The 71361-nt window shown below is 41.4% G+C and overlaps 3 protein-coding genes and 1 long non-coding RNA gene across 4 annotated transcripts; 2 read left to right on the forward strand and 2 right to left on the reverse strand.

The window, feature by feature from the left end:
* Positions 1–3309: 3309 nt before the first annotated feature.
* Positions 3310–13868, forward strand: rgmb (repulsive guidance molecule BMP co-receptor b). Its single transcript, XM_080467182.1, has 3 exons — positions 3310–3867; positions 9043–9596; positions 11560–13868. Exons 1-3 carry the CDS (start codon positions 3750–3752, stop codon positions 12316–12318), a joined length of 1431 nt encoding a protein of 476 aa, XP_080323308.1. The 5' UTR covers positions 3310–3749; the 3' UTR covers positions 12319–13868.
* On the reverse strand, positions 13802–16026 carry LOC308112013. The gene is made up of 5 exons (XR_013935468.1): positions 15895–16026; positions 14761–15072; positions 14638–14679; positions 14458–14563; positions 13802–14354 (listed from the first exon to the last, which is right to left on the reverse strand). It is a non-coding gene; the product is annotated as an uncharacterized lncRNA (long non-coding RNA).
* A 2357-nt stretch (positions 16027–18383) lies between these two features.
* On the forward strand, positions 18384–40391 carry LOC308111607 (leucyl-cystinyl aminopeptidase-like). Its single transcript, XM_080466569.1, has 44 exons — positions 18384–18433; positions 19066–19406; positions 19547–19733; positions 19807–19976; positions 20069–20207; positions 20305–20439; positions 20524–20644; positions 20750–20904; positions 21028–21141; positions 21243–21374; positions 21679–21810; positions 22672–22740; positions 22862–23037; positions 23171–23250; positions 23337–23520; positions 23604–23760; positions 23871–24055; positions 24192–24353; positions 24987–25127; positions 25354–25435; positions 26069–26211; positions 27621–27669; positions 28090–28144; positions 30412–30506; positions 30806–31008; positions 31912–32023; positions 32217–32474; positions 32579–32769; positions 32954–33092; positions 33189–33323; positions 33428–33548; positions 33674–33825; positions 33910–34023; positions 34131–34262; positions 34409–34543; positions 35159–35319; positions 35450–35538; positions 35632–35815; positions 36020–36176; positions 36613–36797; positions 36966–37127; positions 37736–37876; positions 37973–38054; positions 38174–40391. Exons 2-44 carry the CDS (start codon positions 19240–19242, stop codon positions 38303–38305), a joined length of 6015 nt encoding a protein of 2004 aa, XP_080322695.1. The 5' UTR covers positions 18384–18433; positions 19066–19239; the 3' UTR covers positions 38306–40391.
* Positions 40392–53277: 12886 nt separating this feature from the next.
* On the reverse strand, positions 53278–59611 carry slc14a2 (solute carrier family 14 member 2). The gene is made up of 10 exons (XM_080466712.1): positions 59373–59611; positions 56754–56825; positions 56504–56672; positions 55855–56044; positions 55604–55732; positions 55142–55334; positions 54776–54923; positions 54465–54599; positions 54275–54324; positions 53278–54186 (listed from the first exon to the last, which is right to left on the reverse strand). Exons 1-10 carry the CDS (start codon positions 59394–59396, stop codon positions 53776–53778), a joined length of 1521 nt encoding a protein of 506 aa, XP_080322838.1. The 5' UTR covers positions 59397–59611; the 3' UTR covers positions 53278–53775.
* Positions 59612–71361: the final 11750 nt, after the last annotated feature.

The following is a 71361-nucleotide window of genomic DNA, read 5'->3' on the forward strand; positions in this document are numbered from 1 at the left end:
ATGTCTTGTCAGATATCAAATACAATAAAACTACACGAAGAAAAAAAAGACATTTATCGATTGAAAGATTTGCGATATGTGTGCAATAGTTACGCTGACGCATACAAGTCTTGAAATGTGTCTATAAAACTTGAGTCAAACAAATGTGAAAACATTATATTTAATACATTTTCCCTATTCCAGATGTTAAACATAGAGTCAATAGTGGGACCATAAAAAGAAATAATGGAAGATAGGCGACAAATCTTTAGCAAATGACGTCTTGATATTTTCACTGTTCATTATCAGTAGAGCTTCAGGTAGGTTTCACTTAAACTGAGTACTGTCAGAAAAAATATCTCTCTGTAAAAAATGATAAAACATGAATTTGCAGGATTGCAACTTCATGCTTGAGTGTTATATTACAAATAATGAGATTGAATCATTCATTCATCACATTAAACTCAATTTAAATCATAATAAATAGTTCATCTTTGATGGACTGATTGTGGTTGTGGCTTAGTGATTTGTCTTTCAGGACGGAGAACCTCCATCTCAAGCACTGTTCATGTGAGTTGTACATCATTACAGCAGTGAAAGGAGCTATAACCAGTTTACAATTCATATTTATTCAGGAAAGCAATTCAGCCTTGAAATACGTTCATGCAAACATTTGGTGTTTGATTCAAACCTTCAAAATATATGGCCCTAACAAAAAACTTTTAATTGTGTTTCTGTTTGATTGTATTTTGAAAGTCTTGTTGAGAACCATGACTGGATTTACTTGATAGTTCAAAAAGTAATTTGGCAGGTGGATTTTCTTGTTGTGCATGCCTTACCAACACACCACCCCTAATATTTATTAATGTGGTTTGCAAAGGAATGTTGAAACTGAACTACACCCCTGATATAAAATCTCTGTAACCTGAACTATGGAGGAATCTACCTTCTGCCGGGAGGTTCATTTATTTGCGCTGACTGTTTTGGCAAGACATAAAGCAAACACACAATTTCCTAGGTTCCATTTTAAAATGGAAGTATCAAGTAGCATCAACTGCATTACGAGAGTTAAAATGAAGTGCTTTAAAACTCCACTCATTGTCTGTTCTTACACAAGTTAATAAAGCTCAGCTGCTGCTCCTCAGACCGTTCAGTAATCCTTCCTGCTTCCCTCAAGATCATGTCTCGTGCTTTTTCCACACTTTGTGTGTTTACCTTTTCCAGGCATGCAGATGCACTAACTTAAGTGTACTCATACACACATATGCTACAATACTGACAGCGCATTCGACAATATTTCCACCCTCGTGGATACACACACTTGCAGACTTCCTCCACTGGTGAGGTCAGGGGCTTCTGGCACAAACAGGAAGCTCGTATAATCTAATATCACAGCCTGTTTGAGTTGCACACATGATCTCCTGTGGCCACACTTACTGTGAAGACTTCATGAGCTTTACAGAGTCTGAGTGTGTTTATTTTACTGACACAGTCATTATGGAACAAATGGCTATGACCAACTGGTTAGCCGTGATATGAGTCATATTGAAGTGAAACTGCCTGAACTTTGACGCACAGCACGTAAAATATCAGCCACAGAGGTGCTCTACTTTCTTGATAACACACACACACACACACACACACACACACACACACACACACACACACACACACACACACACACACACACACACACACACACACACACTTGCATTCACAAATGCTTGCAAACAATTTTGGTCAGAATGTGGTAGGGAGCGAAGGATCACAGCAAGCAGCCCTGCACATACAAATAAGGACACAAAACAAATTTTGCATTCAAGTATACGGAGTGAAAAATTATCTCAAACTTTGCACACTTCTGTGCCGACTTTGAAAACCTGTCCAGCTTCATAACCTGTATTTGAAAGAGTAGATTTGGCTTGGACTCAAATCCCTGGCTATAAATTTTTTTTCACCTGTATTTCCCTGCCAGAAGGTGGGTGTGCAGTTATTCATTTATGAACTGCAGCTGTAAGTGGTGGGGACAGCCGTGATAGGAAAGTACATGCTGTTTTGTATCGAACGTGTGTCACTATCTCAGGGGATTGGGAGCTTCACATTGTCTACTAGTGTAGTTTTGGTGGTTTTGTTCCTTTGATTGTACGGACTTACTGGCTTTTCACTGCAAACTCTTCAGCTGATTGTTACGTCTGTACTGCTTTATGTCACCCACCCTGGTCCTTTCACAAGTTGTCATGCGCCGTCCTTGCATCGCATTTCTGCTTACATCAGTGAAGCCAACAGCGGAGAGTTACCTGCACAAATCCAGAGGTCAAGACAGAGATAGCCTTTCTGCAAAGTAATGAGAGGATATTCAGTTTCTTGCGGTTGCTAATCTCCGTTCAAAGCTTCAAGCATGGACTCAGACTTGGCTTGAATTAAAATGTCACCCAGTAAATATCCAGCTCATTTGGCCAGTCAACCAGATACATCAAAGGGTTTGTGCTTTAGATTATGACTGTGAGAAAAAACAAGGAATAATTTAAGTAGGAGGAGGAGGATCAAACATGTCTATTTACTGAATAATTCAGGAAAATATTATTTATTTATCTTTTTTGTATGATAAATTAAAGCACAAAATGCGCAAGCATGTATGTAAAATATTGATTTTATGTTACGTCACACTTTGTCCAAACAAGCTAAATGCCTTCATTGTCTAGAGCCAAACATAAACCTTGTGTGTTAATCCTATCTGAACATAAAACATTATGTTATTGCTGCCGTGCTGATATTCTCCTTTATTCCCCTCAACAAACAGGTTTGTGACAGGTTATGTCATGCTGTCTGTAGAGCAAGATTTATCTATCTCGGAATGAATTTCACAATAACAGCTGCTCCAGACTGTAATTTATTCCCAAGTTTCTTCTTGGGAAGATAAATATGTTTTTTGTGCTGTTCAGGTGAACAGATTCATCTTAATGTAGCATTATAAACGCTTTGCATAAAGGAAAACGAGAATATAGTATATTTTTTTCTGTTACATAAACATGAAAAAGTGGAATATGAATTATAGTGGAGACTAACTTATTTGTTATTTGTTTGTTTGTTGCAAATACAATTGCAACACGGTGTTATTCTATATAAACAGTGATTTTATGGCATCTCACCAACGTTTTACAACTTGTATCGCCCTCTCTCTCTCTCTCTCTCTCTCTCTCTCTCTCTCTCTCTCTCTCTCGGTAGGCGGGTTTTCCGCCAGCAGGGTTTGGTTGATTCTCTATTGATTTGTCGGAGTGGAGAGGAGGAGGTGGAGAAAGTGAAAGAGGGGGAGTGGTGGAGGAGAAGGGAGTGTGTGTGTGTGTGTGTGTGAGAGAGAGAGAGAGAGAGAGAGAGAGAGACGTGATTGAGCGAGGAACGAAAGAGAGGAGCGCGAGCACAATCAAGGCAAAAGTCCGACAGCTGAGCGAGCGCTCCTAAATCACGTGGAGCTGTGGATTTATCCAGAGAAAAAGTTAAAGTGTCGTCAAAGTGACTTTTTTTTGCTCTTAGTTTTTGTTTTTCCTCCTTTCTTTCTTTCTTACTTTCTTTCTTCCTTGCTTTCCAACCCCCTCCGCCCTGCATTCCGCGGAGCAGCTGTGTTTTAATGCCCCTGCGCACCCGAGAGCCAGAGGAAGGAGAGAAGAGTGAGGAAGAAGAAGGAGGAGGAGGAGTGAGGAGGCCTGGACACCACCCCTCCTCGCCCTCTGGAGGTCTGTCCACTCTCCCCTCCTGGCCCTGCATGGACGGGGATGGGGAGAGCTGGATGCTGTTGCCGCGGGGCTGAGCGCCTCGCCTCCGGGTCTTTAGTGCGCCGCTTCCGGCCACTGCTGCTGCTGATCATCGCTCTCTGCTGCGGTGCTCACAGAGGTAAACCCGCCGCACTCCAAACACCGCAACTACTCCCGACACTGACATGTCATCCTACACACTTTTGCAATCAATTTTTTCGCGCTCCATTCCACCAACTAACAACACTTTGCGTGTAGTCTCGTGCACTTGGTGATGATCTCGGGTACTTTAATGACTTTATTAGGCGCTTTGTAATCATTGCGTGGACGGATCCACTGTGCTGGGCCCTGTGCTGCCTGACAATGGCTCTCTCTAAAGCGGCAGTGCAGCAGTCTGAGCACGGATCGAGTTTCTCCTCCTCTCTCCTGGGCCGTCATTCTCCTGTCTGCCCCTTAATGGCTCATGGAGGAGGGGAAGAGGAGAGAGGAGAAGGCTACTACTTCTCCTCATGCGCATAAATGCTACATTTATTCTGTGCAATCTGTATGAAACTATAGACCGCTTCTGTTTTGTTTTTTCTCATCAAAAAGTTTAAATGTGTCCAAGCCTTCAGTGAAACGCAGTATGTGTTCATGCAGTGCAGGATAACAACATTGGGTTACATACCATCAGATGAAATTCTGATAAATAGACAACAGGGAACAAAAGTAAATAAATTCTTCCTTGTGGATGTTTATCATTTGGCATCCATCATCAAAAAGCCTCTAATATAAGACAATTGTTGTATTAAAAAGAGTAAAAGATAAACAAAAAGAGTCTGTTAACTGAGTAACAAATATCAGTATGCCTGCAAGGACTTTCTTTTCACAACAATATCAATGGTAACTGTTCTTCTTTTTAGACATGTTTTCCACATTGCAGGCTGCTGTTGCTTTTGGTGAAAGTAAAGCAATGGACTCTTTTTTTTTTTCTTTTTTTTTCTGTTGTCTGTGTGTGTTTCTGTGTGTGCAGGGGGTCAGCAGCTTTAACAGCGGCTGTCTGTAGAGCAGTCACACCTCCAGTAATTAGTTTAACACAGCTCAGGCAGCGGGACAAAACCGCCCCTGCATACAATTTGGTGGTAACAAGAGAGACCCGCTTCACATTAAAGACGCTCTTGGCACATACTGTGTGTGCGTCACCTGGAAAGAATGTGTATTATTTAGTCTGTCGTGCCAAAACACAATGTTTCATTTGTTAAAACTTGCGCATGTTTGAGGTGTTTCGGGTGTATTTGCTTGTGGCTGCAGCTGTCGGGCTTCCATGTGGCTGTTTTGGCAGGAAGGCAGGAGTGTCTGGATTGTTGAGTATTGTTCGCAGAGACGGAGAGTGAGTGGATGCTGTAGTGAGGTTCTGTAAAGCTTTGTATCTCTAAGCTTTGGGAGGCTTGTTTGTGTGATACGAGCTCTGCATGTGAGAGAGTGCACACAACAGTGTGATCAATAAGCACTTCACAAGCCATTCCCTAAGCGAGGAGATGATCCCAGTAGATCTGTTTTCTGATCTCCAGAGATCAAAGAAGTTGGGGGGCAGCAAGATTGGGAGACAAAGAATCGCTAAAGCGAGCCTTGCGAGATTGAGCTGGGGGGTCCTTTGACCTCTGTCTGATGGTAGAGACGCTGCCTCGGGACGGTGAGGACGGTTGGTCGGGGAAATCAGGCCGAGATGGCTGACGGCTGAGAACAGAAGCATGCTGATGGAGGCAAGTGGTTGGAGCTGTAAAGAAAATCTGACAACAGATGGGGGTTTAAGACAAAAGACTAGATCAAACTCAGGAGATGATGAAGTCGGTTGCGAGGAAAAACAAAAGCTTAATACAGGACTTGGAAGCCCTGTGACTGTTTTACCGTGTCGATCAGAGACTTTACCTCAGTAAATGATACAAGCCCGTCTCTGAATTTGTCAAACACAGTTGTTAGTTGCTCACATGGGGAGTTCTTTATTTTCTTTCTTAATACTGCCTTCAAGTCAATTCAGTATTCATCGCAGAGGCTCGACTTAGTGGAAATTGCTTATTTAAATGCATAGATTGGATTTTCTTTTTTAAGTACACCTATGAATACTTTAGAACGAGGTTTAAGAAGATGATTTCACAAAAGGGAGATCATGGGAAGCCTTGTAGAACAGAAATAAGGAACACAAGCTTTAATACTGAACATGATAATATCCAGAGCATCAATAATCATATGAAAATCCCCAATTTGCTTTATTTATTCATGCAGGGACTAGTGTGAAGTCAACTGAAGAAAAACACAAGGGGAGCTGGTGTAATCTTCAGCAGCCACTACGGTTTTAAGTTTTGTATAGGAGGTTTCAACTCGAGTCATTCTTTTTCAAGTTTAGTTTTCTTCATTTCACATCAACTTACTGATAAAATGTTAGTGAAAAAAGTACTTTTTTTCTGTGTTTTTTGAGGCAGCTCATGATCCTGATACCTTCTGAAAGAGAATAAAGTCACTCTGATTAGATTGGGAGCAGTGTTTAGGCAGTGCGGGCCAGATAGAAGGGAAGAAAGAGGTTGTTGGTGTGCGTATCAAAGACACAATGTGTCCTCAGTACTCAGTCTGTGCAGCGTTGGCGGGTATGGCAGGCAGCGCGTGTGTGTGTGTGTGTTACTGTGGACTGGTGTCAGTATTTAACAGACAGGAGAGAGATTCTGAATCGTGGTGTGAGTGGGGGTTTGTACTCTGCGCCCTGATTTTGAAAAAAAATAAAAATAAAAATCAGAGCAGCACTGCCCCCAAATGGTAGCAGCCAGCTCTGACCCCCCCCCCCCCCACCCCAAACATAAAAAAAAAAAGCAAATCAATCTACAAAGAAAAGCTGGAATGTGCTCTTATAGTTGTGTGTGTGTGTGTGTGTGTGTGGTAATTATTCAGTCGCAACTTACTTATGGTTGTTATGTGGCCGCTTCACATTGAGTGAATCTGTTTTCTGAAAAGAATCCATGCACTTTCTGCTTTTGCTTGGCCATTAGGAGATCGTGTGTGTGTGTGTGTGTGTGTGTGTGTGTGTGTGTGTGTGTGTGTGTGTGTGTGTGTGTGTGTGTGTGTGTGTGTGTGTGTGTGTGTGTGTGTGTGTGTGTGTGTGTGTGTGTGTGTGTGTGTGTGTGTGTGTGTGTGTGTGTGTGTGTGTGTGTGTGTGTGTGTGTGTGTGTGTGTGTGTGTGTGTTACACTGCAGAGCCTTTCTGTTTCTGGCCTAATCTAATAGGAGCACGCTGTGACTGATGCATTAGGTCTGGTCTCTAATCTCGCTCTGACTCTCCGTCCTTCTCTCTCGCTCTCTCGCTCTCGCTCTCTCTCTCTCTCTCTCTCTCTCTCTCTCTCTCTCTCGCTCTCTCTCTGGTGATGTACGGTTTGGGCTGGTTTGACCCCAGTTGTCTTCAGAAATGCCCAATGACATCAACCATAAGAGGCATTTTTAAATCAGAGAATCTATTCTTGATGAGCGTACAATGACAGAATAATCAGTCTGCTGATTAAAATTCCAAGTTAGTTACCTTGTTTAATCATGTGTGTCCTTTGCAAAAGCTGCACAAGTTCATATATTTAATCAGCACCCCTCTGACCTTTGTGTATCAGCAGGTTGCGCCATTTCAAGCTTCACATAGTCGGGGTGATACGATTTGATTTGAATGTATTATTGTGTCACGCACAAAGACTGTATCCAGCTCAAAAAGAAAAACAACACAAGCAGTGCAGCCGCAACAATTACATGTGATACTGAACTAACAGGCTGTCCTTGATACTTTCTCCAATACTTTAACCCTCTATGTTGACTTCAGGGCTGTAGACTGCAATAAGAAAATACTTTTTTATTCTTTTTGATCCATATACTGGGAACTTCAGAATCTTGCAGATCTTGAATATTTTGTTATTATTTGTGTGATTTTGACAGACCAGAATAGCTCATGTCATGAATGTCTGACACACTAGTGAATCCTGTCTGCGAGAGGTCCAGTGGGCTACCACAATAGGAGAGTTGTTGACCTATATGAGCACAAAGGTTTATGTCTTTGCTAATGGTTTTAATTTTGAGAGTAATAAACAGTCCAGGATATATTCCCATCCTTTGAATTGTTAAAGTGATAAGATTTTTACGCTGATATTACCAAGGCACCAAAGGTTTTATTCCTTATTGAGGAAGTAATCATATTTGATTACTTGCTTTTTGTTTTTTTGAAACCAACAAGTTTACACGATTGCATCTTTTCGATAGGAAAAATATGATAGAAAAAACAAATCTTGAAAAATAGTGGCACTGTATGTGTTCAGTCTTCTGAGCACATGAAACCGGTCCATTTTCAAAAGTATACTCAGTGTCCAGTACACTCGTTAATAGTCCTCTTTGGAAAAATAAGTACCCGTCATACTGTGACAGTGGCACCTCGTGGTGTGTAGACATTGACAACAGGACAGGAAAGCATTTACGGTAACTGAAATTGTTAGAAAAATACAGAATATTCCATTTGGAGAATGATCTCATCCATAAATTGAGTTGTATGTCTATGTTTGGTCTGTTTTAAACTTATATAGCATTCATCTGAAACGTATTCTTAAATATAACTTTTTTTGGACTGAATTGAATAAACACAAAAACAAAAAAATCCTTAAGTCTCGGTGAGGATGAAGGCTCAATATTTTTCATTGAAATAAAAAATTTAATGAAATTTCTAGAAATGTTCTTTGAGGGGCTAATATTGTTAAATATGAAGAAACGTCGCCTAACTCAAACAATTCAAAGAGCCAGTTTCCCTCTTGCATTGTTGCAGTAATCTGCCAAAAGTTACAAGCTACGGGCAGGATTACTGTTGTCAAATGGTGATCTAAAGGGGTTTGAGATGTTTGTATGCACAGCACACCTGCAGTGTCTCAATTCCCTTGTAAATAATCCAGTCCTGTTATGTGCTTCTTGGCTATACAGGCATTGTTATCTCACTTGAGGGAAAACGTGCTTCATGTTTTTTTTCTCTGGCTGCTCTTTGGTTTATTACACTTGAGTTTTATTACACTCGCACAGGAGCGGCGGTGATTGATCAAGAATTTCAATCAGCAGCTGATTCTCTTTCTAGTTTTATAAGGTCAGAGTGTAACAGGCTCCCTCTGTTATGCGTTTTAAGATCAAAGCCTTCAAAACACCGTAACTGATAAGATGGTTCATACTTTAAATAGCAGACGTGCGTGTTTCTTTGTAGCTGTTTTCACACACATTTTTTTGTTTTCGCAATTATGTTGCTCTCTGGCAGATTTCTGAGTCTCGTGTCTTCTCTCCAGGTCAGTGCCAAGTGGCCACCCCTCAGTGTCGTATCCAGAAGTGCACCACTGACTTCGTCTCCCTGACCTCCCACCTGACACCGGCCGTGGATGGCTTTCACATCGAGTTTTGCAAAGCGTTACGCGCGTACTCGGCCTGCACCCAGAGGACGGCCAAGTCCTGTCGGGGAAACCTGGTGTTCCACTCGGCCGTGCTGGGAATCTCAGACCTAATGAGCCAGAGGAACTGCTCCAGAGACGGGCCCACCTCCTCTACGCATCCGGAGATCCAAATCGAGCCTTGCAACTACCACAGCCGCACCCAGCACGCGCACGCTCACACGCACTCACACACGCACTCACACACGCACTCCCACAGCCACGGCCACGGCCACTCTCAGCCTGCGTACCTGTTCTGCGGGCTCTTTGGGGACCCGCACCTGAGGACGTTTAAGGACAGTTTCCAGACTTGTAAGGTGGAAGGGGCTTGGCCTCTTATTGATAATGACTATCTGTCAGTGCAGGTCACTAATGTTCCAGTGGTCCCTGGCTCCAGCGCTACAGCAACCAATAAGGTGAGAACTGTTGAAGGGGGAAACAAAGAAATGGGCTTTTGAGGTGTAATTTGCTGTTATTAAGGCTGTAAGAGCCGCCTAAGTGAGAGCAGCTGGCGTAATCTGGTTTGTTTCTGTGTGTGTTTCTATAAGGACCTCTAAGTTGCTCTTCTGTGTCTCAGAGTAGAAATCGTATCAATGCAAGACTGGAAAACACCCTTGTTCTTCCCGCTCTGCTTTATTCTCTCTCTCTCTCTTACTGTCTCTTTCTGTGAGTCTCTCTCACACACACACACACACACACACACACACACACACACACACACACACACACACACACACACACACACACACACAGACACTCACAGGTGTGAGGCAACCAGCCTCAATCTTGTGACTGTCTCTCGTGACTGTAGCAGTGTTGGAAGCCTAACTTGGTTAATGGCTGCATGGAGCCTGACCTCTAATAACATGGAATGAAATGTGTGAAAGGACCCACTGTTTACTTATGTGTATGTTTGCGCGCACATGTGTGGGTGTGCTTGTCGTAAGTTCACAAGTGGCACTCCTTGCAACCAGGTTCCAGCACGGTGTGTGTGTTAAAGGTCCCCGCACAACAGAAAAAAGACACACAAAGTCACACGTCTATACACGACACCAAATGGACAAGGAGCCACACAAGGTGATCTTTGTGGTGTTAAAGAAGCAATGTTGATGTTTCCCCCGATGATCTGCCCTCTCTAGCTTAGTCGATAGCTTTAATTATTAAAGCACGTACACACACCCATGCATACACTTAGTCATGCACATGCAGGCAGAAACACCCACACACATTAAGCAAATACTGGGGTTGCTACACGGTGGAGCATAAGGTTTGACCTTGTGTCAGAGGTGGGGCAAGTTATTAGTCACGATTATTAGGGACACACAGATTCTCTCACACGGACACAAACCGCGCACACACACACACACACACAAACACATGCATACACATTAACAGCCCTCCAGGCTTAATGGCCTGCCAGGCCTCATTCCTCACGGCTGTCATGTGAACAAAGCAGCCATTCACCGGAACTATGATGCTAGTGCTAACTGTAATGCTCACACCACACCCTGCATCCACCTCAGCTTCCAGTCACCACTGGAACCCTGTGCGTCTGTGTGTGTGTGTGTGTGTGTGCGCGCGCATGTGCGTGTCTGTGTCTGTGTGTGTTCATGTGTCAGCATGTTTGCATAGCTGTGTCAAATTACAACTTGTTAAAAAGTCATTAAGTCGTTTCTCAAATGTCATGCGATGAGTCAAAAACCTGTTTATCGGTTGAATGTTAATATTTGAGCGTAACCAAAGAAATAATTTTTTTGGTTGGAAACCTATTTGAATAAACAAACATCAACACTAAATTAAATCAGCAATTAAGTTCCGTGCATAAACTAAAGTCTGTTCAATTTTGATTCCTCTGCCAGTTGTGTTCACAATGAGCTGCTTACTATCCTTGCCTATACAATCTTAATGAAAGATCATTTCAATGTTTCTAGTATCTCACAGCTTGTGTTGATCAGCCAACTGACAAAGATACTTAATTGTATATCAGAAAAGCCACAAATGGGTGCACTAGAGGCTAAAACCCTCAAACATTTAGCAGTTTTGCTGAACCAGTGCAATTCATTATCAAATAATCTTCCCTCAGCAAACTCATCAGCTAATTGACTCCAGATCTGTCTAGTCGTATAGAGTTGTATTTGTAGCATAGCTAATGAACTTGAGAGTTTGCAGCTAGAAACTATTTAGTTCTTGTATTGTCGGTCTTGATCTGAGAAGCCACTGTAAACTGTCTTTACACCACTGATAAAAACTCTGTCAGTCATTAGCCGCTACAAAGGTAAAGCTGCATATCATAAATGCATAATGAGGCAGTTAAACTAAAGTGATAAGCCCCAGACAGACACCGAACCGTCTCTCTCTCTTTTTTTTTTTCCCTAATAGGTCACCGTCATCTTCAAGCCTTATGCTGGTTGTACAGACCAGAGGGTCTACCAGGCTGTTACAGACAACCTCCCTGCGGCCTTTGATGATGGAACCGTGAGCAGCGGAGACCCCATCCACACTTCTGCAGGTGCAGACGGCACAATGGGGAAGGTGCGGGCTCTGTGGATTTCTGAGCGTAGCCCGGGGCGCCATGTGGAGCTGCACGCAGGCTACATCGGCGTAACTGTAATCGTTCGCCAGCTGGGCCGCTACTTGACGCTGGCGGTGCGGATCCCGGAGGAGCTGGCTCAAGCCTACGATGCCACCCAGGACCTGCAGCTCTGTCTGAACGGGTGTCCCAGCGGAGAACGCATTGACCAGGCGGGGCACCTGCCCCTGCCCCTCTCCCCCCCTGCGCTCGGCCTGCAGCTGCAGCAGCTGCGTCGGCCCAGCTACTCCTCACAGACACAAACATCCCCCTACGGTGCCACGCAGGGTTTTGGTGTGGAGGGGGCGAAGGAGCGCTGCAGGGACCAGCTGGAGGTACAAGACATTTACTTCCACTCCTGCGTGTTTGATCTCCTGACCACCGGGGACGCTAACTTCACTGTGGCGGCGTACAGCGCACAGAAAGACATGGAGAGCCTTCATCCTCACCGAGACAGATGGAGGATCTACCCTCGTGGCTCCGCCACCTCCACCTTACACTCTGATATTCAACCCATCAAACGGCTTGCTCTGCTCCTCTTGTGTGCTTTGAGGGTTGCTTTTATGTAAGAGGCGGACTTTTTGTGAATGTGCACTAGAAAGACAGTTTTGGGAGCTGTTTTTTTTCCTCTTTTTTTTTTTCTTTGCTTAGCACTGACTTTTGAGGGGTGGTCCATGCAGAACACACCAGGCAGAACCAGACCCTCTGGAGCTGAGAAAACACAGCAAATGAGATGAGCTTCAGTTTGTCTTCATCTTTAGATCGAGCGCAACCGACAATGACACAAATGCTTTTGTGTGGGTGAATCAACTGTAAATAGTTCATTTTGTCTTCAGTGCACAGTGTAATTATGTAGACTTTGTTTTTGTGCCATTTGATGTGATTTTCTTTTCTAATACCTCAGACAGAGGATGTTTGTTTTTACAAAAAGCACTTTATTTTTTTTCTTCACAACTCCACATCAGTGTTTGTTTGTTTTTTTACTTTCACTTGCTGTCATCCACAGAAATCTGTAGTGGCTTAAGTTTTTGGGATCAATAATTTGGTTTTCTAATCTTTTACAGTGAATGAAATACCTGGAGCCTTCGTTTTTATCGAAATGCATCATTCTTCCAGCAGGCGATTTGAGTCGGCGACTCATTTTGAGTTAATGTGAGCAGTTCTGTTGAATGTATTGTGAATATTGTCACAGCAAATGCCATCAGTCTAGTTTTGTTACAATATGAATTTGTTGCTTTCTGTCAGTCCTGACTTCAACCGTGTGCGTGGGTTTGTGTGAGTGCTGCAGTGTTTTTATATTGACATGTTTGAATGTGTTTTTATTTCATCTGACTCCTATTAGAGGTATTCACACCTCTTTGCCAATTTGTCGCTGTGACTATACTGGCTCGTGTTTTCTACTCAATGTATTATTATTAGTATTTGGGTAGGTTTGGATGGTATCATTTGAGCCAAAGACTGTTTTTATGTACAAATGAAATGACAAGTTGACACCAAACCAGCACCATTTTCCTGCTCAGAGTTTCTGAAAAGGTTTAAAACTTGCTACTGTAAATTCTTCTTTTCTTTTTCTCCGCCAGAACTGACAAAGCTGCTCCTGTCACATGTAGGATACTGGAGACAAAACTCTGTGAATAACTAGAAATAATTTCACCACACTGTGTGCTGGGATTTGTGCTTCAGCATCATGTTGTGGGAATTTGATACCCACAGAAATTTCAACCCTGATGACTATGAACCTATTTTTGAAGCGTAACATTCTGTACGATTGTACTCAAATAGTTTTGATCAGTGATCTTAATCTCAGTTTCTGGCTTTATGATTCTTTGCATCATGTGTGAGTGTCAGTTTGGTGAAGAGTGACTGGTCGATGTTGAAATACTTAACTTATTTATGAACATAGTGTCCTGTAGAGGAAGTTAAGCTCCATATTCTTGCTGTTGGATGATAATTTAATAAAATGTCAGATGTGATTGTACTGCCACCTAGTGGTGCTATGTTGCTACGTCAGTGTGTTACTCGAGGCGTTCAAAAAAACCAAGAAAAAAAAATGAGGAAACAAACTTTGTGTCAGTGTTTTATTTAAAAAAAGCAATAAAGTTTAAACAGTTCAAGCTCACGTCATGTTCCTTTCATATTTTTCAGATTTACATTTGTAAAAAACAAACAGAACTGAAGACTTCCCACTTTAATTTTTGGGAAGTTCATTAACCCTGAATAGCACTGTACACATGCCTTCACACAAGAGCACACACTCCTATTTAGGAGCATTAAACCATCTGTCTGAGGTTAGGAGTTGATCAGATAGCAGGTTTGGCCTCACAAACACAAGCTCCTAACTGTCACAGTCAGCAGCACCTGTGTGATGTTGGGCTGAAAAAGGCGCCACTTTAGATCTACAGGATTACAGTGTACTGTTGTGTATCTGGACATTTTCACAATTATTTGACAGTCTTCCCATGAACCCATCTGTAAGATATTAAGGCGGGGAGACACTCAGCTCTGAGCAGAAATACTCTGGAGACTTTAGTCATAAAAAGATTCCTCCGGTCTGGATTTTCTTTTCAAGGTCACGTTGTGCTTCAAAATCAAGCTCCTCGTCAGTCTGAAAATTCAAATACATAAATGATATTCATCTTATTATTTTCTGCAATCATAAAAAAATAAATAGGATCCTCTGTGTTTAATACAGTCATACAATCTCTTACCATTTGATAACAATATAAATGGTCATCAAAGTGTTGAAGATGATCGTCTTTATGAGAAGCAGTCTCATAGACAGTATAATCACCGTGTTTGTCCACATAGTAACATCTGGAGATCAACATGAAGTAAATGTATTAATCTCAATATGTGAATTTAATTATGTTCAAACAACTGAATTTTACCTGCTACATCTTCATCTTCGTTGAAAATCTCTTCATAGTCATCTGTAAAGACAATAATTTAAGTTTACATTTACAGTAACTACTGATGACACTGAGTTTATGTTTGAAGGTGATCCGCTTTACCTAATGAGGCGATGTGCTGCCGCCTCTTTACTTTTGAGTGGTGTTTGTGGCTCACAGAGCAGCTGTACGACGGCCAGTCTCTGGTGGCCACTGTGATCGTTGCCACAGCATTGTGACCTCTGGGTCTCCTGGATGCAGCGATGCTGTACGGTGCAGTGGATATGTGGCCCTCGGATGCTGAGCTCCATCTGACCTCGAGACGTCCTCTCCTGAAGTCGCTCACCATGCAGACCAGCAGGGTCCAGCCAAATTTCTCTCCTGACAGGTGGACTGGACGGGCCAGGGATGCCAGCCCATCACCGTCTACCCCACCTGACCCACACAATCAAGATGAAATACCAAACAGGAGTAAGTCTTGGTCAGGGGTTTAGAATCTCTATGATCTGGTCCCCCTTCCGCCAACTATAAATAGTCTCTGGGCATACTATTTCTTCGATATCAAAATAATACACGAATCCTTCTGTTCTACCATATAAATCAATAAAAAAAATCAAATAACATGTATAGAAATACTTCAAAATGTCAGCATTACTGTGTAAAAGTTTGAAAAAAAACAAGGTTAAAAAAGTCTGAGTCTCTCCACATGGAATTAAAGTGTATCTTTAGCTGATCCCCAGATTGTCTGCTGTAAAATAGGAACAACAATAAACAACAAATTTGTTGTTCCCCCAATATTGTCTTACAGTCAGCTGTAGCACTGAAGCTGGACAAAAATAGCAATTGGAAATATGCTGCATGAGGATACTCACATGCTTTACGTGTTCAAAATTAAGTTAGTTATGCAATTAACGTCACTGCGAGATAGCATTCCAAATGGCTGCTCCCCTGTAAAAGACTGTCACAATACATAATCTGTACTCTTGAAGACAGAGGGCATGTTGCTTAGACCTCACAATTCTTTTGATTAGCGATTTTGCTGCAATAATACATTAATAATATCAGCTGAGTTCTGTATTCTAAGTCTTAGTAGTGTAGTACTTAGTATTCAGATGTCACTGCCAACTCAAATCTGACAGAAATGATTGAAAAAACTCCCCCTGAAAAGCTGGAATTAGGACCAACATTGGTTATTTAACCAACTGATGTAAAACAGGGTATACACTAAATCATGTACTACAAATTGAGATCATTTACCTGTCCACAAATAGATGATAGGAAGGTAAAAAAGGCTCCTTGGTGGCTCAGTCATGTCTGCTGTAGTGGGAGCGACTTGTGTTCACTGATTACTGCCTGCTCTGTGTGAGTGTGTGTTTATGTACCTCATGTAGAAGTGTGTTAAACTGGGGCATGCCATTTGGCTTTGCCAGGAGCAGTGCATTGTGGGGGACAGACATATCATATTGTTATGACCTTATACTAACAATGGAACCTCACCCAGGCACACACATGAATACACACAAACAAACAGAGGGGAAAGAAAGACACAGAAAGCCAGCGTGAACCCTCACATGTGAAGCTCTGCGGGATATTTACACGGAGAGAAGAAAACTGAGGACAGGACATAACTGTGGACCACAGTCGCAGAATAATAAGCGGAACTTCCACAGCTGCTGGCGGCTGCTCTGTTTGAGGTGAGAATCTAATCATATCAACACACCCAAACAATAGACAACAGTCATGTAGGTTACACCTGCACACACGTGTGGATTCATCTTACTTTCCGGACTGCAAGTAACTAAATCCAATTACTCACAGTACTTGTACTTGAGTATTTTGGGGAACTTGTACATTTCTGATCTTTTTTATTTATTTATTTATTTTTCAAATATGCAATTTTACTCATACACAATTACAATTCACACCATGTAATCTAATTGGGAGTTATACACTTTTCCAACCACAATTGCCAATATGTTTATTTTTCCAGCTTTATATTATGGATTTTTGTTTACTATAATGAAATCTATTTTATTGCTTGTCTCAGTAATATGCTTTAATTTTAGGTTTTTCACCCATGGGGGGAATGGACTCATGCTTGCTACTAAAAATACAAATACTGTAAATGTAGTTAGAATGTCACAAATCCTTTAAATAGTTTTTGAGAATAATATTTTACTTGTGATTGAGTGTATTTTAGGAGATATAACAGTAGTTGTACTTGATGACAGAGTTTTGGTATTCATTGCACCTCTAATTCAGCTGTAACTACAACCAAACCTCTAACCATAATCTATCTTATGGTAATCTTCTGTGGACATTACAATATCCTAAATTCATTTCGAGCATATCAACAAGCTATTCAAAACGTGAATAGCCCTAACCTTAACGTAACCCTTAAGTTAGTTTTAACTACTCATTAACTAAACAACCCCCCAATGTTTCTTTTCAGTTTGTTGATTTTTGTCTCCAAAAACATTTTTGACAATGTTTGTCTTTATCTCACTCCTCACTGTGCAATGTATAAAACACTAAAGTGTCCATCCTTACACACAACAAGACATCATTTAAATTACCTTCCTGTCTGATGGATCTTCATGTTTCCCTTCACCACCAACTTCCGAAGAAAACAAGAGAACAACAAGCCTTTAATAGCGATACCTGACTGGAACGATTCACCCATCTACCCTCTCTATGTTCTGTATTTACTTCTGGTTATAATGCCTCAATGTGGTTGTATGATGTTTTTGTTAAATATGTCTTTCTTCCAGCAGATCTGACAGTGTAACTGTTGTTGTCAAATGTATGATTGTATTATATTTGCATCCTGCTGGAAACAGGGTGATCCATCTCAAAAGGTTTGTCTGTGGAAATACACTCTGAAAACAAAGTTCTCCATAGTGTGAGGGTGTCAGCATATTTAGATTCCCATAATCTTGATCAATACACACCTTTTCATTTTTTATGTTGTGTTTTGGTTAAGTGAAATGCCAAGCGATTACCTCAGTCAATCATAAAGAGTATTCATCCTTATCTCTTCTTAACAAATAATGTATATCTTCTAACTTGGGAGTATCAAACTCATAAGTACAATTTCTACATATACAGTATCTGATTTCCAGCAGGCCAGACCAGTAAAAGGATAGCATATTAACCTATAGATGTGACATACAAATAATAATAATTTCTTGTTGTTTAAAGGTACAAGCAGGACATTATTGAAATGTTTTAACTGATGCAAAACCGGAAATATCTGACGTTTCAGACGCAAAATAATTTTATTTTACTTTTAAGGATACTTCCTGGTGCAAAGTACAGTGTGAAAAATATGTCCTCTATTGGTGGCGTATCACTTTTCATTACATTCAAAACTACAACAAATGACTTTTATTTGGCAACTGATTTCTGCAGCCTTGATCATTTTCTTACAAATTCCCAGCAGTTTGTCTTTGACTTCACAAACTATAGTAGCTGTTTTTCACTCCAGCATCACCGATCTCTCGACTCGGGTCACCTGTTGTGTTTATTAAAACAGTCCAATCTCCAGTCATTTACTTTACTTGAAAAAGTATTTTTGTAACGTCATTATGGGTCGGATTGGGTCCTTTGGTGGGTTTGGTTTTGGCCCGCGGGCCGCATGTTTGACAGCAACGTTGTCAGCGCATTAAAGCAATTCTGTCTTCTCGCGCAGGGTGTTTTTTTTTTTTTTTTAATCTAACAATGGAATGGAGTTTGAAAAAGAAAGTGAAACCTAACAGGGACGCGGAAGAAGCGTGAGGAAGCCAAAATGACAGAGGTAAGTCAGGCTTTCTGAAGCACATTTATTAAAACATAGATTATTCAACACACTATTTTAGGCGAAAGAAGTAACGTTTTAGCACTCTTCTGCAGGCTGTTGTCCCCAGAAAGGTTTTATATGTAACAATTCGGGCACCTCAGTACACATCAGCGTGAGTCCAGCAGCTCCTGCAACCTGATTTGAACTGCAGCTCCGCTCGTGCAGCTGTTGTCACCTCACAGTTATAGCCATGTCCTCAGCCTGTTCTGGCCACATGGAAAGTCAGGTGGTGTGTTTGTCTCATGTTTGGGTCTCCTTCAGAATGAGAAGTTGTTGTGGGCTCAAGTTTACCAAAGGTTTTTTTTATTTTTTTTTATTGCTGGAATGAACCAGGTCAATTATTGTTAGTATGGCACTTGTTTTTATACTTTTGAGTCGTTGCAGTAAATAGACAATGTACACAAGAGCAGGGCCACAGAGTGGGAACCAAACAGTACCCACTGAAGTGATTCATTATTATTTATCCAAGTTAAAACTGTCAGCTTTGTCATCATCAGTCAGATTTCAGGACAGTGATCAAATGTGGTTGACCTTCACAAGGTCATAGAATGAAAAATGTTTGCCCTCATTCCTCCTTTTGTGTCTTTCAGGTTTGAGAAAAGAAGTTTCAAGACTGTGTTGATGCTTTTGCTTCAGCTGCATTTCCCTCAGTAAACTCTAGTCTCTGGGCTATGACCGACTGATATCTCTGCAAGCTGTCAGCCTGCCTCGCGGCTCGGCTTTATTTTTTTTCCAATCAGTGGTTTGAGAACATTTCTCCTGCAATGGTGTGGCTGAAGCTGGGTCTGCTGTCTTTGTTCACTGTGTCCTTGGCATCATCTCAGGACACACTGGGCTCACAGCAGGAGTCCACCTTTGCTCATCCTGGAGAACCATCTCTGTCAAGTACTGACAATCTGTCCTTCCCCTGGAGTCGTCTGCGCCTGCCAAGGTTTGCTTCATTTTTTTTCTTATTTTGTATATAATTCAATGTTATTTGTATAGTAGCAATAACATCATAGCCATCTGCAGGTACTCCACTTTGACTGTAATCATTTGTTTAAAAAACCCACACGGTTATCTTCCTAACAGGTATATCATTCCTCGTCACTACCACCTCTTTCTGCACCCCAACCTCACAAGCCTCAGCTTCACTGGCTCAGTGCAGATCCAGATTGATGTGCAGAACAATACAAACTGGGTCGTAGTACACAGCAAAGGTCTGCACATCTCCACAGCCACCATTTTGGACCAGAACCTCGCTCATCTCTCAGACCAGGTAGCTATGAAAAGCCATCCGTTTATTTGTAATCGTGGCAGGCGATAGACTCAACTATCTCGTCTTATTTCAGGTCCTTCCAGTCCTTCATCACCCTAACCATGAGCAGATTGGCATTTTCTCCCCGCGGGTGCTCAGCAGTGGTCAGAAATACTTCCTGTATATTGAGTTTGCAGCAGATCTTTCAGACGGCTTTCATGGCTTCTATAAGAGCACCTACACAACAAAGGCAGGAGAAACCAGGTTAGACTGAGGTCACTGTTCCACAGCATCGGGCATACAGATGTGTTATAAAGGCAGTATTCTCCAACAGTAACTCTGATGTCTGTTCTCAGAACCTTAGCTTCGACTCACTTTGAGCCCACAAGTGCTCGAGCGGCTTTCCCGTGTTTCGACGAGCCGACATTCAAAGCCAATTTTTCTGTTCGGATCAGGAGAACTCCAGAGTACATTTCTCTCTCCAACATGCCTGTAGTGAGTGGCGCATATGTGCAAGTTGTCACACATTTTTAAATGTTTCTGAAAAAAACACACGCAAAAGGCCGCAATTAACTCTGCTTTTACATCTCAGGTCAAGACGGTAGAATTGAGTGACGGCTTGCTTGAGGATCACTTTGCTCCAAGTGTTGAGATGAGCACGTATCTGGTCGCATTTGTCATCTGTGACTTCAAATCTCTCACCGCAAAGACGTCTTCCGGGGTGCAGGTGCGGTTTTCTTTTTAGATTTTCTTGCATGAAACTAATTTTCATACGTAAATGTCGTTCTGATTATTTTAACATGCACTCCAGGTGTCCATCTATGCTGTCCCTGAAAAGAGGTCTCAAGCCCATTATGCCCTGGAGGTCGCTGTGAAAATGTTGGACTTTTATGAAGAGTACTTTAACATCCGCTATCCTTTACCCAAGCAAGGTGAATCCATTTCCAAAATGTAGTTTTGCCGCACCAAGCCTTTACATCAACATGTCTTGTTTCAGTAACACTTTCCTGCCGTCTGACGTGTGTTTTCTCTCTCAGATTTGATCGCCATCCCAGACTTTCAATCGGGTGCGATGGAGAACTGGGGGCTGACCACCTACAGAGAGACCAGCCTCCTCTTTGACCCCGTCACCTCCTCCGTTTCTTATAAACTCTGGGTGACAATGGTGATCGGCCATGAGCTTGCTCATCAGGTGAGAACAACACATACTAATGAGATGCAGAGATTGTTTACCACCAATATTAAGGCCGTTTAAACAAATGTAACGGTTTAAAAAGACGACATTAAGTAATAAAAGTCACGATCCTCTGTGCAGTGGTTTGGTAACTTGGTGACCATGGAGTGGTGGAACGACATCTGGCTGAACGAAGGATTCGCAAGATACATGGAGTACATTTCAGTGGAGGCCACCTACCCTGAATTCAAAGTGGTACATTGATAGATGACTGTTTTACTAATGTCACAAATGTAGTTATTCGTTATATTCCAACGCTTGAATTGAATATCATGGTTCTGTGTTCAATCCTACAGGAGGAATATCTCCTGAACACCTGTTTCGCAGCAGTTGGTCTAGATTCTTTGAACTCCTCTCGGCCGATATCCAGCCCAGCAGAGAACCCCACTCAGATTGAGGAGATGTTCGACACAGTTTCCTATGATAAAGTATGCTTAGATTGTTTGGTGACTACACGATTTCAACATCATAGATTTATGATATTACATCAAAGCTATGTTATATGTGGATGATTTTCAGCAAAATATATAATTGAATGTTTTTAGTTGGAAAAAAGAACAAACAAGTGACATAGTTCACCTTGTGAATAGTATCCTTGTGCTATTTTTCCATCTAGTATAGTCTTCAACTGAACACTAGTACACATATTTATACTTATGTTGTAACAAAAAGCTCTTCTTGTACAGTGCATTTGCAAAGATAATGTATTTTTTTCTCTGATTTTCTTTCCAGGGAGCATGTGTCCTGCACATGCTGCGTCATTTTCTGACAGACAGCGTGTTTCAGACTGGGATTGTGCGATACCTTCGCAAGTACAGCTACGGAAATGCACAAAATCAGGACCTGTGGGACAGCCTAACCAGTGTAAGAAGTTTAAATGAATGCTATTTCTTGGCAAGCAAAAGTAAAACTTTGACTGCATAGATCATACGTAGACAAACAAAATCAAAAATTTCAAATGAGTACATACTAAACAAACACAGCAGTCATCAGTGCTATTACCAAATATACTGTAGTCAAATACAGGTAATTTGTGGTCCCCACTGAAACAAAGAAACCAAGGTGACAAACTACAGCAATTTCACAGCCAACTCGGTTCACACACCTGAAAAGTCCTTCAAACTTTTTCAACTAGTTCCTGTTCCTAAACTCTTATTCGTGCAATTTATCATAGTTTTTTTCTAAAGTACATGTATCTTCAACACTAAAAGGTATTATTCCTTTATCTCTGACAATGATGTATGTTTTGGACCTTGTTTTTTTTTTTTTTTGGCACCAACAACAGAAGGATGAATCATATCACAGAAATCTAATTTTATATCTCCATTCTCCTTCCATTTTTTTTTTTAAATATCTTTTTCCGGTGTATACCTTCTGACTTTTCGAGACTATATTTATATACTGCAGTTTTGTGGAGCTTTGATTTGTTTATTTAATACGAGGCTTCCATTGTTGTGCATTGTTAGTACTTAGAAAATAAATGTTCTGAAAGTTGCCTGAATTAGGTAATTCATTGCAGTCAAACCTTCATTTCCTATCTTGGTGAAGCTCAACCAAAAATTTTAAAGAAATGTTGATTTGTGGGGTTTACTTAAATGTTAAACTAAGCATGTTTCAAGTCACTTAAGGTTACTTCTGTACTTTACTGCATTTGAATGCACAGATTCTGTGAATGGCAGAAAGAAACACAAGCAGAAATATAGAAAAGAACATTTTGTTTTTTAGACATGCTCAGAGGAAGACTTCATCACTGGAAATCACTGCTACAGCCCCGGCCAGGCTACCAAGAATGCGGTGAGTAAATATTTAAACGTCCAGTGACTGACCTCCCTTCACAGCTCTGTTCTTTGAAATGTCACAGAGCTTTCAAGATGCCAGCGATGCTTATTGATCTTTAATAACCTGTTGTCTACAGTACCTGTTTGCAGGGGAACATCTGGACCTGACAGCCATGATGAACACTTGGACTCTGCAGAAAGGGGTTCCTCTGGTTACAGTAACCAGGAAGGGTTCTCGTCTGCTGCTGAGACAGGACAGGTTCCTGAGGACAGTGATGCCCTCTGACCCTCAGTGGCCCGCGCTGCAGCAGGGGTATGAAAGTGAATATATTATTTTCACTTTTTAAATTACTATTCTACTTAGATTGCATGCTGCCAGGCTCTTTTGCTCTTATTCTTTCATTCCTGCCTTTCATTTTTAATTTTGTGTTTTTCCTCTTGTGCAGTTACCTTTGGCACATCCCTCTGACCTACAAGACCGATGCTTCCAGCACGATCCACAGACACCTCATGACATCGCACACAGGTAAGAGAGAGTGCCACATGCAGTTAATAGAGCCTTGTAGTATTGTTTGCCATGATATTGCTCTCTTTTATTTGTGTTTCTATTAGACAGCATACACATAGGAGAGGAAGCCCGCTGGGTGAAGGTAAACACTGACATGACAGGCTATTATGTGGTTCATTATGAGGACGGTGGCTGGGATACAATAACCAAACTACTGGGAGACAACCACACTGCTCTCAGCTACAAGGACAGGACTCACTTGATACACAATGCTATTCAGTTGGTCACGTAAGTGTATGTCTGTCTTCAATAACTGGAACTGTCTGTGTGTGTGTGTGTAGAAAAAGCATGTTGATTATCTCTCTCTACAGGGCAGGTCATCTCCCTCTGAATAAAGTATTAGACCTGTTTGGTTACCTTCCGTTGGAGACACACACAGTGCCGCTCCTCCAAGGACTGAACTTCCTGGAAGCCATTTATCATGTGATTGAGAAGAGAGACGAGATTGCTTTAACACACAACCTGCGGGTATGATAAAAACTATGTGTGTTTTTAATCGTTTTTTTGTTTTGTTTTTGTTTTTTTACACTGAAAATTAGTTAATATGAGCTGCTCTTACTCTTTGTCTTTTTCTACAGGTATATATTCTGCGTTTTTTCCGTGTTGTGATTGACCAGCAGACATGGAGTGACAGCGGATCTGTGTCCGAGCGACGGCTGAGGTCCGAGGTCTTGTCACTGGCTTGTCACCTGGATGATCCCCCCTGTGTGGATCGGGCACGTCAGCACTTCAGAGACTGGCTTCAGTCCAACAAAACACTAAAGTCTGTGTAAATCATACTATTATCACTCAGCAATGACAAATACTGCCATAAACATCATGTGGTTCCTGTTGGGATACATCATGCAAGTAAACGTTACATCATGGTCCTGATATGTCTTTGCTTGTGACTGCTCCAGTCTGCCCACGGATGTGGCGACGACTGTGTATTCGGTTGGAGCGCAGGATGACCATGGCTGGGCTTCACTATTAGACGCCTACAAGACATCTCTCTCTGAAGCACAAAAAGAAAACATCTTGTTTGCTCTGACCTGCAGCAGAGACATCAACAAACTGCAGCGGTAAGTCTGATGCCTGCAACATTTTTTCCAAACAGTAAACGGTGCCACCTTGTGGTAAACACCGAGCATTGCAGTATTGCTCATTGAACGTCCATCCATTCAGGGACATTCATTTTCTGTAAAGAGTTAATCCAGTGGAGGGTTTCAGTGGGTCGACCTGGACAAATGAGCCATGACGTGTAGCCTGGAGCAGTTATGTAAAGCAATTTCAGATGTTTCTTTTTAATTTGTGTCTAGTTGCTTGAAAATAATTGCTGAAATCTTGTGAGTTGACTGTAATCTATGTATCTCAGAATTCTAGAGTCACACCAAAACTGGCAAGGTGTCAATTGATTTCCTGGACTTTAGAGAGTTAACACATGTTCCACCTGCAACACTTCAAAATCTGCTTACAATTGGCCTTAGGTTTACAAACAGAGTTTTCCTATGTGAACATAGACAGAACAGCTAATTCTCTCCATATACAATTTCAAAAGTGAATTAATTTTATGGTTAAAAGTTGAAAGATGCCCTATCAAGGTGGCTGCATATACATATTCATTTCAAGCCACAATCACGTACCAAATCTTATATACTTTTTGAAATGTGAAAATTATATGATTGTCATATGCGTGTGTGTGCGTGTGTTTGCAGACTGTTGGAGATTGGTCTGGAGGGGAACGTGATTCGATCGCAGGACCTGTCACATCTCATTTTGTGGGTGGCCAGAAACCCTCAGGGGCATCACCTTGCGTGGGGTTTTGTCAAAAAGAACTGGGACATGTTGGTTCAAAAGTACGTATAAACACACACTGGTAGACATACACTGTCAGTCAAAATGACAATCACACAATTTGTCTTTATTACTGCATCATTTTACCTTTTCAACTGCTTTTGATGCTTCAAGCTGCCCCTTTGTATTACATGTGCAAGTGTTTTTTGTTTTGTTTTTCCTGCCACAGACACCACTTTGGTTATTCACATCAAAAACTATTTGCTTTTGATTATTCTCGATCTGCAGGTTTCAGTTGGGCTCATCTTGTATTAGAAACATCATTGTTGGCACCACAGGCCAGTTTTCATCTCCCAAGGAACTCACTGAAGTAAGTGCATTTCTGAATTTAGAAATATTTTAGTATGTTATTCAGTATACCAGTGGGCTAACGTGGAATTTCATGTGGGATTATAGCTTTGAACCAAACCATAATGATAATGATTTAAAGGATTTGAGTTTAGAAAATCCTTCTAACATGAAGCCACCAGCCCTTACGTCTCAAAACTGAAATTCATGTTAGAACTAAGCTGGTTGCACATACGCCTATTCACTTGTCTTATATTATAATCTTAACTTGTCTTCGCTGTTCCATAACATTCAGTCCCAAAAGCAACCACATAATATTTTATAAAAACACTATTAGTGTCAATCATCACTCGTTCCCCTTTCTTATGAAAACTTACAAGAAAGAAAACATGCAGGGGAAACAAGCAGACAAAGAGCCCACCACTGATGTTGGCATTGTTTTAATTGAAATTATTTTCTATATGTTTTAGTTCAAATCAAAACACTTGAAGTGACAATATCCTAGGGTTATTATGAGACACCCCTTTAAAGTGAACCATACTGAATTGCAAATAAAATGAAAAAGAAAAAGACAATAAAATGCTAATAAAAAAGAAGTGTATGTCAGATTTTCAATTAGATCCCTGTGTTTTGTCTGTGTGTGATTGGCCATTAGGTACAGCAGTTCTTTCAGTCTATCAAAGAGCAGACCTCTCAGCTCAGAGGAACACAGATTGCCCTGGACAATATGCAGAAAAATGTTCGCTGGGTTCAGAGAAACCTGGAGACTCTGAGGAGCTGGCTGAGTGACCAGATGAAGTGAAAGTCCAAAGAGAGGTTGTGGTTTATTCACACAGCATAAAGGATACTTGATTGCTTTTTTTTGTTTTTTTTATCTGTTGATTGTAATTGACTGATTGAATGTTAATTATATTTGCTAAATTTGACCGTTGTATATATAAAAATGAGAGTTTTCTGGGGAATTGTTTGTTAGAAGAAACATGTAATTGTGAGAACTGGCCGCTGGGGAAAAATAAATTGAAAAAAAAGGTTTGTACTTCATTAGTATTTCATTGTCTGTATTTTTGTCAAAGCGTGGGACAGAGATCCAATCCAGTTCAACACACTAACACTATGTTAATGGTCTCTTCAGCATATAGATAATAAAAAGGTTTATTGTACCTCCTGGCAATATTGTGAGGGTTTAGTAACTGGAACATAATATGCTATTACTACACTTCAGCCATTGTGTTTTCTCCTTTGTGTGTGAGTGTGTGCGTGTGTGTGTGTGTGTGTGTGTGTGTGTGTGTGTGTGTGTGTGTGTGTGTGTGTGTGTGTGTGTCAGTCCTTTTTTTTTTTTTTAAGATCATCTAAAAAAAAGATTGGAGATTCGTCCTCCTCTTTTATATTTTTAGAAAAATAGGAATAGCTCAGAATTTTTAGAAATGTTTTGAGGTTCAGAAATAAAATGCATCGCTCTTATTTTATGAGATAATGATCAGTGACTTTTTTAACTAATGTGTTTTCTGAATTATTGAGATATATACCTGAAAGCTTTGGTGAACATTTCAATAAATAAATGGAAATTGTAATGGACTTTAGAAATACAATATTTTTCTATTTGCTTTTTTATTTTGTATTACTGTTCTACAGCATGTAATGGTAAAATTATCTTATTGGGTGGAATGGAGGTTTAGATCTGTCTCAGGTAATTAATATGTTCCTTTGTGAATGCCCATACAAGATAAATGAACCTTGCAAATTACAAAAACTCACATTACTGTAATCACAGCTTACATTATGGTAGTGTGGCAGCATGGGAATCAATCCTTTTGATCTGCATTCTTTTGACTTCCATAATAGCCTTTCTGAGAGATGTGCATTGAATGTGTGAACAGTGTGTTTGGTGTATGTTGAGTTAACCCTGTATTTAAACTAAAACACTACTTAAAACTAAACTAATCATATTTACTTTCCATTTTTTTTTTGGTGAATTTACCCACTGCTCTGTGGATCTGATGGGGTCAAGGGTCATGCTAAGGGACCCACAGTGGATTCGAACTCGTGAAGTTGACGTATTTTTGACTTCAGACTTGGTTTGAGGATTTAGAGTGGGGCTGGTAAACGGCAGACAATGCTTAAAGGGTTGAATGAGGATGTATGGAGGCACTGTCCTGCACTACAAGGACTTCATAAGTGTGGCTAAATAACAATAAATGCATGTGTAGCATTGGCCCCGCCCCCTCCAGCGGAAATATCCAATCAGAGGCCAGCACTGTAATTTGATGGGAGGTTGTCAACAACTGGTCACAGAGGAGGAAAAGTGTCATTAGCTCGTTTCTTAATTTCACCCCCAGTTTAGAGCAGAATTCATCCCCAGGTTTTTATCTCAGGGGTTAGTATTCTCCAGACACCCTCGTCACATTCACGTGTGGCGCTGTTATGAATCGCTCGGGGCGATGAAGTTCGGGAGCGCGGCTCGCGGCGGCTAACCTGCTGTCTCTCAGTCACTTCAGAAGTTGGCTAGTTCCGAGCTAGCTGGTAGCTACTACGTAGCCAGCTAACGTCGGAGGGGAGCGCGCGGCCAGCAGGCTGCGGTTGGTTCTGTCTCGGTCTCACCGGCGATTCAAACGCAACACGTCCACCCGAGCGTCTGCTGGCGTGCTGAGTTCGCCCCGGTCGGCCGTGGAGTGAGAGGAGGAGGACTCTGAGAGAGAACCCGCCATGGATTTGTTTGACAGCAACAGTTCAGGTAAGCGGAGGAAGGAAGGGGCTTCGCTCACACTGTCACGGGAAGCTAACAAGCAGCAGGCCGGCTAGTAACTACCGGGACTGTGGCTGCAGGCTCTCTGGGAGTGACATTCACCCGAGGACACCGGGTTGGGAGACGGGGGGGGATCGGCTTTTGAACCGGGCCAAATGAAAGCAGCTCACTAGAAATGGGCTTCAGTACCTGAGAGCCTCTCGGAGGCTAACTTTAATGTCAGTGCCTGTCCGGAGCACTGCAGTGACATGATGATATTTACACAGGACTGGATCTCCATCTGGGTTTACCCAACACGACGCAAACGAAGGTCATTAAATATGTAAGCACGTTATGTTGCGTGGACTCATCTTTTCTTTAAACGCTGCTGGAGAGCACAACTGAGGTACTAATTTAAAGTTCACTACACTTTCTTTCAGACTGACATGAGGACTCATACTGAATAAGAGAAAAACACCCTTCATTAGAAATGATCTTCCGTCTCATAAACTATGTGTTAGACTTGGATTCCACTCAGTCTGGTCCCATGTTGTAACCATTAACTGTTCCTGAATACAGTAATGTCCTGTCAAGGCTGAAGTTGTCTGTTGAAACAAAACTGCTCTGTTTCTGTTTACCCAATTCGCGCCTGCAGGTTTGATAGTAGCAGTGTTTTGTCTTGTTGTGGAGAGCTGATAACACACTCAGCAGGGCCCCAGCAGTCAGCTGCTTTATAGCCTCTGTTATGATCCCCGAGCGTTCACCATGCTTTATTAAAACAAACAAAAAAAACCCAGTGCACAAACACTTATCACAATCCCAGGTGTCAGGAAAGCAGAGTTTCATTCAACCAAGAAGTAGCTTCCTCTAAATCACTGCAGCACAACTTCCCGTATTTGGTCTGTGTTTGTGTTCTCGGACGTGGCTATGTGATTTCTGGTTCAACACAAAGATGACAGACATTTCACAGCTACGGCTTTATCAGGCAATGATGCAATGGCCATTTCAGATTCTTCTGCATGTGATTTCTGTACATGACTCACATCGTATTAACTGTACAGTAAGTTGGTCCTCTACAGCTATGGTTGTCTCACACTCACAAACATATATTTCTATTTATTGTGTGATGATTAAGGCTGATTTGATCAATGTTTTATGTAAACAGAAAGAATACAGTCCTCAGATAAAATACTTTGATGGTCATTTACATTGGTCTGGCTTGTTGCTCTTTTCTGGGAGTGTGAATGTGTGTTGCATGAAATATTTGTCCCAGTATTACCACAACAAATCCCTGCAGCTGCTCCAAGAAGATATACTGATCGTTGGTACAGTCAATGTATATTTATGGGTAAGATTGAGATATTAATGAACATGACTCATAACCTTCTTATGAGTTCTCAGTTTAGTAATAATCGATGCCACTAAAATATTAAGACAACCTTTGCAGTATTATCAAGACTATATCACCATTGTGCTGAACATATGAGAATACAGATCATTCCGCTCTCATTTCACTGAAATCCATGATAAGCCAAGAATGAAACTTTTTTGTCTTCAACTTTGGGATTGTCAGGAAAAACGGGAGCATTGCAGTGCACAGTGTTTTACTACTTGAGTTATTGATTTAAGAGGTTGCACATGCCTCCAATTGTTTCAAGAATTACCGAGGAGAGTTTCTGCCTCCCAGAGAATGACCTGGATTTTGTAAGACAAAGCTCAAGTCTTGTCACGATGCTGAGGATGCATGTTTGTTTGAGGAAATGCTGGTTTTACAAACTGCTGTAGCATGTGACATGAACAGTTGATGCATATTCATTGTGTCCTTTTTCTCAATTACATGGCTTTTTTAAGTTGTGTGATTTGATTGCAGGTAAATGTATTTACGATGAACGTGAGTCATTTTTCTCCTTATGCGTCTTCTTAAGTTGCTACTGAAGTATATGCCATCAGTCCGACAAACCAGTTTAATAGGTCAAAGAACAAGGAAATCCAGTAGGAGGTGAACTAACAGGAAACTTGCTTAGTGTGTTAATGTGGCTTCATGTTGCGTGCATGCTTTGACAATAATAGGCCTTTTGTGTTGAATACATTGTCATTACCTCCGTCTGTGTTTGAAAGCTAATAAGCTCTAGAAGCACTCCACCAATCTAAATGTGATCCAGGTTGTGTAAGGGTCAATAACGATAATGTTCTGTATCATGCGATCTCTCCATCACTGTGCTCATTTCCCTTTTTGTAAATCGTCTGTCTGATTTCTCTTCCTCTGTGCACTGCAGAACATGCCAACCTTCCAAGGAACATGATCGAGAACAGCATGTTTGAAGAAGAGCCTGACGTTGTGGATTTGGCGAAAGACTCTGCAACGTTTCCGGTAAGCTCATGTCCGCTGTGGCTAACAGGATCAGATTTGGAAGATATCAATGATTTGTTGATTGGCAAAAATAGCTGCGACTTATGAGTCAGCCGGGATGTTTGTCGTACCCTCTTACTTGGCATATCTTTCGTTGCCATGCTTATCATTCAGTGTTTGACAGCTTTGTGCATCTCTTATAGGAAGTAAATATAAAACAATTAGTCAACTGAATAAACTTTACCTGGATAAGGCCAGTCTTGAAACACAATACAGTTTAACCACAATATAACCAAGTGCACTGGCCATGCTTTCCCTAGACGCTCCCCGCTCTGGACCCAGATGAGGTGACGTACGAGCCTCGCAGCTCACGGCTCCTTGTGCGAGGCCTGGGAGAAAATGACATGGACGAGGATGAAGAGGACTGTGAGTCTTCAGCCCGTTTGCTGGGCATGTCCTTCATGAACCGTAGCGCCGCTCACAGATCCAGCGCTTCCCCTTACACCAGACAAGCGCCGCCAAGGTTTGTTTGCTCATTTTGACGCTAAACTGTATGTTTACACGGAAACAATGTTGTTTGAAAATAAATCTCCATGAATAAAGGTGGAGACATACAAAAGAATAAGAAAGAGATTAAAACGTTTTTGGGAAGTGGTAAAAACAGGAAAGCTTGTTGTGGTCAGGACATTTCATACTGCCTGAGAAACTGTAGTGCTGATTGTATTGTTGGGAAGATGTATGAAATGCAAAACAGGATGTAGTGATTGGAAATGATCAAATCATACCTCAATCACACCAGGAGAGACAGCTTATCAGAAGTTATTATTGTGGAATAATATGCAGTACTTGTATAGAACAACTGGGAGAGCAAATGCAGCGTTTTCTTGTTAACAGGACAGAGTATTTAAAAAAAAAAAAAGGCGTTTCAAAGAAATGGAGTCACTCCGATGCACAGATTGGAAGAAGTCAACTCATCTGTGAAAAACTAGATCAATCTATTGTGAAGTTAATATGAGCTAAATACTTTTAATACTTAGCTGAAACACTTTACATTTTAGATGGTAGATTACAGCTTCCTCAAACCACACACAACACACAGTTTCCACATGTTGCACACTCTGTACATTCTCAGCCTCCCTTATCAGCAACAGTTTGCCCTGAATCATAGGGCGGCTACCTTTTAGAAGCTGAGAGTTACTTCAAGAGTAATAGGTTATACCAAGGGCTGCTTGTTGGCAACTTCAGGAATAATTACAATTTCCCTTCATGTGATTCGTCATTATTTTTGGGAAATGCCCACTATAGCCCTGCCTGTGGCCTCCCTCTGCCATGAAGCTTTGTTTGTTAAATAGGACTGTTGCTCAATATAACCCTATTTACATAGCAAACTATAATATCAGTAATCTTTCACTCTTTTTGGTCTCAGATCATGTTCGCGACCCTCCGCACGCACAATGGTCGTATGTGTGTTATTCCTTGTGATCGTGGCCTCGATGACGATGGTCCTGTACTTCTTACCAGGTTGCACCTTCACAAAGGTAATGCTTCTGCTATGTGTTTATTTGTATATTCTAATTGCTCTGGGGTCTGCAATGACATATGAATGGACGTCCCTCACTATCTCAATGGATTAAGCCACTTCTCTTTTTTTTAACATGCAGCTTCTCTGTATTTCTCCTTGGTGCTCAGTCTCGACTGCTCTCTTCTGTCTGACTCCAATATGTTCTACAGGCGGGTTGTCGTAAGGAGAACAATACCGCTCCCATTGAGCCAGTCTACCCTACGTCCACAACTGGCGAAGTGTTTCCGTGGGCGCTTTTCCGGCTTCCTCAGAGTGTGCATCCTGTCAGCTATGACCTCACCCTGAACCCCAACCTGGACGACATGACCTTCACTGGCCGGACTGTCATCACCATGTCAGTTCTTCACAACACCAAGCGCATCGTTCTCCACGGAGCTAATCTCAACATCACTAAGGCTACCTTCAAGGTGGGACAGAAAAGTGTTCGTCTTCTAAATAACTTTAAAAGACTTCCTGTTTAGTGTTTGATTTGTTATTTGTTAATCGTTAACTCACTCCGTGTCTCTACCAGCTGGGCGACGGGCAGGTCAGAGATGTGACTGTATTGGAGTACAAACCCAAACAGCAGATAGCTGTTAAGTTCTCTGAGGACCTGCAGGCAGGCCAGTTCTGCGTTTTGACCCTGGATTACTCCGCTGCCCTCTCACACACCTATGATGGCTTCTACAACAGCTCATACACAGATAAAGATGGAAGCAAAAGGTAAAGAGTTTAACCACAAGTATGGCTGGAGTATGGGATTGTGGACCCAGCTCACGACCAAAGCCTCAAAAACAATATTGCTAAAATACCAAAAGAAAACTGAAATTGAATGTTTACAGTTATATTTAATTTACCACATTTACCAGCCTGAGTGTAATCATGACCATCTTCCTTCTGTCCACAGGGTCCTTGCAGCGACGCAGTTTGAGCCGCTCTCAGCCAGGAAGGCCTTCCCATGTTTTGATGAGCCAGCATTCAAAGCCACTTTTCAGATTAGAATCAGCAGAAAGTCAGACTACATGACTCTGTCCAACATGCCGATGGTACTGTCATATTTGTTTTACACTATAGTGGCAAGACAGTGATTTTTATTTACTCTTCTTCTGGTAGTTATTCTGTCTTCATGCTCTGATTTTCAGGCTAAATCCACCCCTCTGGGTAACGGCCTTGTCCTGGATGAGTTTAAAAAGACCACCGTCAACATGAGCACCTACTTGGTGGCCTTCATTGTAGCCAACTTTACTCCTATCAGCAGCAATGTTTCAAACACTCTGGTAGGTCTAATAAGATCCAACTCTCTGTTTTTCTGTACAGAAAGTATTATTTGTAATTTGCCTTTGTCTTATGCTATGTATTGCTGTTTGTTTGTTTGTTACAGGTCTCGGTCTACTCTGTGCCAGAAAAGAAGGAGCACACGCACTATGCTCTAGAAACAGCCTCTGAAGTGTTGAAATATTACAATGATTTCTTTGAAATTGACTACTCCCTAAAAAAACTTGGTGAGGACACACGACTACTCACTTTCTATAAAGTGTATCCATTTCTTTTTTGCCTTTTCCTCGTCTTACTACACCTTTCTCCCATCTTATTACATTCTGTCTGTGTGTCCATTCTACTTTGATAGATTTGATCGCTATCCCTGACTTCCTGGCTGGAGCCATGGAGAACTGGGGCCTCGTCACTTTCCGAGAGACCACCCTGTTGGTGGGCAACGACTCCTCGCCACTGGAAAAACAAGTTGTTGCCTCTGTCATAGCGCACGAGCTTGCTCATCAGGTAGTGTCCTTTGCCGTTGTGTTTGTGACGGAAACCGAGATAACCAGTGTGTGAATCGTCCTTGTATCTAATGCTGCGTTTCAGTGGTTTGGAAACCTGGTCACAATGAGCTGGTGGAACGACTTGTGGCTCAATGAAGGCTTCGCCACCTACATGCAGTACACGTCACTGCAGACCATTTTGCCCGACTTGGACACTGTAAGTTCAAATGTCTGCTTCATGAAACATTTCTCACTTGTTGAAAAGAAGAGAAATCGTTGTTGCTACTCTATATACCTCCGCTCAAAGGTCTTATCTTTTCTCAGGGTAATTTATTTCTGGCAGTGCGCTTCAGAGCCTTGGACAAAGACGCGCTGAACTCCTCCCACGCGGTGTCGACTGAGGTCAACGCAGCCGAACAGGTGGAGGAGATGTTTGACTCCGTCTCCTATGAAAAGGTACATGTTCAAAACAATAAGAGCAGACGCTGTCAGCCTTCCCAACGTCAAAAAGCTTTTTAAAAGAGAATTCTTTACCCTATTTTCTAACAGTAGTTGGTGCAGTTTCATGTGTGATTACAGATGTTTTGTGTCTGTTCTTTCAGGGCGCCTCCATTCTCCTGATGCTGCACGCTTCCCTGCCAGAGGAGCAACAGTTCAGAAAGGGTATTATCCAATACCTCAAGCAATTCAGCCAGTTAAATACTGACACTGGTGACCTCTGGAATAGCCTCACACAGGTTTGTGTTGCTGATTTTGCTTGCTTGTACATGCATGTTTGGACTTTTTCGGTTTCAGCTGACTGATTTTTATTGAAAACACTCCGTCTGAAATATTCAACAAAGTACCAATAATAGCTGATACTATTATCATTTATGCTTATTTTTCAGTTTCAATTCCCTTAATATTTAAGGAAGAACAGATGCAGTACATGGTTTAAAATAGAGGTCTGAACCCATTGCTCAGAGTTTAAGTGGAACCTGCCAACTCATCACTTTACCCCTGACGTCCATGTTGACCACATTAAAGTTTAATGTCCACCTACTTAGAGCCCTTTCCCACATGGTGTTTCCATCTGGAGGAAGGGTGCTGCAGAGCGCTTTGTTGAATGCCTTGTCTTGTTTGAGAAGAAAGACTGCACAATGCTGGGATTCTGTGTGTGGTTTCTCTCCTACCTGTACAGAGAGTTGACCATACAGCTAATGGCAAACTTATGAGGCCTCAAGCATTACACAAAAACATGTTGTGAGGTCATATCTTAAGTCAAAACATCATGCCTTTGTGTGTTGCGTAAACTGTTAATATCACCTCAAATATTGTGCACAGATCGAGTGGACGTCTCTGTCTCTTTTCAGGTTGACGTCTCCGCGCAGCACCAGAATGTATCGGAGATGATGAACTCGTGGACGTCACAGAAAGGCTTCCCGCTGGTCACTGTGAGCATTAAGGAAGATCAGGTGGAGATTAAACAGGAGCACTTCCTGCTGACATCTGACAGTACCACGCAAACGTCAAGGTGGGCTTCATCTCATCACACACAAACACACAAGAACACACAGATCAAAAAAAAAAAAAAAAAAAAAAAAAAAAGAACACACAGATCAGAGAAGTGTCAATACCCACACTGGACTATGTGCTCTGTTCAGCTTGTGGAACATCCCGGTGACGTACGTCAATGACAGCTGTAGTTTGACTCCTGAGTGCAGGCGGGTGTTCACTCTGAGGTCCAAGTCAGGTAAAGCTTGAAGGAATATTCTCCATGTCTCAGTTTTAAGATACGATGTTAGATGGTAAATGTTCATGTTTCTGCTTGTTTGTTTGTTTTCAGACACTCTTAAACTACCAGGAAAAGTGAAGTGGCTGAAGCTGAACTATAAAAACACAGGTTTTTACATTGTTCACTATGGGGATGAAGGCTGGACTGCTCTCACTAATGCTTTGTCCCAAAATGTCAATGCTTTGACACATGAGGACCGTGCCTCGCTTATACATAACATCTTTGCATTGTCCAGGTAAGAAAGACAACCTTCACCGTGTTTTTCAGTCCTCTATCGGCCGGGCCTTTCGTGTGAAAGAGATAATTTGATCTCGTGCAACTGCGTGATAAAATAAATGTCAAATAAAAAGAAATTATATTCATTGACAAAATAAAAGGGTGTTTTCCCATTCTTTTTACTTTTATGTTCCACCTCACTTCCCTGTCCTGTATTTAACAGACTTGGACGTGTTTCCTTCTATCAAGTCCTCAACCTGTTAAAATATATGTCCAATGAAACTGAGATGACTCCAGTGACAGAGGCCCTGCTGCAGCTCAACAACATCTACAGGCTGCTTGATAAAAGACAGGAGTCTGGCCTTGAGGCTCGCATGAAGGTAAGTGCTGAATGAAGTGTGTTACACGTCGGTACACAACTTGGATAGAGTTACTTCGACATTTCATAGAAGTAACCTGAAGTCTGATTAAAAGTTTATATTGTATGAATTAAGAATTAATTGATTCGCTTCATGTAATTAATTTTTTTGGACTCACTCGCTGAAAATCCCTGATTTTCCTTCTGCCTGATATGAACAGCTTTCTTTCAGATTTTCTTAAATGACTTCCATTATTGCTGAACTTTACATTTATTTTAATCGGGTCGTGAGGCTGGACAATCTCAGATGTATTTTCTCACTGGGTTATTTTAACAGAGAAAAAACAAAAACACTGGAGGCCGTTTGCAATCTGAGGTCTGGCCATGGACTGCTGATCTCAATGGGGGCTAATAGTGTGCTGTTGGATCCATGTTTATTTCCCTCTGATATTCCACAGGCATATATTCTGAGCCACTTTGGATCTTTAATGGACAAACAAACATGGGGAGAGGAGGACACTGTGTCTAAACAGGAGCTGCGCTCAGCCCTGCTGGAGACGGCCTGTAGCTTGAAGCAGGAAAAATGCATTCAGCAAGCCAAAGCCCTGTTCAAACAGTATGTGGAGTCCAATGGGACATTCCGGTACGTAACCGACACATAAAGCATTTAATTTAGCATTTGAGTGTCAGGCTGACCAGCGTTTTTAAAACATTCAAAGTCGGCTAACCTAATCAAATAAGTATCTAGTGTTAGAGGGTTCGGAAACAATCTGGACCTGTTGTGGACTAAATCTCTTTTCTTTGTCTTTAGGATTCCAGGAGATTTGCAGCGAGTTGTTTTCACTGTCGCTGCTCAGTCGGAGGAAGACTGGGTGACTTTGCTCCGCATGCACCAACAAGTCACCTTTGATTCAGAGAAGCGAAAAATGTTGCAAGGCTTAGCATCCACCCAGGACACACGGCGAATAATCTGGTAAAGCTCCAGATTTACATGTGTAGTTTTATCCAAATAAAAAAACAAACATACATTTAAAGTTGGAAGCTACTAATGCAGAGTTGGACAAAAAGTGTTTTCAAAGAAAGAAAAAAAAAAACCTGCCCTGCATAAGAAACTTTTTGTTTCAAACTACTTGGCAGGCCAGTACAGTGTATGGATCCTCTGGGGCCAAAGAGCAGGATGTAGTTGAAAGAGGTTGTCCATGGCCGTTCAGTTCATCGTGTTTTAGCATATATATGAACCAGACAGTCATTTTCTAAGATTCAGACGCGCTTCCTCTCCACTACTGTCTCGCTGTAAGCGCAGATTTGACCAGGCAACAGAAATAAAGTTCTGTATTTATTACATGTTGAATATACTCTGCCTGGCCCCCCAAAAAAGCCTCCTCCAAAAAAAGCTATCGGCAATTTGGAGTTAGAAATTTACCTTGAATGCACGTATTTGGATTTCAGGAAGAAACTGAAATACTTGAGTAAAACCAACACATGTGCTAATCACGTGACATTGGTGCCGTTTATTAGTCCTGATGAGTTGTGCAGTCTCCGTTGACTTTGCAGCATGTGAACGGTTCTTCTGCTCGGTAGGATTCTGAAGTCGGGGCTGCATGGAGATTTCATCCAGACTCAGGAGCTGCCGTTGGTCATCAATACTGTGAGTCACGGCTTCGCAGGCTATTTGTTTGCCTGGGATTTCATTCAAGAGAACTGGGACCGGCTTATTGAAAAGTAAGTAATCCTTGTCACTTCTGTACAAATTTTCACAGAATGCATTTATAGAGGATTTCTGATTCCTGTGGTACACTTTCTTTTTTGTGTCTATAGATTCCCTGTGGGTTCTTTTGCCATTCAGACAATCATTAAAGCTACAACCTCCCAGTTCTCCACACAGGCACATCTTGATCAGGTATGTTTGTAATATCTTCCTCGCCTCCATATACGCGTTTGTGTTGACAATTTTTTATCTATAAGCTGTTAGTAGATTAAAGTTCAGCTGGATGTTGCACATCTGTGTGTGTTGTGCAGGCACAAGCGTTCTTCTCCAGTCTGAATGAGCGGGGATCACAGATGAGGAGTGTGCAGGAAGCTTTGGAAACAATCCGGCTCAACCAGCGTTGGATGAAAAGGAACCTGCCCTCGCTTCAACAATGGCTGTGATCCAGCACCTCGTTCAGCCTCCACCCCAGTGACGTGCAGATGGGGTGTGTCTTTGCGACAACAGCAGAGTTTGCACTATGATAGGACCGTCTCTTACCTCCCTAATGTCCCAGCGAGGGCATGAGTCTGTGGCGAAGGCTGTGCTCTGGCTTTGTGTACCAAGAGGTTTCATTTGTTTGAGATTCGTCCTGCCAGTTGTACTTGATAGCTCAGGGTGGCTCTGATCGTGTGTCTGACTGGCTGTGGTCAGATGCAGCACACACTCTTCATGTTTTGATGCTGGCGACCAAACCCCCCCCCTCTCATCACAACCACACGCCTGAGCAGACAATCATGCTTGCCCCGCACTCCTTTAGCCCAGCTGGACCTTAGGCACCTAAATGTAAACGCTACCTTCAAAAAGTCTGATGAATGTGTCGATATGATTAGGTCAGATATAAAATAATGTAGCCATCATGCAGTCACCTGCACTGATGATGTGAAGTTACTGCTACTCGACAGATTCAATGATTTGTCGTCTCACAATAACCCGTGTAGAAACAAAAGTCATGCAACAACAATAATACAAAGTATTAGATGTAATGGTCATGGTAGGACTTGACATTGGTTTGATTGACAGCTTAAAAAAAACAAAAACGTGTGTTGGCATCAGTTGAATGTACTGAAGAACCTTCCCACTGTGCACAATAGAAGAAAACAGTGCAGGTTTGAATCAGCAACCAACGTGTCTTAGGTGAGAGCAGACAATGCACACTGGAGCCCAATGTTTCTTTCCTTCTTATTATTACAAGACGTACACCAGCTTCGCTCCAATCTGCAACTGTTATTTTGATTGTTTTTGTTGCCTGCATTGCAGCTGCTATACAGACGAGCTCTTTAACTCCATTTGCGTGTAAAATTGTAATTATAATGTACATATGCTCCAGTCTCTTCCCTAGCAGGTTTGGATATATTGTTTTAAAAATGTATTGACTTTTAACATTTGGAGATTTGATTTCTGTTGTGTATAAAAAACTAAACTGTACAGAGGAGCTGAATGCACAGAATTGACCTCTAGTCTTGGTCAAACTTTTATAAGGTATTTCTTGCGTTAAACAACCACAAAGTGGCCATTTTCTGATGATGATTATAGTGAGTGCCGTCTTTTAAGGACTAATGTGCAGATTGAAGATGCACATAATGAAGAAGATTGGATGGTAATCAGTTCAGCCCTCAAAAACACTGAGAGATTGAAGTTTCTCAAACTGACCTTGTTGCTCCAGACAATGAAGAGGAGTTAGTTATTGAGTGTATTCACATGTTACTGAGGCGTTTTTTTGATACATTTACAGTTCACTCGCCCTAAGTGTCATCGGAAATGGTACCTGCCAAGTCAAGAGATGTGATCTGCACAGTAACAGATTTTATTCAGGCTGGTCATTTTATTTATTTTTTTTGGTAACTGCTTTCTATTTCTTTGGTTTTTAATCTTATGATTTGTGTCATTTGTTTTTATCTAATTGTAACTGTTCCAGGTGATGACTCCGACTCCTCTGGCTGAGTCAGTCAGAGTGCACAATTTTGTTGTTCGATTGAGGGATTATATGCTCATCTGTGACCATCAGGGTGGTTTCCTCAGCATGTGGTCTTCTGATAAGGCTGGAAAAGAAAATGCCAAGTAAGGCAGTTGGACACTAGTATGAAGAATCACAATACATAGAACCACACTGAGGAGGATTTATCAAGTAGTAGAAGATAAATAAGACTGTATGAGCCATGTCCACATTGTCAACTGTGTTCCATCTGACTGATTTCATAGTTGTTTGACAGTCTGTGTCTATGTGTTCTGTATCTTCTCTGGCTCTTAATCCCAGCTAATTGTGGCTCATGCTGTCACTTGAATGTCTGATTAGAAAGTTTTCCAAACCTCAACAGTCCTGTCATTAGGCAGCCATGGGACTTTGGTGTCATCAGTCAAAGTTCCTTTCAACAGGTGCAAATAAACCTGTCAGATTGTATTTGTTTTTACCCCGGGGTGAATACTGTAGATGCCTGTAAAGGTTTGTTGCTCCTCATATGATCAAAATATAAACAATTCTTTCCCTGAAAATGGTTTGTGCATATTTTACCCCCCCGTCCCTTTTATTTAATCCAAAAAGTAAGTAGAGAACTGGTTCTCATTTCCACTAAGACGTTCCTCATTATTTATCTCAATAACAGAAATGTGGAGAATTCTATTTTGGTGTCTGAAGAAAAATCCTGGGTGTCAAATTTGGCAGTTGACTGCTCCAACTGAGAAAATGTTTTAAGGAACCTCAGAAATGCTCTGGACAGAAAGGAGACAGCTACCATCTTCTATACCGCTTTACCACTCCAGGAAAGTATCCAGAGACAGTTTCATTTTATTTATGATTTTCCTTCTACCACTAGAGGGCGTCAGCACTCAACTTCAACTGGTCGTACCCAGTTTGAGTATTAATAGTTACACTGCATCTGGTCTTCTTTCTACAACAAAAGTTCAAATTTCTGACATTTGTCCCTTGTCTCCTTCTATACCACTTCATCCAACTCAGGTTATTTAACTGACTGCGAGTGAAGCAGAGTTCTTTCTGGGCAGGTTTGTCACAGGAGACACACATACACATCTCCATGAAAGAGTCACCAATCAGCCTCAAAGACACAATTATTTTTTTTATGGGAGGGAAACTAGGGAAAGTAAAAACCCACACAGGCTGAGGGGAATCATTTAAAAAAAAAAGAAAAAGAAAAGGGCTCCCAAGTCCAAGCCGGACTTGAACTTGACCACTATGTAACGGTATGGCTTCTACTGTTTTTTTTTTGTTTGATTTTCTTTACTTTCTATTTTTTTGTGCTATTCGTTTCGACAATACACACTGTGCATGCAACCTGCAGTTAACATTTGACCAGTTGCTTCCGCATAGACCCGTGGTTTTAATAATAAGATCAGGTAGTAGGAGGAGAAATCAGGGAGTCAAGTGGATCCTCTTAACAAAACCTTTGGGGGGTAACACACTCTGAGGTAAACAATAAGTGTCACAAACCGGACGATTTTAACTTTTTAGGTAAATGTCCTTTACCCGTTATAATGCCTCTAACATCTCACGCTTTACACACCAAGTTTGTATCACTCTTTCATTGTGAAACGGAGAAAGTAGTTCTCTGTTGGGCCACATTCATTAGCTTCAGCTCTGTTCACTTCCGCACTCTGAGTTACGTCGGGTTACGTCATGTCATCATCAATGACAGCTAGTTTGAGTACTTAAGAAGTATAAACCACATATAAGGTACGTAGTTTCATTCGTGTGTTGGTTTATACAGTAATAACAGCAGTGCTTTTCATTTTCGATGCAGCTGTTTGTGGGATTGAGTTGTTAAATTCTGCTTGTAGTTACGTGAATGCGTCCAGCTGGGAAAATCTGACTATCAGTGAAAATGTAGGTTAGATTTAACAAGGACTGAGATCCATGCCTCCTCCCACGTGCAGGTACACATTTCTCTTTGTGAGTAGAATGACGTGTTTAAATTGGTAGCAAACCTGCTGTCACATTTATGTTTGTCCTGTGGTCTGGTGACTAGTTGAGGGTTGTGCTCTGCCTTCAGCTGGCCTGCATTGTTCTATTATTTATGGTGCTTTCATAAACACTGAAGGCATTGCATTCATACTGATTTATTACTGCAGGATAGTCGTAGCTCTTTCAAATGTTTGACATTTGTAGAAGACATGCCAAGTGACCTGAATCCAGATAAGGCTACAGGATTAGTCTCTTAAGTAAAATTTGAAGAAAACAACGCGAAGTACAGTCGTGTCAGTTTTTAAATTCAATTTTCAAAATTCAGGATCAAACCTGCTGATCTTGATAACTATGATGCTGCAGAAGACAATGTTGACAATTGAGTTATGTCAATAATGGTTCTATGCAAAGACATCCAGTTAGGAAATAAAATACTTATCACAGAAAGAAAAGTTTTAAATGAATTGAATAGTGTTTTATACATGGTTCATCTAAGTTTCAACCCTTTTTTATTTTTTAAGTTGGACTCATTTGTGGCTCAAGAGTATACACGTTTTCTGTGAAGAGTGCCAGTCATCTAGATTGTTGTATTTCCTTCTCTTAAAGGCAAATTGAAGTAAGTTCAGTTTCCTTTTGGACAGTAATTTGCCAGATGATGCTCGCAGAATTTTGATCTGTGTTGTGGGTAATGATAAGGCTGGTGAGCACAGACATGTCGTGTTATTGTTTGTATGTGTACGTCTGTGTTTAAAGCTAGAGGTTGAAGACATATTTAGGAGTTAGACAGGGTCAGAGGATAGATACGAGTCAGGTGAGGTGAAGGAAGTGGAGCCTTGCTAGAAGAAAATTGAGGGTTACTGTGAAGACATGCGAAATAAATACCAGTGCAGTTTAAGAGAAGAAGTCTCCACCCTTCAGCGTTTCATTTCAAATACAGACGTTGCAGACAAGACTTTGACGGTGTCTCATCCTACTATCAAGGCCCACTACAAACCACCCAGAAGTGATAGAGTGAATCAAACTGCTGAGACGATGCTTTTCTCTGACAAGATGTCCTGCTTGAGGCAGATTTATAGATTGGGATGTAAAGTTGCCTGCTTCTTCTTGAGTGTAGCACCAGAGGCCAGTCTCCTGGGAACTTACTGTCTCCTGTCTCCTGCGTTTGGAGATTGTGACTGTCTCCAAATGTATATGTACTATATACCTTATATATTTGTTTCGTTGACAAACGTACACATTTGAAAAGGCATCCCAAACAATGATCTAATAATTACTTTAAATATGAACAAACAAACTAAATTCATCAGTTCCTGTGTTTGCAGAAAGCCCATCTTGCCTAAAGGTCTTTCTCACTGTGGCGGCGCTTGTAAAAGGAAGCAGCTGAATAGATACTCGTCATAAGGCCTGTGATGGTAATGTGGACTTAACTGTATTATTGTAGAGTTGCTGGGACACATTAGATGAGCTGTCAGTCTATTTCACGGATGTTCCATCAATTAGTTGAATCAAAAAGATCTATAATCTGCAACTCTGCAGTCCTTGAAGGAAACAGAACTCATGTCATTCAGAATAATCTGTGATTAACTGACAACCTTACGACAGCAGTAAAAAAAAAGAAAAGAAAAAAGGTCTTAAAATGCAAGCTAATATTTAACTAAGCAGTTTTGTCTGTGGGTGTGTTCAGTACAAGTTAATGAATCAGTGTCAGTAATATCAACAGTGAGGTGTGCGAGCAGTGTTATTGCCGTAAAAGCATTGAGCCAGAGCTCAATTTAAAAGAATGATTTCACTCATAAAACACATACAAATGTTTTAATACGTGTGTTGAAGTGTCCTTGGACAGGAAACTAATCCCAGTGGCTTGTGAGCACCTTGCACGGCAGTCGTGACTATTGGTATGTGAAAATGTGAATGATCTTAGAAACTTGGTCCCTAATAAGAAGCCACTGGAGCAAAACTGGAACAGGTCCAATTTGGCTGACGACACGAACATACACAGTTGTAAAAATGACAAAGAAGACATGTCATTCAACTTTCATTCAAATTCACTGCTGTTACCCATCAGTTCACTCGGGATCGCACTATGGCTGGTATGATTACAGACGGTTGACACCTTCAGCCTGATCATGTTTATTATAGATTATGTTAAAGGTAAATTGATTCTGAACATTTAAATGATATATTCTTTTGTGCTTTTTGCAGTAAAACTAAGTGAAAATTGTTGTCAGTATTTCTGGGATATTTGCAACATGAGACCATTGTCCTCCTGGATTCTCCAGACACTGAGATGCAGAGTCAGCTTCGCTCGTAGCCATTTTATTCACTAAAAACCCACACCGGTCACCCTGCTGCTGTCTTTTCAGGCCACCAGCTTCTTCTCCCTCGGGTGGCTGCTGTCCTCTCTCAGGCACCGCGGTTCTCCTTCTTCCATGCTTTCCTTAGTGTCTTCCCTGTACTCTGCTCCTTTTTGTCCCCACGCTACCCTGGGAGAGGGCAGAGAGGCCATTAGCCTCTGATGAGACTCAGTTGTGCTGCGTGGAGCTTGATGCGAAGTCCTCTGCTGAAAAAGTCAAGTCCATTTTATACTGTAACTACAATTCAGTCGACAAGTAGATGTCCCATTTGTATTTGGATTGGCCGTCACACTTGTAGTCTGACATAGTAAACATATAGGCCCCATCTGAAACTGACAAAGGAGTTCATTTTCTTGCTCAACACTATAGCGACGGAAACAGACGGAACATGCATATGTGAAGGTGACCTGAACGTGACCATGGACTGTGAACGAGACACAATTAGTCATGTGAGAAAAAAAAGAAAACTGGTGAAAGGTAATAAATGGCTTTCTTTGACGTATAGAGAGACACACCCCTCACAACAACACTACAGTCACCAGTCAAAGACTAAAAACAAGCTTACTATGACTCTGGGCCTGAAAGCGTTAAGTTACTGGCGAGACGACTGCAAAAACAACAAGCAGAAAAGACTGTTAATAGAACACGGGACTTACAAACAAAAGAACCAACACATGATCATAAACAAATAGAAAATATCTTTAGAGGTTATTACAGGAATATATGTACAGAATAATCAGTACCAAATCAAAATGAAACTAAAACATTCCATCAAATATTAGACCGACTGGCAATAGGAAAAAACACAACAATTGTATCATAGCAAAGTAATAATAAAAGAGATTGAAAAAGGAATTGGAAAATTGAAAACTAACAAAACACCCGGCAGTGATGGTTTTCCACCTGAATGGCACAAAAAAACTGGAATAGTACTGATCACAATACTCCAAACTACCTTTAATTGGCTTTAATAAATGGACCGACCCTGTACCCCCCTCCTGGAAAGAACCAATATTTACACTACTTCCCGAAAACTGCTAAAAGACAATGTACTTTGCCAAAGCTATAGAATAATCTCTATTCTAAACATAGATTACAAGATATACGCATCAATTATCTCAAAAAGATCACAAACAATAAGCTCAGACCTGATATGAGAGGATCAAACAGGGTTTTTTAGTCACAGACAAACACAAGATAAAATCAAACAAACGTTACATATCATACATGAGATACATCAAACTAAGTTACCAGCAGCCATGAACAGCTTAGATGCTGAAAAAACATTTGACAGTGTCAACTAGGAATTTCTATACCCAGGGGCGGCTGGTCGTTAGGGGCAGGTTAGCCCCACCTGGTGTCACCAGAAAGAACTGGAGGCAAAGTATATTACTTCTTTAAGAGTATCTACAGTATTTTATTATCTGTGAATACAGCTTTCTTCTTACTTCCTGGTTATCGGTCTCCTCTTGTTGCTTCAGGCTGTCTTCTCTTGATCCACACCTATCGTTGCTTAGATAAAATGTCATTTATTTAATTTGACTTTTTATTTTTTATAGTGCTCAACCTTTTCACGGTATTGGCGCCTGTGGTTGTTATAATATTGTGGCTAAAAAGTTGTGCACGCACTTTACTTTGGCGGTCAGTCATGTTGGATTCTGCTGTCACTATACCTGCAATAAAATCTGACCAAATATTTCCATATAGAAACGCCACAGCTTTTACCTAAAAGTGGAAAGATTTGCATTCAACACAACATCATTCGGATGTATCAACTTTCTCTACAGCACACCAACAGCCAGAGGGACAGTCTACGACTCGCTTTCAGAAAGAGTCACACTAGAGAGGGAGACAAGACTGTCGCTTTAGTCCAACTCTATTCACTTTCAACATTGAACTATTTGCTCTAATGATGAGGCATGATGCTATAATCAACTGAATAGCAATCATCAACAAGAAAACTATGATGAAATAGACAACAATATAAAGAAATTACAAATGATGAAAACTTAAATCCGATGATCTTACTCCCCTTACAAGTATGGCACATGAAGGTAAAACTGTTAAAAACTGGAAAGGAAGTCAGGTTACTGAAATGGACTGCCAATGATGAGAAATTCAAGCCAGGACAAGTGGACTCTACTGGAAAATGTGTGGAATGACATCTGGAAAATACCACTACAATGCATTCACACAAATGTAGAGAATTTGTTTGAAAACATCAGATCTGATACTTTACACCCTGAATTAAAAGCAAACCGAAAAAAAGCTCAAGAACAACATTGTTGGGGATTATGCTGGCAAATGGAACCAAAACTACAGTCTTTATGAGATACAGCAAACCTGCTTGGTCTTATATCTGGGACACTTTCAAGCAAGATACTTTGAACGAAGGACCGTTACCTGTTTCAGGGTCTTTCACATTCAGATAGTCCAGGACTCGGTTCACGTGGGAGGGAGGGGGGCCGAGAATGTTCACAACTTCCTTTGGTCCAGGTGGCGCTCACATTCACTTTTGAGACCGGACCAAACCGCATGGAAAATGCTGAAAAACACAGCTCATTGATTGGTCCGGACCGAAACCGCAAGTCCCACCGCTTTAGCCTGTGGTGGCTAGGCTAGTTAACGCATGGCTGTTCTTCTGATTCGCGTAGTTAGCTTTGTTTGTTTACTACCCAGAATGCATTGTGCATGAGGTCACGTCCTCTCCCCCTGTCCTCTCACCTCGCCCGATAGAAAGATTGTTTGTAAACGAACCGAGGCCGACCAGCAGCTGAGGTTTGAGCTTAACACGGATGAGATTCTGAAAAAATGCCAACGACAGTATCTCCTGTGGAAGCTCAATTCTTTTGGTGTGAGCAAAAACATCCTCACAACATTTGATTACTCATTCATGGAGATCATCATCACCTTGTCCTTCATCTGCTGGTTCCATTCCATCGCCATACTAAATCAAAACTGGCTGTTGTGTGTTGTCAAGACCTGCTCCAAAATCATTGGGTTAAGGTTAGTCTTAGGGTTAGGGTTAGAATCTTGAATCTCCGGTTCAGAGTTTGTGGGCGTGTTCACGTCACCCAAACAAAACGTGTTTTCCCTGAAGCGAACTGTGGTCCAGATCAAACAGGGGAATGTGAACACACCCCAAGATTCTCTTGGCAACAACCAAGAAAGCCATCAATAAGGACGGGCTCATGATCGAGGCACTAAATCATAGCGACTGGGTGTCAATACTGGAGGACATTTTCATCGTGGAGAAACTCACATCGAAGTTGAAAATACAAGAGCCCATCTTTACAAGAAACTGGGACAAATGGCTCATTTACATGGAGAAAATAGCAAAAAAAGAAAAGAGACCTCAACTACTACTTAAAACAAAGAGGACTTAACCACCCCTTATTTCCCAACTTTTGTTGACCTTTTTTTTGTTTGTTCAAATTTGTGTTTAATGTACATACAAAATCCAAAATAAAATAAAAAGTGGAAGAAAATTCCTCGCTTGATTCCACATGCAGAAAGTGTGTGTGATAGCCGGCCCACAAGACCTGGAACTAAATTGGCTTTAAATATAGATTCAGTCTTTCATACTTGCCATCAATCAAAATCAAACCGAACCGTAAGGAAGAAATGTCGTACATAATTGCAGTGTGTGTCGTGTGCTCAGACATTCTCTGCATTTTGCTTGTCATGCATGTCAACAATGGTCTCATCAGAATCTCTATATACGCTGACAAAACAATCACTGAACGACTCAGCTCAGCTAAGACCACTCTATTGTTATTAATACAGGCGGCAAGTCCGAGCTATGGGCATTTTACTCAGTGAAGACTTGAACAATTTCAAATAAATATTTCCCTTTTAAAATTGACATCATTTCAATTAAAGTTGCACATGTCCTTCAGCTTCAGGGGGAGAAACTCTTGACACACTCTCACAGCAACTATCTCCCTGAACCGGTTACAATGAGTTTCCTGGTGTGGCAAGAGATGATAAATCTTAAATAATCAAGCCAACTGTCCTGTGAAGGTGGGAAATGTTCAGCTCCTTTGTTCTGTGCTCCATGCCCAGTACATCAAGGTGTCAGTGACGTATGGCCCCATTTGTCAGGTCTCCCTCTGTGACTTAGAAAAGGACAAAACAGATAAGACGCGCAGACTTGACTGTTTTATTTTGATACTCACCTGTGCGTCTGATTCCGTTAATGTGCTTCGAACTCTTTGTACTCTACTCAAATGTACTCTTTTGAACTCCACGAAGGATACTTTTGTCTTGTTGTAGAACTTTATGCAAATAAACACCTTGAACGTTGACTTTTACATGAGTTTGGTTCTGGATTCACTAATGATCTGTGACCCATTTAGCCAAAACTTGTTTTCGAAGCAGAGCCATGTGAACAATGCAATCTAACTGAAGAATGATATTAAGCTGATATAATCACAACTTTTTATTGTCAACGTCACCGGTTACAGCTTCATGGCGTCAGATTGATGCCAGACAATCGGACAATCCTCAGGCAGCCAACCGTCAGACACATAGGCAAATAGCCTCCTACACCAAGATCGTATCAAAGCATGACCTCTTTTTTAGTCTAGTTGTTTTATAAAGCAGCATCCTGCATGAATGAGTGGCTGCTTCAGCTTCCATGTTTAGTGAAAACAAGGAGCCATTGGAAGTTTTACGAAGGTTTTGCACCTTTTCGGTAGGGTTAGTTAGGCTCTGATGAAATGTTGGCCACTGACTGAAAACTCAGCACTTTATCTAATACCCCAAATTGCAAAGCATACAGCTACCTCAAGCAAACCGAACACTGACAGCCAAAGTCTTTTCTTCAATATAAATAGAACCGTAAAGACAAGCACATTTCATCAAGAGGCTGTGGTGACATAATACAGCTGTGTTCATACATTTTAATACTATAAACAAAACATTTATGGGCACAGCACTGGTTGTGAAAGAAAATGTGTAACTGGAATCACTGGATCACCACCTTAGGGTCCATCATCAAGGCCCTTAACTCTCAGATGCTCTGATCTGCTGGCAGGATGCCAGAAGACAAGCAGGAAAAAACCCACATTTTGTGTCTATGTGTAATATTGGTATAGGTGTGAATGTAGACCACATTTAGCATGATCATAAATAGCGATGTAGCCTGAAAGAAAGTTTGCAGTACTAAAGTCAATTCATCTGCCCGGTACTGACCTGGCTGCAGACCTCCACTCTCAGGCCACCTCCACTGTCAGGGCAGAAATGGTTGGGGAAAATTCTGAACAATATGTCCACGTCTCCGCTGAAATTCATTTCCCAAAATAACAGATGCGTTATTTAGTCAACAACATTCTTTCTTGAATGTAGTATATATTGTTTTTGCCATTTTATCTATGTAGCACTTGTGCTCTAACGTGGGTATTTATGCCCATAAAAGATCAAGTTTTATTTTCAGTAATATCTTCCATGCATTATTGATTTTTAATAGAAAAAAATGTGACCCTTTGAAGCTTTGTGATTGAAATTAATAGAAAATCATAATGTATATCACTCTAATGTTTATCCATTTTATCTGTCCTGTGTATTGTCCTTTGTTCTTAACCATTATTCATTTCATATTTGGTCCTTATTATCTGTGCTACTTTTGAAAAATAATTCAGCTGCCACAATTTCCAATAATTCTTTGTTGTTTGCACACAGTTTGACCTTTTGTTAACAGAAGTTGGCCACGTTTTTTATTGCTATCATCCAGATCAAGGCCACACATGGACGTACGTGTGTTGTCCCTATCAGCTTTCCCTATCTGTTTAGGGTGGAAAAAGTAGTATGCTGAAAAAAGTAGTATTAAGTTTTATGGATGGATGTCTTATTGTATCGCAAAGATATTTAGATTTTCTTGACTTATTAAGTATCTTGCGTCTGGATTTGGTCATCTCTGAGGTGTTGTTGAAAAGAATTCTCTCGTATTTGACATTGTTGACAAGTCCTGTCAGGTAAGTCACGGGAGAGTGCTGAGTTGTTTGTTGTGTAAATTGTAGGTGGTGGACAGATTGACCTCCCTGTGCCAGACCCCATGTTAACACGGTCAAAGCCCACTGCTCCCAGTGAGTGTAGTTAAGGTTAATTGTGAACAGGATGGGCTAAATGTAGAGAAGGAATTAATGCAAGGAGGTAAAAAAAAAAGTTTTCTTGCTTTCTTTTGTTGATCTGTGCAGTTTTTTTCTGCTAATCTTTTGTCTCACTAATGTTCTATGCATTCCTGAAGTGCGTAAACAGCTTCATTCTGCTTGTATCTGGATGCATTTTGCTTTGACTGTATCACCATCAGCAGCAATGAAGCCAGTCCAGTTTACTTTGTTACACTTTCGGAGATAACGCCACCTGACATACTGAGAATCTTCAAAGACAGGAGAACAATGCAACAAAGGTCAATGTGCTACTCCACTATCATCGTTATTAGAAGTACTGATATTTAGTTTATGAAGTATAAGGGAACTGGCCGGGCCTTTCAGTGTTGCATGTTCTCCTCCGAGTACTCCAGTTTCCTCCTGCCATCCAAAAACATGCAGGTCAAGTTAATTGGCGACTCTAATTTGCTCATAGGTGTGTGTGCGGTTGTCTGTCTCTGTGTGTGTTTGCCCTGTGATGGACTGGCGACCTGTCCAGGGTGCACCCTGCCCTCCCCCATAGTTAGCTGGGGTTGGCTCCAGCACCCCGCAACCTTAAACAGGATAGACTGTAAACGGTCGAGAAGATGGATGGATAAAGTACCAGGACGTTTTGCTATCTCTGAATTGAGTGACGCAAATACACCTGAGGACACAAAGTAGTCCAGCACTTATCGTTGGCGCTTGAAAGCTAAAAGTTCCAACCCTGCTGGATGACGAGGCCAGTCTGTGTGCAGTTTCCAGAACATTCTGTCAGGACCTCCACCTCTGGCTTGGCCTAGTGCCAGCGTTTTCCCTTCCCCTCCCTCCTTTCCTTTTTCTCAGGTGGGCGTGTGCTGCATGCTGGTGAGGTGTGGAGTGCAGTCTGATTACCTGAGTGCACTCACCTGAGGCAGGGTGTGGCTACAACAATCAATTCCCCTCGCTCCCCATAAAACTGGCTTCAGCTCAAGACTCGGCGCCGGACCGTAAACTAATGACAGTTTGCTCTGCCTTGCTCTGCCTTGCTCTGCCTTGCTCTGCCTTGCTCTGCCTTGCTCTGCCTTGCTCTGCACCAACCCTGCCGCACCAGGCCCCGGCTTGTGACTCCATTCACTGACACAGCTCAACGGAAGGCTCTTTGTTCCCCCTCCATCGGACTGCAGCACATGCCCTCCGTCCTGCTCCCTCACCGCCGACCATGCCCTCCTACAACTCCCCGCTTCGTACCATGCAGTGTGCTCCCCGCAGTCTCTAGCTGGGCCTGAATACGTACTTTTGAGCATTACCTTTAGTAGTAGTAGAATTCCTGTGTTGTACGTTGGTTCAGATTTTTTCCCTCTTGGAGTATTTTGTTTAGTTTGGCAGTTTCCTAGTTTGAGTGTTTGATTCCCTTGCACGTTTATTAATTAAATACTCTTGAGAGAATTCCTGGTTCCGTGTCTCTGTCCGCGCCTGAGTCTCTGAGTGTGAATCGTGACACATTCCTGTGCTGGGGTGGGCTTTCTCTAGCTTTCTCTGATTCCTTCTCATAGAACTGGTCACCTCAGAAGGGTGGACCCTGAGATTTCACTTGGAGTTCTTGGTGGTCTTGGTGCTCCCGCAGCCCCATGACCATGTAAGTAGGGGTGCAACAGGCAGTAGTAACGAGCACTCTTTACTGTGTATGCAGAATTTGCATGTTCTCCATGTGCTTGTAGTGTGAATTTCCTCCCAGTACGCCGGTTTCCTCCCACAGTCTAAATACATCAATTGAACAGTTATTAAAAAAAAAGTTTATTAGGGTTTATTTATGTTTCTAGTAATGCAATATTTTTTATTATATATTTTGAATGTCCCAGGTATATTACACAAAACAAACTGCGAAGGCCAATACACACGTTTCAGTTTTCTCTGATTACATTCTCTAACATATTTTGCTGAGTCAAGCACATGCTTTACACTAAACTGAATCCTAAATTAGAATCTAGAAATGAAAAAAGCAAACATTTGAAAATCATATGTGCAAAAGACAAAAAAAACAAACCCACTAAAAAACATGAAATGTTGAAAATAAAAGACAAAAGCGTACTTTTGTTATTTGATGGCAGCAACACCTTGAATCACATGACTAACACTGAGTAGCAGCTTCTCCTCCCATAAGGACCCTCTATAGCTATTATATAACATATTTGTGCTTATGTATTTATTTTTTGCAGGTGTTTCTTTTTTTCATTATATGGTGTACCAAATATCGTCTTTTGGTGAACTAGTGTTGACCTCATGTAGAACGTGCAGCTCCGGTAAGTTGTGATGAATATAGTAAGTGGTTTGACACTGTCTTGCAAGAAGTATGCAGGAAATGTTCTTAATAGTTTAACGAGTAAGTTAATAATTATTTTTAGAACCTGTCGTAATTGCTACTCACAAGGTCCCCTTGTGTTACCTTGTGACTGCAGGCGCATCATGAGCTACAACTGCTTTATGGACTTTATGACCCGTTGGTAGTGCCGTTCCAGATATGCAAGCTGCCCACAGACGCTGGGTTATAGAATCCCTGTTCTGTTTAGTCTGTTTAGTCTCCCACATTGTTTAATCTGACCACATTGTGATCATGCCATCCAGTTCACACGGCATAGGAAAAGTCGTGTAAAACACTGGCATGGGTTAAATGCACCTGTAAGTTAATTTGATGAAGTGGTTTGCAGTCTTGCCTCACAAGAATGCCCCCAGGTTTGTGTTTAGGTTTGCCTTGTTGGTGTCGTGATTTGTGGTGAACCCAAAAGCAGACTCGTGCAAATACTGAAGTTTTAAAGAGACACAGAAGGAGACCTGACAGGGTTTTTTCTTGTATGGAACTTGCAAGTTCTCCATCGGCACGTGTGCGTTTTCTCCGGGTTCTTTGGCCTTATGCTACAGCCCCCCAAATAATGCACATGCATTGAAAATGTAATAATATTAAATCAAGATAAATCACCACTAACTTGAGTGTTCTTATTGCTGTATACGTTGTGCAATACCACTTTTAATCACATGGATTTTCATTGTTTATTTAAGATTTTCTTTTCTTTCTTTCTTTTTTTTTTTTTTTTACAAATGTACCATCAGTTCTGTATAACAAGTGTTTTTGGAGCATAAACAAGAAATGATTGTACAAAATTGATGTTTTCAGAGCTCATTTGCAACTATTACAATTTATTGAACAAACAACTGATCATTGAATTGAAATACAATGAAAAATATATATTTATTAGAGGACATGAACTCACACAATAATGCAATAGTATAAAATACAATAAACATACTTTGTTGATCCTGCACAGAAAAGGTCACAGAATAAATAGGATAGAAGTCACAATATCAGTGCAGCAAAAATCAGCAATAGCTAGTAGAAAGAAGTGCATCAGAAGTGCTGATAGTAAAATATACAGTCTCCCTGAAATATTTCCTGCTATGCTCATTTAAAGTCTTCATCCATCTGCGCTTCTTTATGACAGCTATTCATTTTCATCATAGCTATTCTCACTGTTGTTCATATTTTCATCCACATCCCCTTCAACTCCTTCAGATCCCTGTTGGTCAAAGCTTGTATTGTCATTTGCTGTCTCCACTGGTTCACTTATCTCTATCCCCTCCTCCATCCTCTCAAGCATCAGTCTTAGCTGCTCTTTCTCATTGAGTATCGTTTCTTCTTCGGCAGCTTTCTGCTGCTGCTCCTTCTGTTTTCTCTCTTCCTCAGCCTTCTCCTTTTTCTCCTGCTTCTTCATCTTCCAGAAGTAGATCAGGTTTTTCTCGGGGTATGTGACTTTGGCCAGTGGCAGCTTGAAAATGCGGTTGGTTCCAGTGGTCAGGAGGAGGAAAGTGAGGGCTGACAGGCAGAAAGGCCACGTGCAGGCAGGCAGACCAAACTGTGAATGAAACATTGGTCGAAGTGAGCATGGAGGTGTGTAACTCCTGGCTGATGTTCAAACAATAATAACCTAAATGTTTACTCACCCTCGACATGATGTTGGCAATGGCTGAGCCCAGGTATGCACAGAAAAAAGCTGCAAGAGAAGAAGATGAATATCTGATGATGAAGTTGTTATGAAAAGCTAGATCAAAGATTAGATAGTCTCTGTTTCACATGATTTCTTAGCAGGTCAGATGCATTTTTAGATGGTGTCTTTATTGGGAATCTACGAACCGCACACGATGGCAAGCAGGTGCACCTGCCAGGTCAGGGCATAAAACATTCCTCCAATGGCGATGCAGGCGAGCACGCAGTTGTATCCCCAGAGGCCGAAGTAAATGTCCCCAAAGGGAGCGGCCAGAGCCAAGCCTGCAAAATGCAGACCGGTTAGGCACCTGCAGCCAGTCAAACCCTTGAGCCATATATTCAACTGGTGTTTTGGGATAAGCATTTGGAAATCAATTACTCTAATTGGGACATTGTAATATATTGGCATGCTTTTGAGATGCGACAAAAGTATGTCGTGCACCGTGTGGTCTTCTCACCTGAAACCATCCCGACAGCAGATCCCAGCACAGCGTGAGCACAGGTGATCGGGGACGAGATGAAGAGTGAGATGATGAAGATTCCTCCTGTCCAGGGGTTGTCACAACCATAAACCTGGCCTACTCCCACAGGCACTGACATGAACAGCTAAAAAGGTACAGATGTAATAAAAAGCAATAAAGGTTATTGAAGATGTTCGTCATCAATAACAGAATACGAAGTTAACTTTTTTTTTTGATTTTGTGTTGTGCAGTTGGTTAATAAATCAAAGCAAAGTTAACAAAGCAAAAAACAAAAACAAACAAACTGCCCTTTCAACATCCACCAGGGAGATAAAGTTACAAAGACTGCACACATTCACTAACCTTTGCAACGTCAATCTCAGCCCAAGTGATGTTGGGGAGCTCTGTGCGTGGTTGAATGAGGACTTGGGGGAAGTAGTGGTTGAAGTGGCCAGTGGCAACCATGTGTAGACACACCAGTATGTTAAAAGGCAGCGTGAACACCGGCAGATCCCACCGACTGTTAATCGATGCCAATGCACTGGATACAACAGGGCTAGAACACAATCCATACAGTATCATCAGTGACAAACTGAATTGACATTGAACCAATATTTATTTAAGCTCACATCATAATATAAACATTGTGTTCTTAAATTGTATTGATGCTTTTATAAAGCATATCCAACGCTTTTTTTTATTGTAACAACAATACCTGCAAGCTTGCAAGATTGTTTAGTCATGTGTAACTGGAACAACCTGTCTTACAATAAAACCAGACAAACAAAAACATTTTTTTGTTGTTGTTTTTTTCTTCTTTCTTACCACATCATGGACATGAAGACATTTGGAAGCAGAAGCCACCAGTACCAGTCGCCTGCATTTGAGAACACGGCCATCAGCAAACCCACCAGGATGCCGTTGTAGCCGTAAAGCCCTGCAGCGATTGCTCCCCTGGAGAAAAATTGGCAGCTCAGTAAGTACATCATAAACATGTCACATTTTACTACCTAAAGGAAATAATTCATCATCATCAGTGGCACCAATTCAATCAGGAATTAGTCGAGTTTTCACACCTGTTCTGTCTGAGGATGAGAGCAGAAATGGTTGCAAACAGTGTGCCCACAAAGCCGTTGAGGGCCCACCAGTAATTCTGCAGGATTAGGCCCGCAAAGATGATGAGGCCACTCAGAGGGTTGTTGACAAACATCACCTGAGCTGCTCCTCGCAAAACCCAATCCAGAAGCTTGAGGAGGATGAACTGTCCTGCGGGGGTAAACATAGTTATTTGACTATGAGTGGAAGGTGTTTAACCCTAAAGACTGTTAAAGACTAATCAGTGGCAGAGGCTTCATGCGCGACAGAGTCTGCCTGAGGGGAGAGAACTGATTTAACAAGAAAATAGCGCTCTTCCCCTTCAGGTCTATTGAACTTTTGGCTCTCCTTCAGTATACATTGTCAAGTTGCAGATGTACTTATGTCACTCACACATTCTTGCCTGTTCTCCGTTCTTGTTCCTGTCACTCAAGTTCTGCTTTGATTTACAATCGCATTACAAAATTACATAACTGTACAGTGGAAGAACCGCTGCACAATATTTTTGTGTTCATCACACATAGAGTGAGTATGAAAGTCGGCTTCCTCTGAAATTCGTCAATCTAATGAAACTACTGTGGCGTCTCTCCCTGTAAGAGCAGTTTTGCTGTTGTTTTCTTTTAAACTTACTTGACATCCATTTGCCAAATGTTTCCATGTCTCCAGAGAAGTAGGACACTCCCTTGAGGAAGCGGGCCCCGGCCCTCTTCAGCTTGGTGTGTTCTTTGTTCTCCTTCCCCTCTTCCACCTTTTCCACCGGTTGTTTAAGTTCAGGTTGTGCCATCAGAGGTTGGAGCTCCTGGAGCCACAATAACAGCCACAAATCAATGACGGTTCAATTACAAAGGGATCTTTGAATCATTATGAGTGACTGACATACAGTGAGGATGAATGTGGGGTTGCTGGTGCTTTGCGTGGCAGAAGTGGAACAGGTGATATTCTGTTGAATATCCTGTGTTGAGGGAAGCAGAGCAGAACACTGAGCAACAAAGCGTCGGCTATTTATTCTTAATGAATCCCATCATTTCTTTACTTAGCGTCACGTTCACTAAGTGTCTTCACTTTATTGTCCTACAAGAAAGACTTTTTATTTGAATTATTATTAATTCATTTCACACATGTCAAAAACATACACACATACTTGCTTAATACGACTTGCCAGTTCAGTTTAAACCGATCTTTAAATGCATTCATTGTTTCCTGTTTTCCTTCTTCTAAATTGCTCTCCTATATTCTGTTCCTCTCTCCTGTAGCAACTGTCACTTATCACAGAAACTGGTAGATAATTGGAGATATCATTAAGTAAACATCCACTTATTGTTTTGTTGTCTATTAGGTTTGCAAATCTGTTATATATTAAAGTGGTGCTATGTGACATAATTCGACTGGGTCAGGTAATTTTAGGGTAAAGGCTCAGGCTGGTGGTTTGTGATATTTGGATTAAGCAGATTGCAGTTAAAAACCCCACAGATAAAGGAGACCTTCTGAGATTTCTACTGCTATACATTGAAGTACATCATCCATTACTTATGTCATATTTTCCACCACTTTATACTTCAGGTTTATGTCCACACGTCCATCTACCCTTCTACCAGTCTTCCCTGTTCTGTGTAGTTGAACTGATATCCAGTCAGGTCAAAGTCAACTCCCTTCTCAGTGATGATCCATGTTTCAGAGATGGCAATAATAGTGAAGGGTCATGTGAACTGACCTACATAATCTTTGATTTGGTAAATGTTTGAACACAAACTCCTACTGTTGAAATGTATGATAGAATGTTTATTGTCTATTGGAGCTGTCCTGTTGTACTAATCCTCTGAGTAATAGCAGCAGTTGTCGATGGTGTCATAATAGTAGCTCTTGTCTTCATCAGCATCATTCCCCCGTGTTGACGTTTGTACTCAGTGTAATTAAATGTTTTCAGTTCCCTGTGATCACAGTTCACAGTCACAGTAGCTGATCATCTGTCAGCAGCTGGTGATGATTTATTGCCGGTATTGAGTGTCATCCTTGTGGTGAAGCATCCATGTAGTTTTGCTTTCAGTCCCGTTGGTACTCAGTTAAATCCTTCCAGCTCCTCGATGTCTCGACCGAGCAGAACCTTCGCCTCCAGTGTTCCATTCAGCTTGATGAAGATCTACAGCTGGAGAGCCACGTTGCCTGGATTTTCCCCTCTTTCTTCATGAACTGGGCTCTCCTGGCAATGTCTGCGTTCCGTTTTAGTTAAATGTTTATTGACGTAGATGTTAGATCCTCTCAAATTTCTCAAATCTCTTGTTTGAGCAGCTCCGTTCTATGTCTCCTGTTGGCGAACCTCATTATAATGGCTGGTTTGTTTAACAGTGTTCTGGTCCACCTCTATTCCTCTGGACCGGAGAAACGAAGCCACCTGTTGCTTGTTGCCTTGACAGCGGAAACCTTCTCTGACAGGAAGCCCAGTGACTTTTTAATGACATCAAGATCTTTAATCGATTGTTTCTTGGGCCCCATCGTAACACACACTCCCCATGAGAGAATGAATGATCCTAATCACATCAGCCGGAGGAAGAATAGAGCCGCTCGATGAGCCCGGCTTCAGTCAGCTTGTAGTTTAGATTGTGACTCGCTATTTTACAAACTGACTGGTATCAGTGTCAGAAGTAGTCCGAAAGCATTGTCAAGACAGGCGGTGTCTAGAACTGAGGAGTCAATACTTGGGCAAAAGTCCAAAATCCAGAAATCGATCGTCAAAGTAGAAAGTAGAACAAAACACGAGAGCACAGTCAAACGTCAATCCTCAGAATTTAAGAGAGAACCATTGAAATAAAAAAATAAAAATGGGTTCCGGTTCCGGTTCCGGTGCGAAGAGGATGGCAGCCTAATTTTCCAGCTCCCCAAAGGTTTTATTAACTAACCCCAAAAAACTTGTTTTTGTTAATTCTGTTGGACATTTTACAAAAGAATGAGGAAAGGGGTTTACTACTAGAAGTGGATTAAGCATGGGTTAAAAAAAAAAAAATCTATTGTGAGTGGCAGAAGTACACGTATTTAAACACAGCATGTCTGAAAGTAAGCATGACATTGTATTATGCTCTCACAAAATAAAACATGTAAAAAATAAAAACCCCACTGAAGGTTAAGCCAAATCAAATGGTCAGTAGGTCCATTTAGATTTTGTCGCTTTTGTAGATTATTTGTGTGTAACTCGTTCAATTAGTCACACATGAATAAATGCTTGTGAATAAGATAAGTCCCTCTAAAAAGGACTTAATTCATCCTAAAGTGGGAAGGTTTTGGTCTTCAGAGCAGATAAGCAGGCTTAGTCAAGATTAAGTCAAGCTTTAAAAAAGTATGGGTAACAGTAAGGATGTGATAAAGTCGGCAAGAATACAGATCCAGTGATTAAATTAAATAGAATATTAATTGGTCTGAGTTAGTCTGTGCTCTTTAAATATTAGCTCATTCAGTCAAACAGCCATTGCTGGACTTGATGGACTTTGACAGTTACAAGAGCTCCTACCTGTTTGCAGTCTGATCCAGGCATATGTCCCGAAATAGACACAGGCTGTATGGATTGCCAGCTTCTGCAGCTGTACTACAGAAACATATTCCAGGGCTTTTATAGCATCCGTTGACAGAGAAAACTCCACCTCTTCGTGCCCTGTCGCTTCGCATCCACCTCCCCATGTCCTCTGTTCATCCTCCAGAAGAATCATTGGAACTCAGCAACGATAAACTCAGCTGCGCCCACATTGCTGTAGAAAAGTTTTTTTCCCCTGCAGGAAGCGTTAAAGATAACTGGAGGTTTAGTTGGGGTTTTGCCCTCGGGTGCAGGCAAGATACCACTATGTTGAGAGGAGGAGTTTCTATTGTGGCATGCTTTCCAAAATGATACAACAGTGCATCTTGTCCCTTATACTTTATAATTATTATTATCTATAACGGTTTACCGATCTGTTAAAGTAGTAAAGCTGCTACGCCATTATAAAAAATAAAATAAAAAATCATTTTCAATGTAACAACTTTAATATATTTTGTTATATGATGTTTCTGAAACAATATTCAAGGAGTCTCCAGTTAAAAAGACTGTAGATGATTTATTCATTGATTCATTGATTTCTTGACTTTTGTTAGTTTTTTCTTGTAACATTTTAGAGAATTGTACCAATGTGGATTTTCAAAACCTTCTTAGATGGATAACGTATGTATTTAACCATTAAACAAACTTATTATAAGGCTGATGAGCAGCAGTCGACCCTGCGGCAGACATCTCGTCATCACTGATGAGCAAATGTTTTATAATGAGGGTGAAGCCCTCAAAGTATTTTCTTGAACAAATATTTCAAGCTCCTTCGAGGAGGAATGAAGAACAAACAGGTCTGGTGAAGTATTTGTGTCAAATCAGTCAAAACACGGACGAACTAACCTTGTGTAGTAGTAGTTAGTGTATAGGTGCTTGTATATAACACACCATCGTTCATCTCTTTTGTATTTTTGCAAGTGATAATATCTGATCTCAGAAAAAGGACATACGTTCAAAGAAAAAAGTTTGTCACAGAAAAGTGGGCTTTGATCACGTATGTTTCCAGATGATCTGATGTGTTATACAACAGTTCACTCATCATGTTGCCCATCTGTAGATTTTCACTCACCCATCCAATCACCAGCTGCCCTTACGCAACACCCAGTGCGTGGACAATGTTTGCGTGACATGTCAGCTGATTTTGATGTGGTGATTGAGGGGGTAGTGTGGGGTGGATTATGCAATGACCATGAAATAGATTAAGAAAGTTTAAAGACTGTGTCATAAATTCATAAAATACTTCAGAGCTCCATAGTGAAACAAGTGGAATGGCTATACAGCAATGCTGACACCTAGTGGAGGGTAATAGAATAACACATCTTTTGTAGTTTAATGTGTCTCACCATTGAATTAAAGTCCAATCAGATCAAATAAAGAAATAATTTAATCTTTTGATGGAAGTTTTCTTTTTTTTTTTTTTTTTTTTTTTACAAATTTCTGCCTTGATTCTCACAGGTTTAAAAAAGCCCCTTGGAGAGATGTGTATGGAAATCTGTGCATGTGTGGCCTTGTTCTTCTATATTTGAAGCGACCTGAAGCTGATAGCACACCAATCCACCAGACCTCATGTTACCATGAAGATAAAAATGGAAACCACCATACAGTTCATGTGAAGAGATGTTTTAGGACCTGGTAATCAGGTTATCCCATACTAGTAGTTATGGGTGAGTTTCAAGTAAGTCTCCAGGAAATTAGTATCAGTAGCCATGCATTCCCATCAGGCATATAAACATAATAGTGTGTGTGTGTGTGTGTGTGTGTGTGTGTGTGTGTGTGTGTGTGTGTGTGTGTGTGTGTGTGTGTGTGTGTGTGTGTGTGTGTGTGTGTGTGTGTGTGTGTGTGTGTGTGTGTGTGTGTGTGTGTGTGTGTGTGTGTGTGTGTGTGTGTGTGTGTGTGTGAGAGAGAGGTGGTGAGGGGGGCTCCAGCCTCTGCCAGAGTCTGTGGAACCTGATACTTGATGACTCCCCATCACAAGAATGTGAGTTTCCTTCTCTCGGAGCATCTGGCCCAACGCCTGGCCACATCTCCGTGTGTGTGTGTGTGTGTGTGTGTGTGTGTGTGTGTGTGTGTGTGTGTGTGTGTGTGTGTGTGTGTGTGTGTGTGTGTGTGTGTGTGTGCGTGTGCGTGTGCGTGTGCATGTGTGTGTGTGTGTGAGAGAGAGAGAGAGAGTGTTACTTGTTACTTGTTACTATTTGCCCCTTTTTCATGAGTGGCCTCTTTCAGCACACTGAGACGGACTTTGTGTTTGTTTACTCAGTCCTTTGCTAACATGCTGTCTCTTTGTAACCTTCTGCCAGGAAATAAAAGTGATTTCCACACACCTCTGATCTGAAAACAAGGGTGGGGAAGGCTTAAAATGACACATTTGTTTGATATACGTATATAGAAGTTCATGATGTGCAAATTTCACAAGTGTGAAGCAGCTGAAGAACAGTCTCAAGACAAATGTTTACATTTTGTTTCAAACTTTGTGTTTGTGTTCCCTTTGCCTTGATTGCTCAAACGAAGGACAGGCTCAATAAGCACTACGTTTTCCATGACTTCTCTTGTGACTGTAGAAGCATAGAAGGAGAATATGTGTTGATTGTAATCTGCAACCTCACCACTAGATATCACTAAATCTACCACACTTGACAACTAGAGGCCTAAAGACAGTTAAAAAAAAACCCAAAGAAAACCCCACCTTGGAGTCCATATACCTATGAAAACAGTGTTTTTGCTGACCTCCACTGGTTTTGTCACCTTCCCTGGGTGATGGAGAATTTTACTTTAGGCAGACTCACTACTCTGGGATGTCTCTGCTGCTTGTGTTTATTGCAGCGTGAGAAAAGACTTCTGACCTGAAACGTTAGACCAAAGCACAGGGAAACACTTTCAGCCCTTAAAAGTGGTTAAACTTTGACAAATGTGCTTGAATGAAGCAGAAAGACGACAGACATCATTTGTGAAAAGCTCCATGTATGTTATATTTCACTAAACTGTATGTATTGAAGGTGGTTATATATAATCAGGCTGAGGTCATACTCAAGGCGCTCAGTAGTGATGGTAGTGTGAGACTAGAAATTGCACAATGTATATGTTCGGGACCCACAAAAACAGTAGCACAACTCTGTAGGTATATTGAGGCTTCTTTTATTCCAGTTCTACCACAGCAAGTCGTTGCAATTAGCGCTGCAGTTTCAACTAGTTTTCGTGCCGCAGGCTCTTTCTACTGTAATCAGGATTCAAACTGTTTTAAGGACTAAATTATGTTTCCACACTCACATTTTGTGGGCTACATTCAAGTTACAGGTTGCTTAACACATCACACAAGTGCAGGTCTGTTCAAATGACTGTCAGCAAATACAGAGGAATGCCATGCACAATTATGTATATTTAAACCACAAAATCATTTTTTGACAGGGGTTCTTCGCGCTACTGGCTTTAATATGAATATACATAAAATCTTACAAGGAATAGTTTGAACGCCACTCTTTTTTTACATGAAGACCCCCAAAGGATTGAAAGACATGGGAATGAATATATTTATGGCTTGAATATTTAATTACAGATCGACATATCGTCTGACAAAATTCAAGCTCTGTATAAATGGATTAATGTTTAAAGGTTGGACTAATGTTGATGTCAGGTTACTGTTCAAGGTTTGGGGTGTAGTAGTTGTATTGAAGGTCTAAATTAGTCTACAGAAATAAATGTCAGTAAGTACGCAGTTTCCTAGAAAAGGAGACTCGGCAATGTGTGATACTTGTGCTTTGTTTTACTGATGACTACCATTTCTCAGCACTTTCCGCATTCTTTGCATTTTTGTCCCAGTAAATGGACATAAATGGTCAAATATTTGCACTCCTTCACTTTCTCAGGATCCTCAGAAAAACATCTGTATAATGCAGGCAGTTAATCACGCCAACACTCTGTAGAGATGGCAGATACTCATGCATCCTCTTTAAAGTTGTTTTTGTAATTGAATTATCTTTTTTCACAACACTTTACTTGTTCCAATATATTTGTTTTTGTAATTGAACTTCATCACATTATTCCCTCAGGAGAGAAGATGGGATTAATGTAATCAGTGTGCCTTTGGGTAAACTCTTAATAAGAGATGGAGAGCCGTGGTTAGATCTTTTTAGTCTGAACAAAAAAAATAAAACCTTTTTGTACTTCTTGTTTTTATCATTTTCCATCCCTCAAAAACCAAGCCATGTTTTCTCTCTACATTATCATATTACACAGATTGCTGCCATGCATCGATTTTTTTTTTTTTAAAACACAGTTTTAAGTCTGGGGTCACTTGCAGGGGCAACTTGAAGTCATATAGTAAAATATAATTAGGTTGTATGCACTTCAGATTGTACAAACTCACAAAATGTGCTTTACTCATGTCTGATTAATGTATTGCCATTATGTTTAGATAGCCTGAAATTGTTTAAAAAAAATTATAAATCACTCCCATATTTGCAGTGGAGATGAAATTACAGTGTGTTCCTATTATGTTATCTTCTGCAGAATCAACAGTAATTCAGGTCATTTACCACAGTGATCACTTAGAGGAAATGTTGCTTTAAACCTGTGCTCAGCTGAGATTGTATTATTTATGACATAATAACAAACACAACTGAACAAGCTTCTGTATCAGATGCCCCTTTTAGACACTGTGTGACCACACTGCTTCCACCAGGTTGAAGTGGAAGCTACAGCAGTGCTCTGTAATCCCAATTTAGCGTATCGTAACTGAGAAGCAGATAAAAGCCATTGTGTAGTGTAAGTGAACACACAACACTGTGTTAAGAGTTTCTAAATTGAAATAACAGCTCAGTGATTTGATTCACACATTTTACTGTTGTCATTATACTGTAGTTCATTAGTGCATTAGACTGTAGACTCAGACAAACACATCCAAAACAGAATCCATGAGAAAGTCCTGTACCCTGCACTTATTAGGGTCCCCAGTACTTCCCCCATGAAGCAGGAGAGTGGAGAGCAACGGGTTGTCATGTGCGCCTGCAACAGAAACCGTCCACAGATTCGAACAGGCGGCTGCAGTAATGCAGTCACTGCGCCGGACTGTTGTGGTGTTGAAGGAGCTGAGCTGTAAAGCAAAGCTCTGTTTACCGGTCAGTCTATATCCCAACTTTCACCGATGGCCATGAACTTTGGGTCACGACTGAAAGGATGAGATGGTGGACACAAGCGGCCAAAGCAAGGGTGGCAGGCGTCACTCTCCGTGATAGAGTGAAGAGTTCAGACATCCGGGAGAGACAAATTCTGCTCCTCCACATCGAGCGGAGCCAGTTGAGGCACTTCAGACATCAGAGATGAGGCCCTGAGGTCAGCCCAGGAGAGATTACATCTCTGGTTTAGTCTGGAAGCAGCTTGTCGTCCCCCGAGAACAGCTGGAGGAAGTTGTTGAGGACAGAGACGCCTGGGCTTCCTTGCACTCTACACTGCCCCATCGACCCCATACGGACCAAGCAGGAACAAAGATGGATGGCTGAATGGATGGAAGACACAACAAAAACTATCACCAATCCATCCATCAATTCATTTTCATACAGCTTTATTCTGTTCAGGGTCATGAGGCTGGAGCCAATCCCGGCTCACACCAAAACAAAAATGTGCCTCTTTAAACCCCCCCCCCCCCAAAAAAAAATACAATGAAGACTGCAAAAGCTCTTTCACTCCTGTTTGTTACCTAATATCCGTGGCTAAACTAATGAGCAGCCATAGTTTAGGCCGGAATTTTTTCTTTCTAATCTCTAACAAGACAGTTTTGATTAAGTGGGACAAGTGCAGCAGATCTATTACCAACAATACCAGTGTCAAGTAGTACTGGAGGCGTGGCAACAAATACACAAAATGAGGCCGTCACGAACCTAAGTGTGTGTGTGTGTGTGTGTGTGTGTGTGTGTGTGTGTGTGTGTGTGTGTGTGTGTGTGTGTGTGTGTGTGTGTGTGTGTGTGTGTGTGTGTGTGTGTGTGTGTGTGTGTGTGTGTGTGTGTGTGTGTGTGTGTGTGTGTGTGTGTGCGCTTTTCTCTCTAAATTGACTAGACTGCTGATATTGACCGAGAAGCACAAGTATAGCTTCAGGGCAGATTTGTTGATGGAAGACAAATTGTGAGTGCAGATACTGAACACCGCCTCGCTAAGCTGCATCCGTCTGAAAGAGCTGCATGACGTCCTCATTTTCAGTGTGGATACACTGCATGATACATCTACGTTTTTCAGTCCTTCAAGAAAAATATACCACCAATTGTTGCGGATCTCTTTTAACAACTTCAATTAATTTATAGGATCATTTATTTGAAGGTTTCTGGGCGGATAAATTTAAAACCTCACATACAATATGTTACCAATCCTCTTATCTAACATTCAAATTTGTAAACATTTCCCTCAAAATCAAGTTATGTTTGGTACAGAAGTTGAATTGAGGTCCCTCTGCATGGAAAACATTGACATGAAAGCCAAGTGAGCTGGAGGAGAACGCAATGATGCAGCCACTTTGGCTCTGCAGCGGCAGCTGGCGGAGAAGCCGCTGGCTGAAATTTGGATATCAGTGAGAGGTGAACGCAGAGGGCTGAGATAAATGACCCTGAAAAACCTCAATTGGCATTCAATCTGTCTTTAGTGGTTTGTATGTTAACAGATATGCAGACGCCATCCTCAGCCCAAATCTCCTCTCTGTGTCCATGCATAAGTGAATGAAACACAATGCATTCTTTTTTTTTTTTTTTTTTATCTTTTTGTATTTGCTTTGCCTGTGTGTTAGACAAGTCTTCTTTTAATTTAAAAACAACAACAATGTACTACCTTTGTTGTGCTCCTGCAGTGAAATCTCTGAAAAACTTACAAGGATGCATTAACCTGAATATATAATTATGTCCAAAGATGATGGTATGGTGCTCAGTATTATGCAATGATTCTCCTGGTTCCTCACTCAGTCACCTTTGTGATAAATGGAAGTAACATCACAACTTTTATACGTTAAGGGTAGGTAAGCGTCAGTGGCCTATTTAAAGAGTCAGCACAAGAGGCAATCAGCGTTAATCATTTCAATTGAAAATAGTTTTCAAGTGTTTATTCCCTTAACTTTCTCAGGTTTGCGAGTCCTAACATTCTGCTTCAAACTCTTAAATCCAAGAAACGCATCAAAGTTTTTGTCACATTATATTTCAGTCCTGATATGGCTCCAAACATTTACATTAATGTCCAGAGAACCTGTGATGTGTTAGTGTCACTGCATGTTTTGAATGATTGATTTACAGTCACTTGCAAAGGACTGCCTTCTACAGAGCTGTTTTATTTCATTTGTTCAAATGACAAGCGTAATGATGGGAGATTGGACATATTACCAATTAGTCTGAGTTGATAATGAATACCAAATAGTGTGCCATAGTTTGTAAAAGTCATCGCAGGTTCACAATTCTCTGAGCAACATAATGTTGCCACGTGTGACACTTTTATAAAAGAATACTTCACTGGTACGGTAAGTCTTCTCAGATATAAAACAGGAGGGAAAATAATCAGCTCGGTGGTGTTTGGATGAGTTCAGCTGTTCCTGAGCTGTTGGTAGGTGTTACAATGTGAAAAACATCTCTGAAAGTCTTGCCTGCTCGAATGAAAGAACTCCTGGATTTTGTTCTTTTCTTCAACTTTCGATCAACTCCACTTCCCAGAAACCCAAACATGATACAGACATTTATAGATGTGAGCGTCTGACAGCGAGACAGCGAGCGAGAGCAGCAGGTATAAGAGAAAACAAAGGCTGGCCTGTTCGCGGCGGTACTTTATCCTCATTACACTCCTCATTTGTTTACACTGTTAACTCTCTCACTTCCTCCATCCTTCACTGGCCCCCTCCCTCTGGTGACACATTCATTTAGTGCACAATCTGTAATCACTGTTTACACTCCCGCCGCCCTTCACTCATGGCATGAGTCGCAGCTCAAACATGTTACCGTTAATTTGTCCGACGTGTTGGCAGAACATGCAGGCCGACAAACATTTCACATTTGGATCAATCAGCCGAGGTACTGCGAGATTTCCGAAGAAACCCACACCTTAAAAAAAATAAAAAAAAACCAACATGTTTAAGAGGGTGACGCAGAGGATGAAGTGTGGCTGAAAGAAGGGATCACAGATAATCTGGGGAGGTTGAATGGAAATATGTTTGGTTTGGTGAACGGAAGACTTAGGTGAAGGCAAAATAGTGGGGCTATCTGTGGAACCAACTCGTGGTTTACAGAGAGACAGGCTCGAAAAATTAAAATCAGACAGACAGAGAGAGAGAATGGGAGCAGAGGGAAGAGATCAAGAGAACAGCAAAGCGAGAGGAAGGGAAGAAAGAGGCAGAGCGAAGGAGAGCAAAAGACAGAAAGTAATTGGTTCAATGATGGCTTCCAGCTGTATGGCACACAGCCAAACCAACTCTTCACGTAACACACACGCACGCACGCACGCACACACACACACACACACACACACACACACACACACACACACACACACACACACACACACACACACACACACACACACACACAGTTGAAGTCAGCAGTGCACCATAAACACAAGATCTTTGGTAGTTTTTGACAATATACGTTTGCAACTTTGGCACGCTCAGTAGTTCCTCTCTGTAAAAAATTCATTTTGTGATTGAAATAATGGCCCGTTACTTTCAATAATAAGCAGATTTCTTCTGTGTCTGGTGGCTGTAAAAGTGTGTTTGTTCAGCCTGGCTGTAGGATTTGGGCCCAAAATGTTAAGAGTTTTTGTAGAGTCGTACTTCTGCTGTGGAGCATTTTTGTAGCTCTATTACTTGGTCTACCGCCGGGTGCAGAGGACCTGACATGTTGCATTGTGAGATTGTGAACCGTGACATTTGACCACACGCATCTCACTCTCAAATTGGCCACAGGTGAGATTGTAAATGTGGTTATTGTGTGTTTGTCCCTTGCTCTCACTCTATTGTCAACTCACTGGGGTTGGCTCAAGTCCCCTGTGACCCTAATTTTGACAAAGCGGTATAGAAAATGGATGGATGAATCCCATTCACTAACTCACTTCTTTATTGACGACAGGCTCTGTGTTTAGCGTCAACAGAGACAGAACGCAGTGCTTTATATGGGCTGATAAACAACTTAAAGCTTGTCAGATGCTTTTGTAATGAGTCTCCTGTGCGTGGTTGAAAACTCCGCTGGAGGCGTCAACTCCCAGTGACAAAGATTCACTGACAGCTGATTTAAGCACATATGGGCAGATGTGCACGGGCTTGGTGGTAATATATGTTGCTGTGCATGTCAGCGTTTGAGGCATAATGTGGCATCTGTTTGAGAGATAGTAAATTAGCAAGTTTTGCCTGCAAGTGAAAAGTGCCACTCAAAACAAATCACTAACACACACATACACACGCAACCCAAGCTGGTATGAACGTTAAATATGCAGTGAAAATGTGATGATTAAAAACAATACACTCCTTCTAAGGATTGCCATTTACAAAGACAATCAACATTTGTTTAAATTGAATTAATTGCCACAATTGGGAAGTAACTATTGCTTGAGCATGTGTTGCAAATGTATTAACGGAGGATTTCTTCACACAGTTATTTCAACAGTGTTGAAGTAACCTATCAAGCAGATAGATGGGCTGGCAGAAAGAGAGACATTTTAAATCACTGAGCGTTACATCAGAGTCAGAGTCAGAACATCAGAATTGTGAGCAGTTTCCATTATGCCTCGCAGGAACACATTCTGCCATTTACAAATAAAGGACATTTTGTGCATTTGCGAGCGTTTTCATATTCACTGCCACAGATGTTCCTCCCATTAACTTTTAAAACTTGACAAACTGTCAACATCCAACGTCATTAAATCTGTCTTTATTTCTTTCTCTCTGGTTTCTTTTATGCTCGCCGCTGATCACGGTTGAAAAATGCACCAAGTTGGGGAGGTGACTTTGTCAGCCACTTTAGCGGCTCATTTTCACCTCTCATGTCTACCTGTGAAGAGAAGCTCTCTAATTGAAATGCAGTGAGCACTGGCTGCTCAGTGATAATGTAACCTCTAAAACAAGGCTTCAGATTGCTAATCCCTGTCTTGAGTCAGGAAAGTCTTCTGCTGTTTGACATTCTCACAGCTTCTCGCTCGCTCTCCCTTCAACCTCAGTTGCCTGGAGGCTTTATCCACTAAGTCAAAACATTGGCAGCCCCGATATTTTAATTCCTTCTTGAAAACTGATTTTTCCCCTTCATGGCTCATGATCATCTGTTTTTTATGCGGGCGTGACGGGGACTGTAACGTTGTTAAAGTCCAAGTTAAGACAAAAGCACCATTTGGATCAGATAAGCTTGATGAGAGCTGGAAAGAGTAAGCGTATGTATCTTTGTGGCTGCTCAAATTTCTTCTTGTCGCTGTTTTGCATTGATGGATGTCCACTGCTGTGCTCTCAAACAGATGGCAGAGGTATTAGCATGAGGATCTTCAGAAATGAGAAAAGTTAAATTATTATCTCTGACATTTCAATAGAGCCTTGAGTCCAAACCCCACAAGGGCTTCCAAATCCATTCAGGCTAATCTAGACCCCTCTTCATACAGCTTATCCTTCTCAAGCTCCTTCCACTTTAAGCTCCTTGGATCACGGCTCGTCAAAATCATCTCAAACAATTTACAGTGTGTAACGCACAAGCACAACATAAAGACACCATCATGTAATGACGTTTAAGCCTTCAGACACTGACTGTAAGTGACTGTATCCATTTCTTATGGCGTTTATACTCTCAGCAGGGGGTGGGCCAAATCCTGGCTGTGGCATGGCAAATTAACATTGCATGAGTTGACTGTGGTCTTCACTTTGAGAGCAATGTGAGCAGTTATCAGAATCACACAAGAGAGTCTTATTATGCATGGTAGTAAATGACTAATCTTTAATGAGACCCACATTTAACCTTCTAATGGCTCTTTATTAGACTAACGAGCTACGCCCCAGTGTGTGTGTGTGTGTGTGTCTGTGTGTGTGTGTGTGTGTGTGTGTGTGTGTGTGTGTGTGTGTGTGTGTGCGTGTGCGTGTGCGTGTGCGTGTGCGTGTGCGTGTGCGTGTGTGTGTGCGTGCAGGCTGTATGTGAGTGCAGCAGTGAAACACTAATTAAGCTGTCGGATGGCGCAGCAGATTAGGCATGCCCCCTGCAGAGTCTTCGGCCCCGGTAGGCAAACAGGCTTCATCCCTCAGCCAGCCAACCCAAATACATCCCAGCCCAGCTCAGGAATAACATCAGTGCTCAATACACCCAAATATCTTCAGCCCAATGAGGCCGGATCAGATGGCCTGCCAGAGCCAACAGCCCAGACTGCACGGTGACTCATATGAAGCCTGCACAGAGAGATTTTAGCCTCAGCTGCAGGGGAGATTATCAGTCCTTCTCACAGCAAATGTCTGCTTTCACACACACGCATGCACGCGCACTCACACACAGACCACATGCACACTAACAAATGCTTAAATACAACAATATGTAGCTGAATTTTGAGGTAAAGTTCACCACAACAAAAAAACAGAGGAGTGCATTGAATGTTTGACAGAAAGATTTATCCCATGGATCAAAAACCCACAAGATTGTAAACTTCTGTGTGTGTGTTTGGGGTGGGGGTGGGGGGGTTGTTCGGATGTTGTTATGCCACCACAAGAGGAAGGGGGCTGCAGATTTGGCTTGGCACAAAGAGCTATTGACAGCCCTGCTAGAGGCAGGGTTGGGTAAAATTTACAATAATTAACCTGCAGTTCACAATGTTTTCACTCACTTGCTGTTTTTCTCTCCCACAATTGTCTGATCCATGTCTTTATTCCAGAATTCACATCATCTCTGTGCATGCAGCAGCAATTTGAATGCATCTGCTTTCAGTTTACATGAAATAATGAGGTGAGCTCTGCTCTTTTCTC

Source organism: Lipophrys pholis, assembly GCF_963383615.2.
Source record: "Lipophrys pholis genome assembly, chromosome: 7".
NCBI classification, from domain to species: Eukaryota; Metazoa; Chordata; class Actinopteri; order Blenniiformes; family Blenniidae; genus Lipophrys; species Lipophrys pholis.

What these genes read in the sequence shown, in the direction of transcription:
- LOC308111607 (XM_080466569.1), top strand. Translation starts at nt 19,240, where the DNA reads ATGGTGTGGCTGAAGCTGGGTCTGCTGTCTTTGTTCACTGTGTCCTTG. An exon ending in GATAAAGATGGAAGCAAAAG is followed by an intron (nt 32,770 to 32,953) that starts GTAAAGAGTTTA and finishes TTCTGTCCACAG; the next exon opens with GGTCCTTGCAGCGACGCAGT. An exon ending in CACTCTGAGGTCCAAGTCAG is followed by an intron (nt 35,539 to 35,631) that starts GTAAAGCTTGAA and finishes GTTTGTTTTCAG; the next exon opens with ACACTCTTAAACTACCAGGA.
- slc14a2 (XM_080466712.1), bottom strand. Translation starts at nt 59,396, where the DNA reads ATGCCTGGATCAGACTGCAAACAG. An exon ending in ACCCCACATTCATCCTCACT is followed by an intron (nt 56,673 to 56,753) that starts GTATGTCAGTCA and finishes TTGTGGCTCCAG; the next exon opens with GAGCTCCAACCTCTGATGGC. An exon ending in CTGAGATTGACGTTGCAAAG is followed by an intron (nt 54,924 to 55,141) that starts GTTAGTGAATGT and finishes GTACCTTTTTAG; the next exon opens with CTGTTCATGTCAGTGCCTGT.
- rgmb (XM_080467182.1), top strand. Translation starts at nt 3,750, where the DNA reads ATGGGGAGAGCTGGATGCTGTTGCCGCGGGGCTGAGCGCCTCGCCTCC. An exon ending in CTGCTGCGGTGCTCACAGAG is followed by an intron (nt 3,868 to 9,042) that starts GTAAACCCGCCG and finishes TCTTCTCTCCAG; the next exon opens with GTCAGTGCCAAGTGGCCACC. An exon ending in GCGCTACAGCAACCAATAAG is followed by an intron (nt 9,597 to 11,559) that starts GTGAGAACTGTT and finishes TTTCCCTAATAG; the next exon opens with GTCACCGTCATCTTCAAGCC.